The following is a 65792-nucleotide window of genomic DNA, read 5'->3' as shown; positions in this document are numbered from 1 at the left end:
CTTTGGGGAGGTGTTCTCCTTATGCATATCCCTGTGCACTCCATTCTGTCTTGCCTTTCTCCTCGACCAGGGCTCCCTCCCCTCCGCAGCACTTACAATTTGTTTCTTCTCCCACTTCTTTCCTGTGGCTGACCTCTTCTCTCTGTCTAGTTGTGCAGTTTGTTCTGTCAGTCCTCAGGTCAATCTTGGATATTCAGCATTATTTGATAGTTATCTAGCTGTGTTTGAGGATGAGCCAAGCCTAGGGTCCTCCTCCTATGCCGCCATCTAGCTCCCACCAGAAGTCAGCGGTTTTAGAAGAGGATAATGCATCTCAAAGGGGGTTTAGTCCAGAAATGTAGAGATAACTTAACATTTGAACATCAGTTAATGTAATTCATACTACATTGAGAAAAGGGATAAAAAGCACAATAATAATCTTGATTGATGTAGAAAAAGTACTCAATAAAACTTAACATGTAACTCAACAGTGGTAAAAATTATCCATAAATTAGCAATAGATGGTAATTTAGTAATAAACAGACACCATACTTAATACTGAAAAGATGAAAGCATTCCCTCAGAAATCAAGAAAGGATGCTTGCTGTCATCATTTTTATTCAGCATGATACTGGAGGTCATAGCTAATGCAACAAGGAAAGAAAAGGAAATAAGAGACATATATATATTAGAAATGAGGAAGTTGTCACTATTGACAGGTTACATAAATATAATTGCAGAAAACCTTAAAATTCTACAAACCATTAAAAAGGAATTGAACAAGGTTGCCAGATACAAGGAAAATATTATAAATTGATCTCTATACAGTAAGAACATAGAAAATGAGAAACATTTTAATACATTTTAAAAATCAGATACTAGGAATAAATCCAGTGAAAAATATGCAATACCTCTGCGCATAAAACTATAAAACATTCAACCATTAAACATGAATATATATTCATGGAATGGAGGAATTCATAAGATATGGTAGTGACCCCAGATTTTCTCATGGAAAGGTGGGAGTCTATGTCACCTTCCTTTTGAGAGGGCTTATAACTGCTTCAACCAATGAAGTACAGCAGAAGTGACACTGTAACTTCAAAGGTTAGATCATAAAAGGTCATGCAGCTTTCTCCTGTTCTCTTGGAACACTGCTCCCCAGATGCTCCCTCTTAGAGCTGAGCTGCCATATTGTGAGAAGCTCAAGTCACATAGAAAGTCTTTTAATAAGTGCTCTAGTAGACAATACTTGTCCAGATGCCAACATCTGAGTGAAGAAACCTCCTGATGGTTTAAGCCTCCAGTCCCTAGTTGCCCCCAGCTGAGGCCTAAGTATCATGGAATAGATAAGCCATCCCTACTGTGCCCCATCCCATATCCTTACCAACAGAATCCATGAGCATAATAAAAAAGGTTTTTCCTTTACACTACTTAATTTGGGGTTATTTGTCATTCAACAATAACCAGAACAAAAGCTGTCTTTACCAAAACCTCTCTATAGATTCAATACAATCCCAATTAAAATCTTAGCAGAAGTGGAAAAGCTGACCCTGAGATGCATTTGGAATCACAAGGGACATGAAGAGTCAAACTATCACAAAAGAACAAATTTGGAAGACCCATAATTCCTGATTTCAGAAGTTACTACAAAGCTACAGTAATTAATATAGTATGGTACTAACATAAAGCATGTAGATCTGTAGAATATAGAGTCCAGAAATAAACCTGTGTCTAGTTGATTTTCAACAAGAGTACCATGACCATTCAAAGGGAAAGAAAAGTCTTTTCAACAAACGGTGCAGGCCTGATCTTTAGAAGGGCTTGCTTACAAGATTGACCCTCAGCAGGCATCTAGAACTTGGTTTTGAAATTTTCTTTATGTGCAAAGGTTGTATAGGCTGTGCTAGCCTGATAAGACTGCTTAAAAAACAATATGATTTATGGTGAATACTTGCTTTTCTTTTGGGAGATTAGGATTTTGGAGGGCAAAATGTGCCTGTATGATTTAGTCTCCAATAAAAACCCTGGACTTTGAATTTTAAACAGGTTTCCCTGGGGAGAAACAGTGTGCCCAGATTAATGCATTGTTGGAGGGAGTGCACTCAATGTGGCCCCTTCAAGGACAGCATAGGAAGCCTGCACATGGATTCCTCTAGACTCTAGTCTTTTCCTCTTTCTGATCCAGCTGTGTATCTTCACTGTGTCACTATAATAAATTTTAGGTAGGAGTATGATCACATGCTTAGTCTTATGAATTACATTGACACGTTGAATGTGTGGGTGCTCACGGGACTGCTAAAATGAGTGGGTCAGAAGTGCTAACACAAGTGGTGTCACAACTGTTTCTCATAATATGTATATTAAGAATTTACAATACTGTATTTCATACACAGCTCATCGTGATCCTTTGCACTAAAGAGATCGTCACACAAATTATATGGGGAAAGCATAACTCAGAATAATAAAGGCAACTTCCTCCTGAGGTAAAAAAGGCACATCCCTTCCTCTACAAGTAGAACCTAATAGAGTGCTAAAGTAAGTTTTTAAAGAAATATATCTTATTGTATAAAAATGCCTCCAAATGCTAATAGCTTTAGGTGAATATTCCCTCCTCCTATTAGTTCATTTATAATTTAAAACTACATTCTTATATATAACAGGATAATGGCAGCAGAAATTTAAATGTAATATAATACAGCTAAGTGATTTAACACTTAGGTTGTCCTGAAGATACTTTTACACTAGATTATTTCTACAACCAAAAACATCAGCTGTCCACAAATTTTTAATTGTCACTACTACTGAAAAAACTTCTGGTGAAAGCACATCAATTGTGTAGGAAGTTTGCCAACATCACTCAACGCACACACACACACACACACGACTAGTTATCTATACATAGCAATTTTTACAAGTGAAATCAGATGAATCTTCTCTCATTTGTGCAACTATTAGAACTATTAGAGAAGCACTATTAAAAAAATGAGAACGGGGCACCTGGGTGGCTCAGTCGGTTGAGCAACTGATTTCTGCTCAGGTTATGACCTCACAGTTCGTGGGTTCGAGCACCGCGTCAGGCTGTGCTGACAGCTCAAAGCCTGGAGCCTGCTTTGGATTCTGTGTCTCCCTCTCCCTCTGTTCCTCCCCTGCTCGTTCTCTGTCTCTCAAAAATAGATAAACGTTAAAAAAAAAAAATGAGAACTTTAGGGGTGTTTGGTGGCTCAGTCGGTTAAGTGTCAGACTTCAGCTCAGGTCATGATCTCCCGGCTTCTGAGTTCGAGCCCGTGTAGGGTCTATTCTGAGGGCTCAGAGCCTGGAGCCTGCTTGGATTCTGTCTCCCTCTCTCTGCCCCTCCCCCACTCACACTCTGTCTCTCTCAAATTAAATAAACATAATAAAAAAAATTTTTTTAAATGAGCACTTTCACAAATGACCTGCATTATCCTTTAGGGCTAATGAATTGCATTTAAGCCTCTGTTTTAAGCATTTTTTGAAAATCCTACTTTGATAGAGTAGGATACTCTATCAAACCAACAATCTCTTTCATGACCAACAATCTCTTTTAATCTAAGAGGAAAATTAATATCCCCAATCTTTCCATCTTAAAAATACAGAACTGTGAGAGCAGGATCCTGCATAACATCAATGACTGAATCATATGCAAAGATAAACAGATCACTGTGATAAAGTAATAAAAGAAATGAAAAACTATGTGACATTTTTTTCAAGTTTTTTTAAAAGTTACTCTTTTGAATATTAACTTTCAGGGTTCCTCTTGTTTCTGTGTTTCTTTCTCACCTGATGCCTTATGATCCTTTGCAATTTATAAGTAGTTGATCTACAAAGTAAATTTTTCACTTTCCTTAAATAGTTTAAGGATGGGGGCAAGGGGATAACTTAAAGCAAAAATGAATAATCATATATGGTTTACATAGGTAGGTGTAAAGCCTGTACCGCAGGAACCACATGCTTTTTAGTTGGGGGATGCAAGTCAGATTACCCTTACAACTTGTATTACTGATTTACTATATGTGGCAGTTACAAGTGTCCAGAATCCAATTTGAATATGGTTTCCAACTGTCTTGGACCACCCAAGACTTCAAAAGGTTAAAATCCTAAATCTCCAAAGACTATTCATTTTCCTCACTCCAAAGCAGTCCCTAAATTAATGGTTAATCCATGGAGGAAGTTCCCTGCTTTGAACTTGCAGTTGTACAAGGTAATTGATGCACTCTTTGTCAGAATTAAGCAAAAACAACATAACCAAAATGGTGACCTGGCTAATCATTATGCCACTGTTGAACTCTTAAGGTTTTTATTTAATTATGGTAACTTGTGTTCACTCTTCCAGAATCTGGTCGTATAATTCAGATGTAAGCAAAGGCAAACAAGAGTTAAACGACTTTCAAAAACTTTAATAAAGAAAAAAAAAAAGCCACTTCCAAAAATAAATGCCACACAAATCAAAGTTTTAAAAAAGTGGAAGATATTCAAGAAACAAAATCCTTTACTATCAAAATACACTAAATACTGAAATCTAATGATGTTGAGTGTTCAAATTCTGGGTGAATGTAGCTTATAATCATATAGGTAGTAAAGCAGTGTTTTTCATGATATGTCTGTTTCAAGACATTACTTAATAGTACTTTTTAAGCCTCTATTTTCTTAAGCATCCACTTCACAATTCATTTAATTATTTTTACATTCATTTATAAAAACACATTTTCTAACAACAGGTTATTTTGTGCTTTAATAATAATGATCCATGATAAAATACTTAAGTGATTTAAATGCTTCGCTAATGACTACATCAATCACAGATTCTTGTACACTTACACAGCTACTGCAATAATCCAAAGAGCTACAACTCTTCTTAAAAATGACACCCACTCAAGTTTGGTAAGCATGCTAAATAATTAGAAATGTATTTTTTTCAAGTTAAAACATTAAACTTTCTAGCTTTCTTTAAAATCTGCAAAGATAACCTGTTTATTTAAATCACTTTTTAACTGGAAATTTATAAAAACAGAGGAAAGCATCATTTTAGAATTTTCTTTATAACATCTTTAGTAAAAAATGGATGTCCTCTTTCAAACTGTGATGACACCAAATGATAAAAATTCTAGCTTTTAAAATGTTAAGAAATACAATGTCCATTTCATCTAGAGGGGCATTTTAATGAATTAAACTAATGTATTTTTCAGGTCTATACTTTCGTCAATGTGGGTGACACTGCCTTATACTCATCACAGTACTTTAGTAAATAATCCATTTAAAATGTGATCCAAGACAAACCTCAGCGTATTCTAAATTCTCTTCTATAACAAGGGACCAATGTATATCATCCTCTAGACTTTTAATACAGTAAACAGATACAAACCTAAAGAAATAGAATTTTTAAAATCAATGGCAATTAATGCTAAACACAACAGACCTCATTCCCACAATTTGGAATTAATTTTCATGCAAAATTTTATAGTTTTTATCCTTACTTATAGATAATTTATTTCTTTAAGTAATCAAGACAAATAGTAGAAAAAGCATTTTATTTATATGGAAAAAGCTACATTAATATCTGTAAAAGATGTCAATATAATATTGCCTATACAGAAAAAAAAATTCAAATGTGAATAGCAACAAATAAAAGTTACACATCTTCCTACTTAGCAGTGCAATTAATTCACATTGCAATAAAGTTAAGTCAAGTATAACAAAATCAAAACAAGTGTTTCTCCATAATCAGGATACTGAGAATTACAGTGTAAAGATCATTTCAGGTTTAAGAAATCTGCACTCAATCTACAGAATACCCTAAAACAAGGGAGACAGACAGTTAATTCATTTAATTACCAGTTGTTGGGTTTTTTCAATACTGTTCACAGGAAAAAGGTAACGAGTTTAGGTACATGTACATAGAATATATTTAGTCTATACAGTAAAAAAATACAAATTATAAAGTGAGCTAACAAAGAATGAAATCTGAATACAGATTTATAAAACTGATAACATCTTAGACAACACATACAGTATTTCTCATGTAAAAACATCTAGTTTCAGCAAAAAATAATTTGGTTGCTTTTCAGATGCACTGCAGATCTTGTAAGCTGAAGATGCAGATGTCCAAGTATCTTAAAAACCATAATAAATGTCTTTCTCAATGCATACAAAATGACAAATACTCTCATCACAGTCTTAAGGGTATTTTTGGAAGTCTGTCTTGCTTCAGAAATACATGTAAAATGGATAAAAATCAAAGATTTCATGGTACAATGAAACAGTAAACAGTGCTCAATTTACTGCTAATGTTGAAAAAAACCTAGATTTTACAGTACTCTGGTATATATGAAAATTTTTTTTGTTTTTACATTGCATATTTCTGAGTCCATTCTCTTGCATGTCTGTTGTATCTGTGGGCATACAAAAGGGATATAGTAAAAACATACAAATTGAACCTTTTAGAAGACCTATTTTATATAAAACTGTATATTCTACCATCTTATACTTAATTGCAATAATCGTTCAAATGCCAATTATTGGGTCAATGTTAGACCATACATTAAATAAAACAGAAAACAAGTGATTTTTTAACTGATGGATTTCTCTACAACCAATATAAAAAAATACCTAAGTTATAAACAAAAAAATGAAGAAACCAATTTCTAACAAATCTATAAAAGCCAACCCTGAATGGGCATTAATCTGTAAACTGTAAATGAATCAATGGTACCAGCAAAATGAGGCAGCTTGAAAATTAGGTCAGGGTGGAGGCAGTTAGGGATATCTTCTCTTCTGGGGAGAAGATAAGGAATATAGTATTCAATGCTTTCCAATTATGAAATACTTTTATTTTAAATTTATTGGGGCGCCTGGGTGGCGCAGTCGGTTAAGCGTCCGACTTCAGCCAGGTCACGATCTCGCGGTCCGTGAGTTCGAGCCCCGCGTCAGGCTCTGGGCTGATGGCTCAGAGCCTGGAGCCTGTTTCCGATTCTGTGTCTCCCTCTCTCTCTGCCCCTCCCCCGTTCATGCTCTGTCTCTCTCTGTCCCAAAAATAAATAAACGTTGAAAAAAAAAATTTAAATTTATTACCTAGAACTATGTATAGTTCTATCAAAAAACATGACATATCATGCAAATATAAATATGTACTATTAAATAGTAAAGGATTAAACACTATGTAGGAAGGAACAATATTTTTTATAAAAATATTTTTTAAAGATTTAAAAAAGATTTTTTTTAAAAAATTTTAAAAGGAACAATATCTTCCATTGGAAAGATAATAAGCACAATTAAATGGACTTAAATATATTAATAACACTTATGTTTTGGCAGACTACCTAGAAATACCTCTAAGCAGAAACTAATATAAGTAAACACTTACTTTTCTTTGTCTGATTTATAGATTTGTGCAATATCTGGTACTAAGGGGTCATCGGGATTAGGATCACAAAGTAGAGAACATATGGACAATAAAACTAGATTGAAAAGAGAACATCACATTAGATAATGATCTATTTTATACAATCACATGTATGAAAATGACTTTACTGAATACAGACAATGAACTTACAAAGAAAACAAAATAAAATAAACATATTAAATTACATTTTAGATTATCTTTGGTTAGGAGCAAGTATTTTTAATATTTAAAATTATAAAATTACCATACAATGTATATAATAAAAAATTACTAAAACTTTTGAAGTTTTAAATTCTATTTGAATTTCTACTTATTTAAAAAATGTGCATCTCTAAAGTAACTATTAACAACATTTAAACTCAAGAGTTCTCTACAAAAATATTTTTAGGTAATACGTATACACCCCAAATATGGTACCTAATCAAAACATTGTTAGGGGGCGCCTGGGTGGCGCAGTCGGTTAAGCGTCTGACTTCAGCCAGGTCACGATCTCGCGGTCCGTGAGTTCGAGACCCGCGTCAGGCTCTGGGCTGATGGCTCAGAGTCTGGAGCCTGTTTCCGATTCTGTGTCTCCCTCTCTCTCTGCCCCTCCCCCGTTCATGCTCTGTCTCTCTCTGTCCCAAAAATAAATAAACGTTGAAAAAAAAAAATTGTTAGAACGTATCCTAACTTTAGATATTTCTTAGAGATATTTTTGTATTTTAATGAGAAAATTATCTAATGCAGAAGATCTATGTTCTAATCAAGTCAAATTAAAGCAATCAAATTACAGTTAACAGTCCAAAAACCATTTCGGACTCATGTTTATGCACTTTTTTACTTTGACTTGGTGCTATAGTTTGCCTACCGAGAAGAAACATTTGTCAGATTTTTTAATGAATCTTTTATTCCATACACATTTGTATCACTCATTTAAACATAATGTGAACAGTTATCAACACATAGCTTGTATAGTATATTAAAATATAAGTGAAAATTGAAAAAGTAGTTGTTTACTGCCATGTCAAAATACAAATTCAAACAGCTACATTAAAAAAAAAATCTAAGTATCTGAAAAAGTAAGGAACAAGGACTCTGGTTCCTCATTTGTCTGCTTCAATTGCATGCTACCACTTCTGAGGGGGTACAAGGAGTCTTTGGAACAATATTTCATCTTCACCCACCTCTATGTTCCTTTACCTTTTCCTACTCTTACAAATCCACAAGTGAATGTATAAAGCAGAGTTAATTCTTAAATGATACAGACAAGGGGTTGCTCAGGGCTAATGAGAAAACTAATATTTTATTCATCTTCCTTATCTGCCCAGTGAAATTTTATGCCTGGTATATTAAACCAATAGGGTAGATTATCTGGGCCCACATCCCTAGAAAGTTTCCATACTAAACTCATGATAAAAAGCAAAATAAACCATTTAAAATATTAAAAAGTGAAAAATGCACAAATGAGCAAAAGTATAAGCTACCCTATAAAATAACCAAGAGGGAAGTTCTTCATTCCCCACTCTTGCTGTCAAGAGCCAGGTGCCCTGATTTCACGATCATGCACACAAATCAAATGTTTTAAGATAAGGAAAAGGGTAGTAATAGTTGACATTCATTTGAGTGCTTACTATGTGCCAGATGCATAGTGACCTTATATGGTAATACTATTATAATCCCCATTTTACAGATGAGGAAACTGAGGCTATTAGAAATTCTTCTTAAAGGATAGTTTCCAGAAGCCAACCATACTAATTAATATTTATAAAAAGCTGCAAGAGTTAGGAGATAAATGCTTAACATCTGGCAGTCTGCCATTTCTTTTATATGTGTAAGTACCTAAGCACTTATGCCAAATGAATTTCATTTTGTGATACCATTCCAGGAAAAGAGTATATTAATTTGAATAACCCTTCGACAGAAAATTTTTCCTGCATCTACTGCATAACAGTTACACTATGTGAGATTTTTTAAAAAGACACTAGAATCGACATGAACATTTTAAACAAATATTTTAGGTCAGAAAAGCTGCCAGTCATAATAACTAGCTGACCTGAAGGGCTACTACTTATCTAATATTTGAAATAATTATGGCTGTGGATGCTGCTTCCTATAATCCTTATCACTTTTATAAAAAATAAGTTAAACATTCAGGTAGCATTTATTTAAAAGACATTTTAAATGACCATAGATTCCTCCCCTGAATCCTTCAAGAGAAGTAAGTTTTCCTAAATTTAAAAAAAAATTTTACAAAAAGGGAAAACTACCAAATTACTTCAGGGGCAGATGCTTCTAACTCAAAACAATATTTTGAACAGTCAGGTTCTCTTCTGCTAGAGAAACAAGACATGAATTAAGAGGACTGGCACAGCAAATAGTATTGGCTAATAACAAAAAGGCTTCAGATAGTCTAGGGTACATATCTGATAATTTAGCAAAGAACAAAACTATATATCTGTGAAAGATGAGAATCCGCAGGGATTATGTTATCAGTCATTACAATAATGTTATTGATTATTCAAAGTTTAGACTAACATGCTAAATGTAGTGCATTATTCTAAAGCGTGAAATGTGTCATTCATTTTAAATCAGTTATCAGCCTAATCAGGTATTTCCTAGATGAAGTAAAAGATACAAAGCTTTACTCATTACATCAACAATCCCACATAATAAATGAGGCAGCTGGTCCCAAAATCTTATTTTTACTCTATCTCTGTCTCTCTCTTTAAAGCCCAAACTAAAGGGGCAAAATGTCAACAGGCTTATCCAAATTTCTAGCTCTAACATTTAAGATTTCTCTCATTTTATCATTTATATTTGCCCATCAACCCCTCCCCATAAGTTAACTGCTAAAAGCAAAAGAGTAATAGAAGAACTAGGTAAGAAAAGCAAAATCAAAGCGGAAGAAAACACAGATTTTTTTTTTTTTAACTTTAGTCCCTGAATACTTCTGCTAATACTTCCCTAAATATTTAGTCCCTAAATATTTTTTCTGTCTCACTGTTATCAGCTGTTATAAATCTGATAAATGAAATTACCTTTTGATACAGTCAGAGCTGGTGACCATTGTGACCTCAGGATATCAAGACAAATACTTCCATTACTGTTTATGTTTGGATGGTAAATTTTTGTTGTGAAAGCAATCTAAAAACAAAACAAAAATGTGACAATCCATGATCTATGAACGAAGAGAACCAATTTGCTCTAGAATTTTATATGACCTTAGAGGAGAAATGTATTCAACACAAATTGAGCATCTACTTTGTGCATACGTAGCTACTGGGAGTACGAAAGCAAAAAGAGTCAGTATCCCCTTTCCCCGCCCTCCCCTCCCCCGGGGGAATAGAGAACTATTTTTGGAATATAATAAATAAGCCTATGATAGCTGGTATGACTGGCTGAGTAGTGCCTGAATAATTAACCATGGCTTCCATCATCCCTCAAAGTAATCCTTTTCTTAATTTGAAAATCACTGATACTTACAAGTGATGCCTGGATCTACAAATAGAGTGCTGACATTGTTCCAGAGGGAAGTTGAGGGGCCTCAGCCTGTTACTTATCCTAAGGAATCTGCTAACAATTCTAATCTTCCACAAGAGTTATTGTTATATTGTTTCATAAATATAATGTTAATCAGGTGTTCTTAAAAATATAAAATAATTATTTCAAGTGACAGAATTTGTTAATAAATCTGTCCCTCCTTGATGTCACCATCATTTATTTTCTCTTCAGGTCTAGTCTAAATTTAATTTAATAAGAACAAGTTTTTATTTTCCCTACCATACTTAATAAAGGGGCTGTGTCATATTTACTTTTGTAGTCCCCAATGTAACAGAACATTGGAGGTGCTCAATAAATTTTTGTTGAATACTTAGGAACTGAGAAATAAGGTCAACTTTGGAAAGATAATCCTCTGAACAGAAAAGTCTGATTTTTGGGGGCACCTGGGTGGCTCAGTCGGTTGAGTGTCCGACTTCGGCTCAGGTCATGATCTCACGGTCTGTGAGTTCGAGCCCTACGTCGGGCTCTATGCTGACAGCTCAGAGCCTGGAGCCTGCTTCGGATTCTGTGTCTCCCTCTCTCTCTGCCCCTCCCCCGCTCATGCTCTGTCTCTCTCTCTCTGTCAAAAATAAACATTAAAAATAAAAATTAAAAAAAAAAGTCTGATTTTAGACCATTAAAAAATTTCCCAAACTACATATATATCTAATGAGGAGGGGGGAAAAAAAGGTAAAGAAGCTAATTTATAGTATATCAGATACCACCTTTTGTTTTACAGATATAGTCCAATATTTGAGTAAGAAAGCATATTTTAGATTCAGTGATTTTACAGAATAGTTTGAACATGCTAATCTACCCAAGTCTCTGACATCATGAACATATCTTGGGGTAGAAAGTAAAATCCTTGATAAAGGAGTCACACCAATCATAAAACTAAAAATACCTTTGGTGGCTTAAAAGGATAGTCTGTCGGAAAATGTACAGTGAGAAAGAAGACTCCACCTTGATAGGCGCTATCAGGCTGAAATTACAAATATTTGCATCAGTATTTGGTTATTATATTTATTTAATAACCTAAGATGATTTCCCCCCAAATATATTTGAAAAAAAAAATGCCATCATTTTGTCATAAGTTCAAATCATTTACCTTGAAAACAGGTTTCCCTTTGCAGGTATGAAGGAAGACAACAATCATGATGGTTAAACATAAAAATCGCACACACACAGTGGTGTGACTTACTCAAACAGGTCTGTTTGTGAGTAAAGATTTTTAAAGATCAGTATACACGCAAGATTGCTTTGAGAAAAGAAGAATTTTCTGCAACAGTAATCAGTATGGGAAAAAAGGTTAGGGCTATGTTTACCTTTTTATTTATAAAACTTAAGTTCTGATAGTCCTATAAGAAAGGGGCAAGAATAGAGATAAACTAAAAAGACCAAGTTATAAAAAGGAAAGGCTAAGTAACACACAATGCAGACCTCCAATCTTCACTTAGTAACAGTTAAACCCTAAAATTCTATTTTGACTCCTTTATATTTAATTAAATTTATCATGTTAAACTACCACTTTGGTAATAACAGCAAGACTATCATTACTTCCTTAAGTTTCTGCATATACATTAGAGAACTGTACAGTGTAATTATTCTTCCTAGTTTAATTCTAGTTCATCAAAAATTATAAGGAATGTGGAAAATTTAAGTAATTACAATCAACAGATATGGTCTGCTCAGATATTCAAATCATATTATAGAGTGGCATGTATGCATTACTAAAATAAAGGGGGGATGAGTAACATCATTTGTAACCATTTGCTACATGTGATTCACCTAAGAAATATCTGTGAAGGGCTATAATTCAAGTGGTTAGGGTGGGCCTTTTAATAATAGTATTTTGAAGGTTCTTAGTAAGCAATGAAAAACAAATACCTAGATTCTTACTGTTGTTATTTAAATAAATATGTTGCATTTTACCCTTTGGTAAGCTAACTTAATATAACAATTTAGTAATTTGAGACATTTTCCCAGGACTCCAGCTCTGAAAATTCAGTAATTGCTATTGTTTTTAAAAGTGAAACACAAGGCAATATGATTAAAACCTCTATGGTTTACTAGATACAGCTCTTTCAGGGGAGGGAAGAGAGAATGATGTTCATGGAAACATGCTACTAGTATACTCTCACCCAGAAGGTTGTCAATGCCCATTCTTATGCAATCAGTTTTTTGTGCACGAAAGAAAAGCCTGTTTCAAGTCATAGCTGCCTCTTAGGTATAGAAAGAAATAATCTTAACAAAGGTGGTTGTTAAGAAAAGCCAATCATAAAATCACAGGTAATTCTGAGTTCAGTACAATACACCAAAACTAAAAACAACCAATCGTGAGGTGGCAAAGACAGATCCATTGCAATATCTCATCCGTTCTCTCACACATGCGAACAGTGAAGAAAGTTATTGTAAACTGGTGCTTGTTACTTGCAGGTATTCCATTACTGAGTTAATAAGACTCATTTCTAACCTACAAAACTTGGTGATGTGATAATAATGCTTAGTTCTGAACAACTGACTTTTGTGTTTAAAAACAGATGGGGTTGGGGCGCCTGGGTGGCGCAGTCGGTTAAGCGTCCGACTTCAGCCAGGTCACGATCTCGCGGTCCGTGAGCCCGAGCCCCGTGTCGGGCTCTGGACTGATGGCTCAGAGCCTGGAGCCTGTTTCCGATTCTGTGTCTCCCTCTCTCTCTGCCCCTCCCCCGTTCATGCTCTGTCTCTCTCTGTCCCAAAAATAAATAAACGTTGGAAAAAAAAATTAAAAAAAAAATTAAATAAAAAAATAAAAACAGAGGGGGTGCCTGGGTGGCTCAGTTGGTTAAGCGGCCGACTTTGGCTCAGGTCATGATCTCGCGGTCCGTGAGTTTGAGCCCCGTGTCGGGCTCTGTGCTGACAGCTCAGAGCCTGGAGCCTGTTTCAGATTCTGTGTCTCCCTCTCTCTGACCCTCCCCCGTTCATGCTTTGTCTCTCTTTGTCTCAAAAATAAACAAACGTTAAAAAAAATTTTTTTTTAAAACAGATAAAGCAAACACACGGACTGGTTGCACTATGCATGATCCATGACTGTGTAATGATCAAGGATGTGGCAAAGGAAAAATCACAGTGATCCTAGCAAGTATTTGCCACCATTGCTTTAGAAAATTATCATAAATCCTTTAACCGTATTCTTCTTCCTGAGTGATTCAGAGTACAAAAAAACTCCACCTTAGCTACAAACATCTGATCACAGGTGAAATGGCAAGAATGAAGTATGGCTGAGAGAATTAATTTCATATTTGTGAATCATACTTACAGGTCCCATAATAGTTGCTTGCCAGTGGAACACTGAAACAAACAAAGGAGTTTTGGAGTCATTAACAAGTGTTCAAACCTATATGATTAATGGTAGCAAAATCCTAGCAAGAAAGCAATGCTTACAGTCATCTCCCACAGGTCCAGCTGAACAATGAGCAGGTGGGTCACGCTGTAGATCACTTAACTCCTGTAGCAAAGCAAAAATACTTAAGGTTAATTGTTTTTCCAGTGACACAATCATAATAATTCATGAAGACACAAACTATTGTCTTTGTATAGAATAGACACAAACTATTTACTTCAAAATAATTTTAGGCAGTTCTATTCAAAATATGAAACAGTCAATGTACTGTTACTGACTGGTAGAAGAGGATGGGAGGTATGAAATTCCTTCGTGAGATAGCTCCAAACCTTGAAAAAATTAAATTGATTACAATAGTTTTTCTCTAATATTCCTAAGACAAAAATATTTATGAGTATCTACTGTATGCAAAGTAATTTATGTAAGTGCTAGATATATAAGAATGCTATAGAGGTGTCTTGGTAGCTCAGTCTGTTAAGCATTCAACTCTTGATACCAGCTCAGGTCATGATCTCATGGTCATGAAATTGAGCCCCATCCCTGCTTGGGATTCCCTCTCTGCCCCTCCCTTGCTCATGCAAATGCTCTCTCATGTAAAAAAAAAAAAAAAAAAGCGCCTATACTATAAGAATATATGAAGAACAACTTCAGTAGGTTTACAATCTCCTTTGGGAGTGATGGCTGACAGCCAAATGGATATTGAAAGAACAACCTGAAGATTAAATGGAAAGAAAGGAGAGAAGTCAGGCCATATTTGAAAGCCTGGCACATTGATTCATATGCTCTTTTCTGCTCTCAAGGAAGCAAATGAAGGATCATGGAAATGACAGTTGGCCAGTCCTGGGTTGACATTCTAGTTCTGCCATAACTAGCATCACAAGCCTTGGAGAAATCATTTAACTTCCTTACCTTCACCCCAAATTTGAAAGGTATAAATTCAATATAAAAGATTATACATTAGGACTGAAGTACCCACTTCAAGTTTGGAAGATCAGAATGTCTTTGAGGAAGTGGCATCTAAGTTGAAAAATAAGGATGAATGGGAATTTGTTTTGGGAGAAATGAGTGACACTGTGAGGTAGAGTGGCAAAAGATGAGGCTGAAAATGTAGGCCAGGCAGACAACTAAGAACAATACACATCATACCAAGGATTGGGGGTTTTAAGAAGCTGCATGATCTGATTTGAAAGATGGCTGACTGGTCTTTGTATAGAACAGATTAGAGATGCAAAAGAGGAGAAGCTATTAGTATAGGTCAGAAAAATGAGGGCTTGGGGTGGAGAAGTAGCAATGAGATAAAAGTGGATAGAAATGAGATGTTTTGAAGAGCTTACCTCTCACAGGGTTTCATGATGAAATTACATGTATAGAGTTAAGGAGAGAGGTCACAGATATTTATCATGAAGATTAGTGGCAGCTAACATGTACTCCATGTTTTATTGTCCTAACCACTTCAGGGGGTAGGTGTTATTATGGTACCCATTTTACAGGTGAAGAATAAAGGCAAACGTTTCACTGTGTCTCTTTATAACTAGTATAGGGTAGAAGTAGGATTCAAAACCTGGCAAACTCCTAGCTTTTTAGCTTCACAAATGTAGATTCCATTACTGAGATGGAATACTAAAAGACAAGTTTGTTTGGAAAGTACACATATTGAAACAGGGATCCCTGTGGTATCAAAGGGAGATTCAGTTAATCATGCATGCAGATCTGGACTTTAAAAGAGAACTAGGTTAGAAACTGGAAAATCGTTGTCTCTACCTGGTACTTAAAACTGCTGGATTGATATAAACCTTTCCATGGGAACACATTTAAATACTGTGTTTCATCAAATCTAAGATGCCATCGAACATAAATTACATCCTTATTTTCTGTACCAACAATTAAGGAGAAATGCTACCAATTAAGATACCATCAATTATAAGATGAATCTAGATTTTAGACATGCTACAATGAAAAATATGTGCACCTTAGAATCATTGTATAATTACAGCAATGAGTTTAGTGTTCTAACAGAGACAAATATGGAAGAGGATGTGGTAGGAAAGGCCTTCCTAAGAAAGTGACATATGAGCTTAAAACTGAGCCAAATGCAAACTCTGGTCTCCTTCTTCCAAATCTTCTCCAGTATATCTTGGTACTTTCATTTTGTTTTTGTTGCTGTTATCTTCACAGCTGGTGCTATATTCTTCTTCCTGATAAGAATTTAACACAGTTAGCAGCTTCTTTGCTCCAGGTATAGTTGAACAATAAAGAGGAAGATTTCAGTCTTTGACTTAGCAAAAATGGTCAAAAAGCAAGGCTTGGAACTTCAAGTCCAGGTGCCATTACTCACTTGCCATATGATCTTGGGCAAAACATTTTTTTTTTTCCTCTCTAAACCTTAGTTTTCTTCAATGTAAAGTGGCATTTGTACCTTTATCCATAGTTTCTATAACAAACAAGAGAAATGATACATGTGAAATGTACAGCAATCCCTGACATGTAGTAAGCATTCAAGTAAATGTTACGTTAATATGGAATGGATAACTGTACAATTCTCTAGTAGCAGAATGCAATTATTGAACAGTTTAAATGACTGGGGGAGGGGTGTTCCCAAGTCACAGATCCATTTTAGATGACTGTGCTTTATTTAATAGTTTTCTAATCTGGGCTTTTAGGAGATTACTTCTGAAAATATTAATCACGTTGGGTTTTCTAAACATTAGTGTAAATGGATAAATAGGACTAGTTTGCCCTTATCTTAACTACAAAACTAGTTGTTTAGAAAATGAGTTTCCATAGTTAAAAAACTGGAAGTTATAAATAACTTCCATACAGCTTTTACAGAACTATTTTATGTGTGAATATATCAAATATACATAAATACATAAATTTATTTTGTATACTAACAACTCCATATTAATTTTATTTGTAATAGCCTTGAATCATGTTCAAATTTTAAATGTTAAACTGTTCTTCAAATCTCCTTAACATATTATAGAAAAATAAAGGTTATCTTGTTTTTGTATTTTTGTGCCCTGATTCTACCTCCTGTTAGGAGCAGTTAGAGCTCAGGACAAGAGAGAAAATCTCACAACTGAACTGTAAAGGTTACGTTCTTAAGTTGTCTATTTAAAGCTCAATTATAGGAAAGAAGCAGCTGACAGTACATCAAACATTCTTAACAGTGAGACTGATCATTACTTACTAATAATGACACTAATGCTTAGGTGAGGAGACTAACACATCCTAGACTTTTTAGGCGTCTAAATATCTAAGGTTCTATACCTTTCTTAAACCACATCTCTAGAAATATGCCCTGATATATTTGGAAATATATAAATGAAACTATTTTGTCTAGGTACAGACAGAACCAACAGAAAACAAAAGGCTCAAAATATACTCTCCCTCACCCAGAAAACTACAGATTCCTAAAACTGAATAAAGAAAAATGAGGAATTCTGAGACTTGCTAAGGGGGTGAAATATATAACAAACAAAAACTAAAACCAAAGAAACCAAAACCCCACCCTTTTGTTCTTAGTCTATTCAGCAACCAGTGTACTTTTAAGATAGGACACACACACACACACACACACACACACACACACACAAAACAAGAACCACTTATCCTTGTTAAATTGTCTCTTCTGATTTAGTTTACTCCAAGTTTTTCAAAAACTGTCTTATTATTAATTTATAGTTTTTCTGATTTAATTGGCATTCGTACTTATCTACTTCTATCATCACAGCCACATAAATTTTCTATTAAAAATAATTTAGTGATTCTTATGTTATTTCCAAAGGAAATTCTAGGATTAGTAATCTCTTCCTTTGCTTCTCTCTCCACTGTCTCTGTAAGAATCATCACTGAATTATACAAATTGCTCAAGTCCATAAGATCCTCATGTAAGAGCCAAAACCTAACTTCACATTTCTTACTGCTCATGGAAGCCGCTCTAAAATACAGTTCACAACCCGACCCTGGCTCTGACTTCCTGAACACTTCTTCCTATTCCACCAAGTACCTCGAAATCTAGGATGTATACTATAGGTAGTCTCCAAATAACTGTTTCATTTTAATCCCTTGCCTAGGCCTCCTCGTGGCCATGCTTTTACCTCACACTGACTAAAGGCAAAAGGTCTCAAAGACAAAGCATTTAAAACCATTTATTTTTTAAAAATATTTTTATTATTTATTTTTGAGAGACAGAGACAGACTGAGAGCAGGGGAGGGGCAGAGAGAGAGGGAGGGGCACAGAATCCAAAGCAGGCTCCAGGCTCTGAGCTGTCAGCACAGAGCCCAACCCGGGGCTCGAACTCACAAACTGCAAGATCATGACCTGAGCCGAAGTCGGACGCTTAACTGGCTGAGCCACCCAGGCGCCCACTTTTGTAACTTTTTAAAGAAAAAATAGTGAAATTTTACTCAGGTTCTTAGGTATTTTTAAAAAGATGAAAAGATACTTTTTTTCCACTACACTTAAAATAAACATCTTCTCTTTTCACTAAATAATTTTTGTAAGAGGAAAACTGAGGAACTATCTTAGTACATATCTTAATACATATACAATATATGTACTAAGGAGACATAACAAATAAATTCAGTGTGGGGTCCCAGAATGGATCCTCAAATAGGAAAAGAACAGTAGAAAAACTGGTGAAATCTGAGTTAGGTCAGGAGTTTAGTTTATAGTATTGTACTTAATGTTACTTTTTTCATTTTGATAGATGTACTATGGTTATGTAAGTTGTAGATATTAGGGAAAAATAGGTGAAGGATACATATGAATTTTTTGTATCATTTTTTGTAACTTTTCTCTAAGACTAAATTTATTTCAATGTAATAATAACGTAAAACATTTTTTTGTAGATTTTGTACATTTTTCTAAAACTTAATCCACTACTTTCCTTCTCAAGCTTACTTCTTCTCCTGTGTTTCCTAGATCTACTAATAGAGTATTAGTCTCCCAGTCACAAGGCTCAAAAATCTCAGCATCGTTTTGACTCTTTCTCTTGTCCTTCATGTATAGTCAGATGAAGAGTACAATATATTCTCAATATCTGTTACACTGTTTATCACAGTTACCTCAACAACCAATTATAGTACAACTATAATTGCTTCCCAAATCTATGCATTATGTGTAGAATAATCTTCTAAAAGCACAGCTCTATTTCATCTTCCCTTAGAGAATTTCAGTGGCTCCCACATTGTTTATTAAAACCAAACCTAACCAATGAATTCAACCCTACATACTCAATTGGGTTCTCTTTCACAAGCTTGCCCAATAATACTCCAAAGAAGTCCCATGGGTTTTCTAAAACACCTTCAGGAGGTCTATGCAGACAGCATTAATTTCATGATAAAACTAACATGCTTTTTACCTTTTTTCACTCTCAATATCTCATGAGTATACAGTGGAGTTTTCCAGTTATATGGCATGTGATATTGTAACAGACTGAATTCCTAAGCAGATATGAGGATTCAACTATCATCTAATTCTTAGATTTTGATTTTTTTAATTCTTATTTATTTTGAGAGAGAGAGCACAAGCGGGGGTGGGGCAGAGAGAAAGACAGAGACCGAATCCTAAGCAGGCTCTGCACTGACAGTGCAGCTCCAATGTGGGGCTCAAACTCATGAACCGTTAGATCATGACCTGAGCCGAAGTCAAGAGTTGGATGCTTAACCAACTGAGCCACCCAGGTGCCCCTGGAAAAGTTATTTTTAATAAAAATGTTACTTGATGTTAATATGTAATGGTTCTGTTATTTCTAAATTACTATTTTTAAATTTGTTTTTGTTTCTCATATGGTAAATATTAATAGATATAACCCATGCAAACAAAAAAGCTCTTTGAAGCCCTCAATGCTTTTAATACAAGGAGGTCCTAAGAACCAAAAGTTTGAGAGCATCTAGTCAGGTTCCACCTGATTACTTGGTTGTAACAAGGCTAAATTTTCTGGCCTTCACAATTTTCTTTCTCCTAAAATAATCTTTCTGTTTCCCTATGCCCAAAATTTACCCATTCTCCTTAATAGTGGCCATCTTCTCAACAGTCACTGACCACAAGTTTTGGGGTCAGACTTGGATGAAATCTGGCCTTACACTAACCTTTACTAGCTGTGTGACTCTGGGCAACTTAACCTCTTTGAGTATCAAGTGCCTCATCTGGGGACATCACTGGTAACCCTGAAGAACTATATTGAAAATTGAATGAAAATGCAAAAGTACCTAAATATTTGGCATATATAATAAGAAGAACTTATTTCTTCCCTCCTTTTCCTCTTCTACCAGAATGTTGTTTTTTTTTTAAACTAGGGTTTTAATGCATTTTATTCACGGATTCCTCCATTACCCTTAGCACAATGCCTTTCATATAGGGTGTGTGATATGATTTCAGCTAACCAATAAAATTTAAGGAAAAACATGATCAGCAGGGAATAGACAACTCAAATTTCAATCTTTTAGAAATACAAATGATTAGGGTTAGGGTGCTTGGGTGGCTCAGTCAGTTAAGCGTCCAACTTTGGCTCCATTCATGATCTCATCTCCAGTTTGAGCCCTGCAGCATGCTCTGTGCTGACAGCTTGGAGCCTGGAGCTTGTTTCAGATTCTGAGTCTTGCTCACTCTCTGCCCCTCCCCCGCTCATGATCTGTCTCTCTGTGTCTCTCTTTCTCAAAAATAAATAAAAACATTAAAGAAATGCAAATAATTAGACTTGGCAACAGAATCAGAATCAGTTATTCCCTTAGGTAGCCATGTAGACTGCATATAATAAAAAGAGTATTGTAATAACAGGTGTTAAGAGAGAAGAGTGCAGTTCACTTAAAAACACTGAGGTGGTTGGGGCGCCTGGGTGGCGCAGTCGGTTAGGCGTCCGACTTCAGCCAGGTGATCTCGCGGTCCGGGAGTTCGAGCCCCGCGTCAGGCTCTGGGCTGATGGCTCAGAGCCTGGAGCCTGTTTCCGATTCTGTGTCTCCCTCTCTCTCTGCCCCTCCCCCGCTCATGCTCTGTCTCTCTCTGTCCCAAAAATAAATAAACGTTGAAAAAAAAAATTAAAACACTGAGGTGGCCTTTTAAGTGACATATAATCATACCTAAAAATGAATCTCAAAAGAATATTAATCATTAAAGTATTAAAAATCATGCTACTGCTGCAACTATTTTCAATTTACAGAATGTATGATATTCTAGTAAAATAGCCAAAGCCACATAAAATTCTCATTAGTAATTTTTGGGTTTTTTTTCTGGTTTAGAAGACCTCTAACTGTAAATATTCCATCCTTATTGTATTTAGGATGCTGCTGACCTGTCAGGATACAGCTTTTGGTTGCTTTTCTGACAGGAGTTAGGGGTTTGTGCTGAGTTGACCAGGCTCAAAGTAAGGTATCTTCCAACCACTGGCAATCCTTGGTGACAGAGCTGCCCAGGGATAGGGTCGCAGTTTGTGGCAATGACAGAGTTTTTTGTTTTTGTTATTTTTTGTCCCATGATTAATTTAACCAGTGGACTAATTATAGCAAACGTTTATTAAGCAGTTCCACATCCTATCTAATAGGGATTATGATTCTGTTTTTATACTATTATCCCACCTTTACCCTCCCAATGTTTTAAAGACTTAATGATATCAGGTTATGATGCTTATAAAAATCCTCCTAAGTCACCAGTCAGGCATATTTGTTGATGATTAAACTGAGGCATGAAATTCAAGGAGAACTGATTTGCGGAAAAAAATAACTTCATAAGACACAGTTTAAAAGCTATAGTAAAGAGGGCCTCTAGATTCTTAGAAACTTAAAAATGGTTCTGTCTCCAAGCAAATACATTTAAGAGTAGCCATACACCTCAAGAGTCATCTTCTGAATGTGTTTACTCAAGTTTAGAACATTCTAGGGATCTTAGAAAGTTTCTTCCTAGGACAGAAGTGTGATCTAGTAAGGAACTGGCATAGAATATCTGGACTGACACTAACTACCTTTTAAATAAAAAATAAGTACAAGTATGAAACATTAATAAATAAGGTTATATGATCTAGTAAATTCGGGAAAGCCACATATACTACCTCAAAGACTATCTCCGACTCTACCCCTTTAAACCTGTGGCACACTACAATACTATACTTAAATAAAAATAACCCTTATTTGCAAAAGGTGGATTGCTACAGCACAGAAAACTTAATGTATTTTGTTTTTGTATTAGCCAGTTATTACAAGTAGCAGTTAGGGCTGCCTCATTTTGCCACACAGGGCATAAGCCAAATCCAGGGGGTATCTTTCACACACTTTAATGGGGTGGTATCTCCCTAGGGCTCTATAAAGTTTAACTGCAGAGAGTTGCACATGAAAGAAATGGACAATATATCCTTTAAACCCAGCTTAGGATATTATCACTATTTCTGATAAACAAATAGCACTTTTGATGTAGAAGCAAAAGTGATCGTGTTTGACATATGAGTGGGACCATGAGTATTTACTTTATCAAGGTATTTCAAATGGAAAGAAAACAATGGCAAACCTAGCCTTCAAAAATTAAAAGTGAAGTCAGCAGCATTCTAGTGGAGGAAAAGAAAAATTTTTTCAATAGATGGTCATCTGGGTATCCATATGGGAAAAAAATAAACCTTGACCTCTCCCACTTCAAACCATATCCAAAAGTCAATTCTAAATAGATCATAGGTTTACCTTTAAAAGATAAAATAATGCTTTTAAAAGGAAACATAAAATGTCTTCATGACCTTGGAGGAGACAGAAACTTCTTAAGCAGGACACAAACAAAGAGCACTACCCATAAGGGAAAAAATAAAAAATTTGGACTGGACTAAAATCAAGAACATTTGTTCATCGAAAGACACATTAAAAGTATTAAAGGGCAAGCAAACCATCAAACAGAAGAAAATATTTGTAATATACATATCTGACAAAAGAACCACATCCAGAATATGTAAAATCTTTATCTACAGATCAATTTTTAAAAGACAGATTCGAATAGGCACTTTATAAAAGAGACTGTGAAAGAAAGAAAGAAAGAAAGAAAGAAAGAAAGAAAGAAAGAAAGAAAGAAAGAAAGAAAGAAGAAAGGAGGGAGGAAGGAAGGAAGAAAAAAGAGAAGAGAAAAGGAAAGGAAAAGACAAGACAAGACTATCCAAACAGCCAATACATATATGAGAAGGGGCTTGGCTTCATTAGGCATCAACGAAAAATGTAATTAAAACCAAAATGTGATGCCACCACAAACCCAGCAGAATAGTTAAAGTGAAAAAGCCAGAAAAAATTTAAGTGTTGGCAAAGATGGTAGGCAACTGGAACTCTCATGCTGCTGGTGAATGAGGCAAAGTTTGACATTAACTACCAAAGGTAAACACAGGAATACTTAATGACCCAGCAAGTTTACTGTCAGGTATATACCTAACAGAAATATGTAGAAATCTTCTAATGTTAACAGATGTCTATCAAACAATGAGACTAGTTATGAATCCATATATGAAAAGAAATTCATTATAGTCAACAGACTATGTGGGGGGTGTGTGTGTGTGTGTGTGTGTGTGTGTGTGTGTGTGTGTCTAATGTATGGGTGTATCTTCCAATTTCATTTCCAGTGACTTTTAAAATCTAAAATTGAAATACATAGTTGATCCAATTTCCTTCTTCTCCTTTGAGACAAAGTAAGCTTAAAACAAACTAACCTTATACCTAAACACAGGTCAGGCAATAAATACCATCAAACTGGTGAAAGATGCTCCAGACAAAAGTAATCTTTCAGTGAAGCAATTTTCTATTCCAATGTGATTAACATTCAAATAAAAAAACTAATTAGGGTATCTAAATTTAAAGATAAAAATATAAGATATTGTATATGAAAGGCAGATTTTGACTGGAACTATAGAAGCATTATACGTCCACAAAAATGTGTACTTAATGGATTTATATAGCCTTACATGGCTAAGCACCTCTATTCCAGTTCAGATTTCTATAACCAAGTAGACACAAAGGAAAGTACTAAGAGGTCTGAAACTGAATTTTAAATTGATACAGATGACATGTTTATAACACCCCCACAATATGCTGAGTGTTCTCCATAAAACCAACCTAGACACAGTCCCTGCCTCTAGGGAATTTAAAAATCTAAAAGTAGATGAGGCAGCCTAATTCAAAGAAAGTAAACAAATAAAAGGAAACAAAGAAGGGAATCTAAGAGAAGAGAGGCTTGCATTAATCTCTCAGATCCCAGAAGGCTAACAGTCCAACCTGAACAGTGGAGAATGAAAGCTAACAAGTCAGAGCTGCCTTATTTATTTACCATCAAACTTAATATGACACTATGCAGTAAATATTCTCTAAAAAATTATGCTGACCAGACTGAAAAAGCTTGGCTGTTCTCTAGCTTCAATGTTCAGAAGGTCTAAATCTCTGTAATAGATACAATATATACCCCACTGGATGTGTGTAAAGGACATTAATGCACAGCCTGTTCATAGGAACTGATTTACAGTCTAAAATCTAAATTACTGAACCCAAAGCATATGAAAACATTATTTCATAAACCCTGGCTCAACAGGCAATTAATTCATGTGACACAACTATCTTTACCTGAAAACTCCTAAAACAAGACAGTGATTCTTACCACACTGTATTTTTGATGTTGTCTCTAAAGGGATATATGAACTATATTTGATTTGTCTGTAAATAAACATTTCACAGGCTTACAGTTCAGACTCTGGTCTCCTTATCCAGCTGACTAGAGCTATTTCAATAGAGATATCAAACAATTGTCAGAAAGGTCTCCATATACAGAACCTCCTTAAACTCTTGAATTAAAGAACAGCTTTATTATTAACCATGCAGATTTTTCCTGGAAGACTTCAAAACGCTGATGGCATCCAATTGATTAAGTCATAGGAACTACTCATTTCAACACAATGGTCCTAGCTGCTTCACTGTCTCTGGATCAGATATCTCTGGTAAAGGCTATTTATTAAAAAATCAGTCAATCAATCAATAATAATAATGCAGCCAAATTCCGCACAAAAAAAAGATGAAGAAAGCAGTTATGCTACTGACTTTGTTATATCAAAATAGTATTTATTGAACCAGAGTTATAAAGAGCATAATTTGGAATAAATGTTTGAGGTCAAGATTAGGGACATCATCTACCCAATATCTCAGATCTGCAACCACTTTTTCCCGGTGATTTCTACAGCAGTCATAATGACTTTCAATTTCCCACAATATTATCTTGCCTGTAGTTTAAAACATAGCTTCCTCTTAAAGAGAAGACTCCCAGTCACCTCCTTTACATATATTTCCATCACAGGAATTACATAAATAAAAATGCATCTCAGATAAATCTAAGATATCCCAGTAAAAACTGTATTTCAGTCTTCTTTATGAAGTATTATGATAAAAATACACTTTTTTCCAGTAATCCAAACTCTAAACTTTAGAATCACCATCTGATTCCTTCATCATATCCCACCCCACTTTCCCATCCCTCATATCAATCAGTACAAGTTGTTCAGATTCTCCTTCAGTCCAAATCCCTCCCACTGAAAGGGTCCCAGAATATAAAAAACTGAGGTCCAATGGACAAAAAAAGTCTGAGAAGAGCAAGATGAGACATTTCAGCATAAGAAGCCAAAGGTTCAAATCAGGGAGACACTATTAAAGTATCTGAGAACAAATTGGGTAGTAGGGGTCTGAAGAGACTGCCTTGACCACCGAGCTTTAGAGATCTGATCTGAAAGGCCAAGTAGGCATGGGTGGGTCAGACCAACTCAAAAAGGCCAGGGTTTCTCATATAACCCTCTTTCCAAATGTCTTCTGTCACCATCCTAGCTCAGACCCTCTTTGGATCTCACTTAAACAAGTGTAGTGGATTAACTGACTTGTCCTATTTTTCTACCAAGACACTGTAGTTAAAATCTTCTTCTCAAAGTACCAAGTTGAACCCTTTCAATATTTTTCATTAGCTTTAACATAAAATTTATAAATCCTTAAAATGGCTTATTACCAGGCCTTCTAGCATCTGACTCCTCTCTGCAACCATTTTCCCCCAATGCTCTCCATACCAATCATAACTTTAAAGTCCCCCAAATGCTATTTTGTCCCTTGTTTCCTTTTAGATAGAAGACTCCTAAGCACCTCCCCACCACACACACACTCATTCACTTTACCTACTTTCCTTTTACCTTTAAAGTCTCATCTTAAACACATTTTCTTAAGGTTTTGCTTGAACACTTCAAAGGGTCCCTGCTATATTCCCAGAGAACTCTATACTACGACATTCATCAGATTTGTAATTATAAATGGTAAACAATCCTATGTTCTATGAGGGCAAGAATGGATACCTAAGAATATGATTAAGAATGTTACTTCCTTACTCAAAAAACTTCAATGGCTTCCCAAACTTTCCCAAATTTGAAGCATTAAGTACACATTTCTCATGATGAGTCTTCAAGGCCCTCCACTGTATGAACTTGTATGTCTACTATTCCCCAAATGCTTCCCAAAGGCAGGATTATCTGTTCCTTCCTAAACAAGACAAGTACTTTCTGGTGCTTTCATTTCTGTACCTTCCTTTATGAACCTCATCTTTAAAAATGCTACCCATCCTTCCAAACCTATATCTAATTCCATCTGCATAATATTTTTCCTGATCTTCCCTAAATAAATTTGGTCTCTCCCACCTTCAACTCTCTTTCTGTTCAAATACGTTACATTTTCCTTATTGTACTTTCATAAGTCTACCTAATAATTATGGTATCTTTTTCACTATTAATAGTTTTAAATTTCTTAGGTTCATGCTAGCTATACATCACTTTTCCATGTATCTCCTTATTTCATTTTGTATATGCCTTATATACAGAAGGTGCTCCATAAATGCATTAACTAGAATCCAAAAAAAATCTACTACCTGGAAGGTAGCTGTATAAGGCAGTTTTCTAAATATGTGGATAAAACGATCTCTATACTTTAAAGATACCTGTGAAACAGATGGAAGCTAAATGGAATTAGAAAAGCTTGTTATGATACTGGTACAAAAACAGAAACATATCTTATTTGCATCACAAATAACTGCTTTTTAATCAAAGAGTAAGACATCTTAAAAGACTCATTATAAATCAGAAAGGACCACGGAAATGATCTAGTTCAATGCATCATTTCTAGATAAAGAAAATAAAGACTATGAGTATCTTGGCCAAGGTCATAAAGCCAAAGCTAGAACAAAGGCTCAGACCATCTGATTTCCACTCCAGCACTCTCCCCACCCTGAAACAAGACTCACCTCAAGGCTACAGTAACTACAGCCCATTATTCTCAATCAATATTGGAGCCAACAATACTCTGGTACTTGAATTAAGGCCATTTGTACAGTTTCAGCCATACTCAAGAAACACAAAAGTGTGACAAGTGAGGAAATGAAAAGGGATTCTTTTTATCTTTTCCCAGGAACTCTAATTTTACAAAAGGTTAGAAATGAACACTACTCCATAAGCTTTGAGGAGTGTTTTTGTTTAAAGATACTCTGAGAGGCAAGAAAAACATGATAAAAAATTACAGACAACTTTTCAAAATGCATAATACAATTCTAACACATAATGTAACATGCAACATAGAGCATTTTCAATGCTACATTATTAAAAGTTACTATTTAGTTCATAGTAACCAAGAAAGGTGCTTCTGGAAAAAAAGAAAGAAAAAAAATGAAAGAATAAAAGCTAGCAGCCTATTTCTTAAAAACTACTTAAAAGACCAACATATCTTTCAATATTTGCCAAATATTTATTATGTATCACTTCTTACAGTTCTATCCCAAATAACTGTTATACAGCAGGCACTTAATAAGTATTTGCATAATAAATCAATTAATCAGTATCACTCAGCACTATTCTTGAATACTGTGGTTATATATCACAAATGCTACAACTTTTAGTAGAAAACAATGAACATTGGCGGTTTGTAGCAAATAGAATGGTTTCCAAGGCTACAGTACTTTATACTGTATATGTGAATATATATATACATATATATATGTATATGTGTTTCTATGTGTATGTATGTCCATTTGCTCTCTATATATATACACACATACGAATGTGTGGCATATATTTCTGATAATATTAATTTTATCTAAGGATCTTATGCTATTGAACAATCATTTTCATACTTTTCTTACAGAAATTCATAACAAGAAAAATATGATACATATAGTACAACCTAGCACACATACACACAGGCACAGGGCACAGGCACAAATATATAATTAAAAAAAAAAGTTTCATGAAACACTACCACTCTTACTATACCTAAAGCATTAATATTCCATTTTCTATTCCATTTTTTAAAATGATGTTTATGACCCACTAAATTGGTTTCATCACTCCTGTTCTGGAAGCTCATAAAAGTGCAAGAAGACATCGGGAAGGTTTGGCATTCATTCCTTAGAAATAGCTAGGCTCTACAGACACCAACCAGAAACTGGCAAAATGAAGTCTGGAATTCATTAAATATTTTCATTCAAAGCTATGTTGGGCATCTGAAGGGCATCACTATTATGGAAGGATAAAGTACAGACCATACACTGGGCCATAAAACAAATCCCAAATATTGAAAAGGAGTCAAATAACAATTTCTTTGTTCATGACGGAATTAACTCAGAATCAATAACAGAAAGCTATCTGGGGGCGCCTGGGTGGCTCAGTAGGTTAAGGGTCTGACTTCGGCTCAGGTCAGGTCCTGGCAGTTTGTCATTCTGAGCCCCACCTTGGGCTCTGCTGTCAGAGGGAAGCCCACTTCAGATCCTCTGTCCCCGTCTCTGTCTGCCCCTCCCATGCAGGCTCTGTTTCTCTCAATAATAAACATAAAAAAAAAAAAAAAAAAAAAGACCAAAAAGAGAAGAAAACTATCTGTAAAATCACAAGTATTGGGAGAATAAATAATATACTTCTAAATAACTCAAGGGTTGAAGAATCAAATGGGAAATTAGGAAATATTTTTAACTAAATGAAAATACAACACATCAAAATTTAGGGGAAGCAAAAACCCAGGCCAGAATTTTACTGGTTTAGAGAAGAACAATGAGCACAGGCCATCGGGTCTTTTTGGTTCCCTCTAAACAAAATCCAGACTCCGCTCACATAAGGAGGTAGTCATTTGCACTGAGAATCGTCAGATTGTTTTCAATACTAAGTAAGTTTAAAGTGAAGGAAGCAACACACCAACCTTATCCCTGTTGGAAAGGTTTTCATAAATCCGAAAGGATACTAGGCATCTAATAAGCAATGTGGTACACTGAAGGGAAAGAGCCACAAAACAAAACAAAACAAAACAAAAAACAGAATAATATGAATAGAGAGCAGTGGAGGAAACATCCAGAAACACGATGGGTAGCACTAAACTAAGCTTCAGGATGGTAGCTTCCTCCCCATACAAAGGACAACTCCAGAACATAGTAGCCTCTAATACTGTGTAATGTGTTTAACAGAACCTTCAAATTCATCCCAGAACCAATTAAATGCAGAAAAAGTTCAGCTTTTCAGAGGCCATCTTGACCAAGAGTGGCTAGAAATAGAACCTGTTTTGCCTTCAGACAGATGTTCTGAGGTAGCCTGAGGATCCCTCCAATTCCCTGAAAATCTGGATTGTATATTCTAGCATCTTTTATTCCAGCATCACAAGGTTAAGAGGAGACAGGACAAGTATCTCAATACCTGTTTTTAATTAATGTAATATCAGTTCACCCACTGTTAAAAAGGTGGGAAGACAGGAGAGCTAATACATTATAGACAACCATTAATTCAGTTTGATGGAAAGTATCAGGCTTATTATTTTGATTAGTAGCACTCATTAAATATGCTTTCTATGTGTATTTCAGGGAACTTAAGCATGTAAGGATGCTACTCTGCTTTAGTGGGGGCAATTCCACATCCTGCTAACTTGGTTTTTATAATATGTGTTTGGCTTCCTAAAATAGGCATAAACAGCTTCATTTAGATCTATGCTATTTATTTCCACAGAGAAGGACCTCAGAACTCTTTACCTATAATAGGTTATCTTGTTTTTTTACACTTTTGTTGTGATTAAGAAAGAAAAATACATGATACCCAGGGTAAAAGGAAGATTGAGCTTAATTTCAAAGATTTAGAAGCCAAAAAAACTGACACTGTGGCTTTTTAGAAAAAGAACACTTTCTTCCTTTCATCTCAAGGAAAACCACTTCATCTACCAAGAAGCATAAATACTGTGTTCTTCCTTTCTAAAATTTTTGTTAAAATTATATCCTTCTTTTTTTTAACGTTTATTTATTTTTGAGAGACAGAGACAGAACATGAGTGGGGGAGGGGCCGAGAGAGGGAGACAGAATCCAAAGCAGGCTCCAGGCTCTGAGCTTCTAGCTCAGACCCTGACGTGGAGTTCAAACCCACGAACTGTGAGATCATGACCTGAGCCAAAGTGGATGCTTAACAGATTGAGCCACCCTGGTGCCCCAAAGTTGTATCCTTCTTTACTGAAAGAATCTGGAGTCCTAGACCTAATCTTGTAATCTGCAAGTCTTCCTAACATATTTGTGTCATCTGAACAGTCGACTGCTACTCAAAGCCACTAGAGGGACTAAACAGCTGTATCAGTTCATAAATAGTTTTCTCAAATGAAAACTTCACAATGAAATGATACTTTGACAGAATATTTATAAATTCCAAACAATTATTCTAAATCCCTTTGGAGGAGAAAAATTTTAAGTGATAGAACAAGAATAAACAAAGTTATATTACTCATTTACCATGTTAAATGATTCAGCATATGTTACTTGAGACCAGAGATTTAAAATGCACAACAACACAGTGTGATGCATCAGTGAAAATGATTAAATATGCCAAGGTTTAAATACCACTTTACATATGTATAGAATAGTCCAGTTTGCAAATCATGACCATAAACTCACTTGACTCTATATGTCTATCAATTTAAATACAATAGATATAAGTCCATTTGGATAAGAAAAGCCATGTACTAAAATGGTTAATAGCATGGAATCTGAAGCCAACTGCCTGGTTTTGAACCCTAGCACTGCCACTTATTAGATATGTGATTCTCAATACATTACTCAACTTTCTGTGCCTCTGCTGCATCATCTGCAAAACAGGGATAATAATCATTTCAACTTCTTGGATTCACTAATGGTTAAATCAATTAATATATGTCAAACACTTAGAACAGCACCTATCACAGAGTAATCATTATATATTACATGCTGGTTGTACTTAGCTACAGTATCATTATATGGATAGGGAAACAGACTAGTAAGTCACAGAGCGAGAAATAAAAAAACAGATCTTCTTCTCTTTGATGCTCTATCCACAAAGGGCTTGGTTGTTTTTTAAGTATCCTAAGATCTCCCAGACTGATATAAAGAGTGTATTGTGGAATTGTACAAATAAAAAAATTCAGCAGCTCAAAACATTTATAAAGTTGTATTTTAATCTTCTTACATAAGAAGTTTAAGTCAAATTACTATTAAAAAGGCAAATATTCCATTTGAGGATAGAACTATACACTAAGGAGTAGTTATCTGTGTTGCTATATTTGCAAAACAAAACTTCTTTGTTTCACTTTTCAAAAGACCAAAAAAGCAATAATATCATATCATGATAGTATGATAATCATAACTTCAACTTATCAAATAAAAAAAATCTAGAAAAAAATATACTAAGATGATAATAATGACTATATTAGGATCTCCTGTTTTTCTTCTGGTTTTCAAAACATGCAGTATTATGACATAACATTCATAATTTTAAAAGTGATTTCCAACAAAAGCTTATCAAGGATTAAACATAGTATTGATAAGAGAAACACTCAGAAATAATTCTAGAAAATAATAGATGCCCAGCTAACAAACTATCCTCTTTTTTCAAATATATCTTAGGTATCTTTCCTCAGACTTTGTCCAAACTTTCTCCCTTTAGTGATTTAGGTGACTGTGATAACATCTTCTACTGTATCAAAAAATAGGGCATGGGTGTGTAAATTTATGAGCTGAAATGCAAAACTGGCACTGGATGTCTAAATAAGAGTATTAAGTCATTTAGCATACTTTACTATAAAAATATATTTTAAGCATTGATATCTACATGCTTTGTATACACATACAATTTTAATTCAACCATATTTAATCTTTTCACATGAGGTAAAGAAATGTGAAGTCATGACTTTTTCAACATTCTCAAGTCACTTCTTCAGAGATTAACTTAAACAAAGCATTCCTTCACTCCTGGCCTCAGGTTCCTTCTCTGAATAATAATTCTCAACCTTCTTTCCACCCCAGCCTATCTGAGGGATTCAACATCTTTCCATTTACAACAGTGGGGACAGTCTGAAAACGTCCCACAGTTATTTCTAATACGCTACCCTAGAAGCAGTTCCAAAGCTATTCTGAAGCTGCCCCTACCCTCCATTCAACTCCAAAATGCAGAGTTCTCAGTAGTTCTACACAACTTTAAGGTCTGCCACTTTAGGAAAGGAAAATCACAACCCAATGACCTGGAAGGTATTGGATAGTGTTATTTTCATACACTTACAGAGAAAGGCCAAAAGTTAATATTCATCTTCTTTAATATTCATCTTCTTTGGTTGGAACATGCCAAGATTCAAATATAAATTTATATACTGATGATATAAAAAAAAGGCTTTGTTACTGTTCATAAGGCAAACAGCACACCTTACCTGGAACTGGTTTCTAATCAAGGTGTGAAAAGTAAGAAAAGTGGGAAATCAAACAAAATAACACCCCTGGAACATGTGACTAGTGGAAAGGGAGATTTGTGCAAGTCAACTTTTCTGATAACAAAAAAGGAAAGCCAAAGACTGACACATAGAGATGCGACATTATGTGATCCCCAATTTATTCTCCAAAATATCAATTTGTTACAGGCCTAACATCAATTTTATGTGATTTTATTTTTTACCAGGCAACTCTGTTATAAATTAAAAATATGATTTGGGTGTATCCCATATTCTAAATATAAGCCAAATACATTGGTTCAGCATGGTGACTGACAACTGCCCAGTAAAGTATTCACAAATAGTGTCCATTTTCTTTGTCTACTTGCTGTGGACAAATTCTACATTATTTAAAAGCAATGGTATATGCAAAGTCTTATGAAGAATTGTCACAAGTAGGAAAGGAGGAAATGGAATTTTAAAACTTCCTTGGAACATGTGTGTTGTTTAATTCAAATGTAAGCCAGTATTACATCATCATTTGTAAGTATACAAGGCATGGCAAAGATGCTGATTAGGGCTTCAAAACTAGGATAATTTTGAATGTATAATTGCATTATCTTCAAATCAGAAAACATTAATCAATAGATGTGGAGTGTTAGCTTTTATAGTGAAAGTTAGTTAGTTTTAATGATGTTAGTTTTATAGCGAAAGACCCTCAAATGGCACGGGCACACACACAAACACACACAGTATTTTACAGATTCAGTGTTTGAACAACAAAAAAGTCTGGACCTGAAAGTTGCTGTCCTCTGTACTAGAAGATGACAGCACAATGTATATATATCTCTATCACTTCATGCCTGAAAAACCTAATAAAAATTTTCTGTAGCACTGATTTCTTCTAAAATTATTTACAAGGCATGCTGTCGGTTGTTGGCTTAACTTGCTGAAACACTCCCCATTTAAGATATAAATTCTCAGTGTTCTCCACATAAACTATAGCTATAAAACCTTTTTAAAACTTGTGTCAGTGAACAGACCAATAACCCAACAAAAAATAAAATTGAACAGAAAAAAAAAATGCCCCAACCCCAATTTTGTGGGATGTCCACATCTGAAACAGTAGCAATAAATACAGTATTATGCAAGAGAAGATAATTCCTTACACAGAGTTGGAATGGATAAATATTTGTCGAATGAACATACACATTTCTTCTTCATTCTATACTCATGTGTCAAAGCATCAAACAACTTAAACTGTGGCAGTTTCTTTGTGTTTCGAACTTTACATGTAAGTTTATCATAAGGGGTAAAAAACCTGTTTGGCTTGACTCACGATGAATCACAGCCAGGAGGTCATCTTGTTGTGTATCAGCAACTATGTTTTCACTACAGCTATGTGACCTGAAGTGGCAGCAGAAGAGGTACCAAAATAGAAGAGGCAAAGAGGCTTCTCCTGGCTTCTGGGCCCCAAATGGGCTTTTCCAGCCCGTTCGGGGATCTGAGCAGGAGCCAACCGCAGAGGAGAAAAAGAACAAACCCACAGTACCAAGGAGAAAAGGCTGCAGGCCCACCACACCTTCCTTGCCCTCTCCCGGAGCCCGGGGAAGCAAGAACATAAGAGAACGCGCTTAAGAAACAGCGTGGAGAAAACAGCATGACAGGGGCCAAAACTACACCGGTATAGGGCAAAATCCAGTCGTGACCGTGAAACACAGATTTCGGGAAGGTCTGAAGCTCGAGAAGGATCTCCACCCTAGGGCTCCCGGCTCAGCTCCTGCGCGAGCCCGCAGCGGGGCCCCCGCCTCCAAGCACCTCCGGCCACCGGGGACCTGCTCCTGCTCCCACCTCACCTATCCAGTGCCCTCTGGCCGGGCCGGCATCTCTGGCCGGATCCCCGCCCACCCTCCCATCTCGTGCCCTCTCAGCGCGTCTTTCGGGACCATCGCCCGGGTGAGTGTGGACAGGGAGCCGAAGCGCACCCCGCCGCTCCAGGCCTGGCCTCCGCACTCACTTTCTGAATCCTCTTCAGCGCCATGGGTCAGGGAGGGCGGCGGGGACACCGGCCGGTTGCGGGCGGCTGCAGGGTTCGGGGACGTAGGGTCGTCGTGGGCTCTGTTCGCTCTCCGCTCGGCTGGATCAACCCTGCAGGTCCCCGGCTCGCTGCTCGCCAACTCGCTCCGGCAGCCGGTGCCTGCTCCGATTGCGCCCGAGCGCGAGTGTGCGCGAGTGTGCGGGAGGGGACGCCGGCGAGACTCTTTTGTTTCCGCTTTTGCTTCTGGGAAGGAGCCTGCGCCCTCCCCGCTCGCGCCCCGCCCAGCCTGGCACACTGGGAAGTGTAGTTCCAGCCGTGTCCTGGGCCGCCGGCCCCTGGCGAGGTCGAGTTACTGCTGACTTCAACCTAGGTTAAGAACTTCGCGGTCATGAGTTGGTCTTTGCAATTTGATTTTGATCAAGTTACTGAACCTGAAGTACCGAGTCTGTAAAAGAGGGATAACAAATTAGGAATTTGTAAGCTTACAGGGATTTCCAATATGTGCTGCAGCTGATCCTTTATTTTTACTTTTGTAGATTTCACTTTCAACCGTATAAACTGCCCAAATTTCTCACACATGCACAGACCTACCAATTATGACTCCTTTCTTACCTCCTTAGTTCCTATTTCAAAAGGCGCCCACTCTATCCTGCTCTATCCACTGCTAATCCCTCATGCCTGCTCCTCCTTGGAACTCCAAATTCTGAGGTATGCCATCACTATTGGCTCCTAACCTTGTTGTCACAGCCCATACTCAATACGGTCTACTGACACTCCTCACTCCCTCAGTTCTTATGAACTTGTGTGCTCATTAAAACCTGGCTTATACTGGGGCGCCTGGTGGCTAAATCAGTTAAGCGTCTGACTTCCAGCTCAGGTCATGATCTCAGGTTTGTGAGGATTTGTGAGTTGGAGCCCCTGGTCCGGCTCTGTGCAGACAGCTTAGAGCCTGGAGCCTACTTCAGATTCTGTGTCTCCCCTTCTCTCTGCCCCTCCCATGCTCATGCTCAGCCTCTCTGTTTCTCAATAATAAATAAACATTAAAAAAAAATTTTAAACTTGGCTTCTACTTCCAGCACCAGCAGAATTGGTTTTCACCAAGGTCACACTTGAGCTTCTAATTACCAGATCCAATTCACTCCTCATCCTTCCTGATGTTTTTGAACCATTTGACGGCTGAACACCCTTTTGCTTTTCAAAGTACTCACCCACACCCATAGCACCACGGTGGGTCTTTCCCTTTTCTTTGGCTAGCTCCTCTTCTCAAGAGCTGGAGTGCCCCAGAATTCCAAGTCTTGATCTCATCATTAATATCTTCCTAGAAGATAGACCTCCTGAACTCCCATAAACTGGGAGGCACCCCAGGGTTGATGGAGGGGCATGGGCTTTGTAGACTGATCACTCTGACCCCTACCCATTGCATGACAGTGGCTAAGCCACTTTAAACTCTTTAAACCTCAGTTCCCTGCTCTGTCAATACATCCCTGGATGTATCAAAATTATTTGGTATTGATATATATAATGTGCCAGTACCTAATATGTTGGAAGTTTTCTATAAAAATTACTTCCCTTCGGGGAGCACCTGGGTGGCTCATTTGGTGAAGCGTGGGGCTCTTGATTTTGGCTCAGGTCATGATTTCATGGTTTGTGAGGTCGAGCCCCACATCTATGCTGTCAGCATAGAGCCTTCTTAGAATTTTCTTTCTCCCTCTCTCTGTCTCTCTCTCTCTCTCTTGCTTTCTCAAAATAAACTTAAAAACCTTACTTTGCAATACAAAGCAATCTGTACGTTTAATGCAATCCCTATCAAAATTCAAACAGCATTTTTTTTCAGAGAGCTAGAACAAACAATCCTAAAATTTATATGAAACCAACAAAAAAACTTGAATAGCCAAAGCAAACTTAAAAAAGAAAAGCAAAGCTGGAGGCAGCACAATTCTGGGCTTCAAGTTGTATTACTTGAAGCTATAGTAGTCAAAACAGTATGGTACTGGTACAAAAAAAGACACACAGATCAATACTACAGAATAGAAAATCCAGAAATAAACCACAGTTATATGGTCAATTAATCTTTGACAAAGAGGAAAGAATATCCAATGGGAAAATGACAGTCTCTTCACCAAATGGTATTGGGAAAACTGGATAGCAACATGCAAAAGAATGAAACTGGACCACTTTTTTACACTATACACAAAAATAAATTCAAAATGGATGAAAGACCTAAATGTGAGACATGAAGCCCTAAAAGTCCTAGAACACAGGCAGTAACCTCTTTGACATTGGCTGCAGTAACTTTTTTCTAGTTATGTCCCCTGAAGCAAGGGAAACAAAAGCAAAAATAAACCATTGAGACTATATCAAAATAAAAAGTTTCTGCACAGCAAAGGAAACAATCACCAAAATTAAAAGGCAACATACAGAATGGGAGAAGGCATTTGCAAATGACATATTCGATAAAGAGTTAGTATCCAAATATATAGAGAAGTTATAAAACTCAACACACACACAAATAATCCAATTAAAAGTGAGCAGAAGACATGAACAGACATTTCTCCAAAGAAGACATCCAGATGGCCAACAGTACATGAAAGATGCTCAACATCACTCATCATTAGGGAAACGCAAATCCAAACTATAACGAGGCATCAACTTATACCTGTCAGGATGGCTAAAATCAAAAATACAAGAAACAACAAAGAAACAAGAAACAATAGATGTTGGTAAGGATACAGAGAAAGGGGAACCCTTTTGCACTGCAAACTGGTGGAGCCACTGTGGAAAACAGTATGGAGGTTCCTCAAAAAGTTAAAAATAGAACAACCTTATGATCTATTAATTGCACTACTGGGTATTTTTGCCCAAAGAATACAAGAACACTAATTCAAAGGGATACATGCACCCCTATGTTTATAGCAGCATTATTTACAATAGCCAAGACATGGAAGCAGCCCACATATCCATTAATTGACGAATGGATAAAGAAGAGGTGATTACACACACACACACACACACACACACACACACACACACACAGGAATATTATTCAGCCATAAAAAAGAATGAAATGTTGCCATTTGCGATGACATGGATGGAGCGAGAGAGTATAATGCTAAGCAAAATAAGTCAGTCAGAGAAAATGAATACCATATAATTCCACTCATGTAGAATTTAAGAAACAAAACAAATAAGCAAAGGGAAAAATAAGACAGAGAGAGAGGGAAAAAAAATCAAGAAACAGACTCTTAATTATAGAGAACAAATTGATAGTTACCAGAGGGGAGGTGTGTAGGGGGATGGGTTAAATAGGTGATGGGCGCCAGTCAGAGTGGCCAAAATGAACAAATCAGGAGACTCTAGATGCTGGAGAGGATGTGGAGAAATGGGAACCCTCTTGCACTGTTGGTGGGAATGCAAATTGGTGCAGCCGCTCTGGAAAGCAGTGTGGAGGTTCCTCAGAAAATTAAAAATAGACCTACCCTATGACCCAGCAATAGCACTGCTAGGAATTTATCCAAGGGATACAGGAGTACTGATGCATAGGGCCACTTGTACCCCAATGTTCATAGCAGCACTCTCAACAATAGCCAAATTATGGAAAGAGCCTAAATGTCCATCAACTGATGAATGGATAAAGAAATTGTGGTTTATATACACAATGGAATATTACGTGGCAATGAGAAAAAATGAAATATGGCCTTTTGTAGCAACGTGGATGGAACTGGAGAGTGTGATGCTAAGTGAAATAAGCCATACAGAGAAAGACAGATACCATATGGTTTCACTCTTATGTGGACCCTGAGAAATTAACAGGAACCCATGGGGGAGGGGAAGGAAAAAAAAAAACAGGTTAGAGTGGGAGAGAGCCAAAGCATAAGAGACTCTTAAAAACTGAGAACAAACTGAGGGTTGATGGGGGGTGGGAGGGAGGAGAGGGTGGGTGATGGGTATTGAGGAGAGCACCTTTTGGGATGAGCACTGGGTGTTGTATGGAAACCAATTTGTCAATAAATTTCATATAAAAATAAATAAATAAATAGGTGATGGGGATTAAGGTGTGCACCTGTCATCATGAACATATGGTGATATATGGAAGTATTGATTCACTATATTGTACATCTGAAACTAAGATAACATTGTATGTTAACTAGAATTAAAATAAAAACTAATAGAAAAAAAATTACTTCCTTGTTTTTATCTATATGATGATGATCTCTTTCCAGCCCAAACTCTCACTCCAGTTTCAGTCTTATATTTCTAAAAGCCTATTTGACATGTCCACCTTTCTTCCCTGTGGCCAGGGATCAGACTCTTTTACTACAAGGTAAGAGTGGTGGAAAGCTTTTCAGGAAGCCCAAAACAATAGCTACCATAGCATTCTAAAGGCTTACAAAGAGTAAAGAACAGAATTCTACTCATGTAACTTAAAGGAAAATGTCCAAGGGAATAGGCTAGTGGAAAAATGATAGAAATAATTTATGGGACTTTAAAGTTAATTTGGAATTCCTCCATGTAACCTCGCCCCCCACCCCCCAAAAAAACCTAAGACAGGTATGGAGGCTGAGTACTCTTACTTTCCCTTTCCTGGGGTCTCCATTCTCTCTGCACATTGGCCCATTCTCCTTTTTTCAGCTCCTTCTTAGCTTCTATTATACTTGGCTTGGGTTTGAACTTTTTGACACTCATTTTTTGACACTCTCCCAAAAACTGCTCCTGCTGCTAAATGGTCAAGTACCTTTTAGTACTCCCTATTTCATTGCCCCAAAAGGAAGAATGTCAATGATACAAATCACCTTGTTACTCTAGGCTATGAATTGTCAGCTAGTGAACAACGTATGGGTTGACCTACCCCTGGTCCAATCAGGTGTGTAGAGTTTGAAATATTTTTGGACAAAGAGACTTCTGAAACACACCAGCAAGATCTCATCCTGAAGAGAGATATATTTGGGCTATTTTGATGTACCATTTTTGTGCTTTAGAAAGTGGGATCCTACCCCCATATTACTCTTCCTTTTTATAGGGAAAGTATGGTAGTGTCCTTGTAAATAAGGGAGAAACAGTCTGGAATTGGTCACCAGTTACTTTGGGAAGTTGCTCTCCCAAGCTGATAGCATTTGGGTACCATGTCAGAAGTGAGGCATGTTTAGATGCTACCACTATGGAGAAGCACTAGTTGCAGGTAGCTCATTGCAAGGAAACCCAGAGAAAACCTTTAGGGTCATTTAGTGTACAGTCCTGATCATCATTTGACAGATAACTAAAATACACACTCAAGCAGGGGATATGCTCAGAGCAATTTCATACAAAAGGCATTGAGAGTCCAGGACATTGGCATCAATTTCTTCCTATTCCAGGATATCCTACATACTACTAAAAAACACATTAATCATATCATTCCATTGCTTTAAAACCTCTATAGGTTTGTGTTATGGAAGCCCAATGCTTCAGCTTACTCCAAAACGCCCATTGCAATTTGTCCTTGAACCCCTCCTTTCCATCTTTAGCTTACACTCTATAGTCAATGTCATGTGCCTTTGCACAATGCATTCTGTCTGCATAGAATGACCTCCCACCATTCACCTGAAAAACTGCTACACAACCTTCAAGATCCATTTCAAATGATACATGCTTTATGAGATCCTCTTCTACCTCTATTCACTGAGGTGGTTTTATTAATATTTATATTATTCTTTTAATTCCAGAAGCAACATATTTGCAATTTAGGGATATCACTTATCTTATTCATGACTGATTATCTCAGTAGAACATGAATTCTAGGAATATATGGAAAAATATCTTTTCAAAAATGAGTTAAAATTTACACACAGTGAGACACATACATCTAAGTGTACAACTTTTTGAGTTTTGATAAGTGAATATACCTGTATAACAACATCACAATCAAGACATAAAACACTTCTATCACTTCAGAAAATTCCCTAGACACCCCTTCTGGTCCCATAGGGAACCACTTTTCTGATTTCTATCACCATAGATTAGTTTTGTCTGTTTTTCAATGTCATGTGCATAGAAAAATACAATACATACTCTACTGTTTTAATTTTTAAGCTTACATAATGTTTTTGAGGTTTTCCCATGTTATATGATCAGCAGTTCATTCTTTTTCATTGCTGAGTAATATTTATGGCATGAATATACTAATTTTTTTTCTCCGGTCTCAGGTTGATGAACATTTGGGTTGTTTCCAGTTTGGATTTATTATAAATAAAGCTGCTATGAATATTCATGTACATCTTGTTTTATAGACAAATTGTTGACATTTCTCTAGGACAAAATCTTAGGATTGGAATTGCTGGGCGATAGAACAGTGTATATGTTATGGAAAAAAAAGGATACAATAGTATATATGTATATAAGAAACCACCAAAAAGTTTTCCAAAGTGGTTGGATGATTTTTAGTTTTCACTTGTGCTCTTCTTCAACCTTTCTATGTGTTATTTGGAGTTATAATGTTTTGCTTTGTTGTTGTTGTTTTTAATTTAAATTCAAGTTAATCAACATACAGTGTAGTATGGTTTAATTTCTAAATATTTAGGTTTTTCTAGACATCATATTGTTACTAATTTCTAAGTTGTTGTGGTCAGAGAATATACTCTGTAATATTCAATCTTTTGAAGGTGATTCTTATTTCATGCCTCCACTGGGAGAACATTCCATATACACTTGCAAAAAATGTAATTTTTGCAAGTGTTGGGTACAGACTTGAAGAACTATCAATCAGGTCAAATCTTCTTTGTCCTTAGTAATTTTTGTCCAGTTCTTCCAATTACCAAGAAGAATGATAAAAATCTCCAACTGACTATAGATTTGTCTATTTCTCCCCTCAGTTCTTTCAAATTTTGCTTCATAGATTTTGAAGCTCCAGTATCAGATGCATATATATCTATGATTATTAAGTCTACTTAATGACTGACTATTTTATCTTTCCAATGAGGTCCTTCTTATTTGGGGTTGTACACTTTGTCTTGAAGTCTAATTGTGTGATATTAATATAGTCCATTTTTGTGATACTTGGTATATTTTTTTCTATCCATTTACTTTTAATTTATTTGTGTCTTTATATTTAAAGTTAGTTTCTTTTAGACACATACAGTTGGGCTCTCTTTCCAATCAGTCTGGCAATCTATGCTTTTTTAACTTGAATGTTTAACTCATTTACATTTGACATCACTGAGTTTAGGTCTACCATTTTGCTATTTGTTTACAATTTACATTGTCTTTTCTTTCCCTGTTCTTTCCTCCCTAATTTTTTAAATATTTAAATATTTGTTAATATCAATTATAATTCTTTGAATGGTTTTTTTTGAAGTCTTACTTGTATTATCTCATTTAATCCTGTAACAAACCTATCTCTTATAAATAATTAAAATGCAATACAACAATAGCCAAATTATGGGAAGAGCCTAAATGTTCATCAACTGACGAATGGATAAAGAAATTGTGGTTTATATACACAATGGAATACTACATGGCAATGAGAAAGAATGAAATATGGCCTTTTGTAGCAACATGGATGGAACTGGAGAGTGTTATGCTAAGTGAAATAAGTCATACAGAGAAAGACAGATACCATATGTTTTCACTCTTATGTGGATCCTGAGAACCTTAACAGAAGACCATGGGGGAGGGGAAAGAGTAAAAAAAAAAATTAGACAGGGAGGGAGCCAAACCATAAGAGACTCTTAAAAACTGAGAACAAACTGAGGGTTGATGGGGGGTGGGAGGGAGGGGAGGGCAGGCGATGGGTATTGAGGAGGGCACCTGTTGGGATGAGCACTGGGTGTTGTATGGAAACCAATTTGACAATTAATTTCATATAAAATAAAATAAAATAACATAAAATAAAATAAAATGCAATACATAGAATTTGGCTCATAAATGGTGGAGCTGGTATTAGGAAATGGGCAGACTAGCTAGACTACAGAGTTTCTAATTTAAAAAACAAAATCTTAGGCTTAAATAAAAGTTGAAAGTAGTATAAAATACTTATTCTTGAACAATATCAGAGTAAGTTGCCTACATGATACCCTATCACCCATGAGTACACTAGTTTGTAATTTCAATGAAGAAGGATATTTTCCTTCATAACCACAATACAAAGATCAGGGAACTAAAATTGACATAAACTACCATCTAATTCTCAGATCCCAATCAAATTTTTCCAGTTTGTTCCAAGAATCTTTTTTACAGAAAAAGAATCTATATCAGGATTTTGTGTTGCCTTTAAATTTTTTTAACATTTATTTTTGAAAGACAGAGAGAGAGAGAGAGAGCACCAGAAGGGGAGGAGCAGAGAGAGAGGGAGACACAGAATCTGAAGCAGGCTCCAGGCTCTGAGCTGTCAGCACAGACATGGGGCTCAAACTCATGAACTGCAAGATCATGACCTGAGCCGAAGTCGGATGCCTAACCAACTGAGCCACCCAGGCGCCATTGTGTTGCCTTTAGTTGTCATGTCTTTTAGCCTTCTTCAAGCTGGAATTGTTCTTCAGTCTTTCCTAACTTTATTGACCTTTACTCTTTTGAAGATTATAGGTCATTTACTTTGTAGGATGTTCCTTAATTTGAGATCTTGTCATGATTAGATCCAAGTTATGCAATTTGGGCAAGAATACTAGGGAAGCAATGCTGTAACACTTCTCAACTAATTTGAAATTCAATCTGACCCACTAATGATGGTGTTCTTTTTGATCATTTGATTTAAGGTGCTGTCTAGGGGATTCTACCAGAAAAGTTACCCTTTTTTGTTTTGTTTAATAAGTATTTTATGAGTGAGGATTTCCAAGATGGCGAAGCAGTATAGAAATTCTCAGCTTGTCTCTTTCCTGAAGCACAACTAGATCAATACCAAACCATTTTGCACACCTAGGAAATTGATCTTAGAATTAACACAATAATATGCATAAGTTGAGCCAAAGAACTCAGCAAGCATACAGTGCAGAGAGGTGAACTGGAGGAGAAAAAGCTGCAGAGGGCAGGGAGCTGTTTTTGGAGAGAGGACAGAGAAAGAGAGAGAGGGAGAGTGCAGCACACTGGGATCATGCAGGAAAAGCACTCCTCCTGAAAGTAGCAGGAGAGAAAGAGAAAGAGTGGAAACACTCACAAGGAACTGAACAAGAAATATATTCCTTAAAACCATTGATAGGGAAAAAGGAGATTTCAATTACCATTAGGATTCTATAAAGAGTGAAGCCCAGAGTCAGAAATTCTGAAGCTCAATACCTAGCAGGCTCTGGTGAAGACTGAATCCTCAGGAGAAGGCAGTGAGGTATGAGGAGTCTGTGCATCACACAGGGAGAAGCGGTTCCCCTGTTTGGAGTGCATTTGGTAGAGGCCATATGGCCTCCCCACAGGCAAAAGTCCCATTGGAAACTGGAGAGCTGCCATGTTTGCTGGTAGTGGGACAAAGGTGCCAGAGTGTGATGAAACCTGGAGCTGGCTATGTGTTATGATTTGTCATAATCTCTGAATCTCTGCCACTGGGTAACCACATGAACCTATCCTGGGGCAAACCAGGACCCAGCTGTTGTGGGTCCAAGCCACAAGGTTCTCTGAAGTAAGGAGTTTGGAAACATAGCCCCATCTGAGATAAAATTCAGGAGGGAGGTGCCACCAGGCAAACTGATGGCTTGGACACAGGGTACGGGTGCTTGACTGCAGATCAATGAGAGCACAAATTTCCTGTGCCAGACACTAGGAAGTTGGATGAAGCCATTACCACCCCTCCCATGCACACACATACATGCGAACAAACACGTGCCAGACAGATCCATCCCAGTAAGCAAGACAGTGCCACCAGGTGTAGAATGGAGCCATTACACCAAGCTCCACCCATCTGTGCCCTCCAAGTACATCGCACTAGAAGACCAGCACAAGTCACTCTTCCTGCTTAGTGTACAGACTATAGAGTGCTTCATAGTTTGAGTTCTAGGGGAAATTGGATGTAACTTCATTTGGGTTTCATTCTGTTTGCTGGTGCACCTATTTGGGTTAGTTTGTTGTTTTTTGTTTTTGCTTCTGTCTTTGTTTAAATTGTTTTTTTTTTCTCCTTTCTTTTCTTTTTCTTGGATACAGAAAGAGAAAATTTTATTTTTATTTTCTTTTTTAAGTTTTCAAATTCTTTTTACTATATTTTCTTTTTATAAATCTTTTTATTCTATTTCACTTTCTGCATTTCATCTTATTCTATTTTATTATATACACTTTTTATAATTTTTAAACTTTTTCTTACCTTTTTTGCCTTTTTTCTTAACTTTTTTGCCTTTTTTTTCTTTTCTTTCTGTTCTTTCCCTTTTTTCTCTATTCTATCAAGTTTTGTTCAACAACCAGACCAAAACACATCTACCATCCAGGTTTCTTTATTTGATTTTTGTGTTGTTCATAATTTTTTAATTCTTAATTTTTATTTTATTATATTATTATTATTTTCTTATTATTTTTCTTCCTCCAAAGTGATGAAATGAAGAAATTAACCCCAAAAGATAGAACAGGAAGAAATGAGAGCTAAGGGCTTATTCAACACAGATAGAAGCGAGATGTCTAAACTAGAGTTTAAAACCATGAATACTAGCTGAGGTTGAAAAACACATAGAATCCCTTTCTTCAGAGATAAAAGAAGGAAAATCTAGTCAGGACAAAGTTAAAAATGCTATAACCAAGATGCAATCTTGAATGGATGCCATGGTGCAGAGATGGACGAAGCAAAGCAGAGAAAAAATGATATAGAAGAGAAAATTATGGAGAATAATGAAGAAGAGAAAAAGAGGGAAACTAAGGCAAAAGAGCACAATACAATAATTAGAGAAATTAGTCACTTATTAAAAAGGAATAACATCTGAATCATAGGAGTCCCCAAAGATGAAGAGAGAGAAAAGGGGGTGGAAGGTTTAGGTGAGCAAATTATAGTGGAAAACTTTCCTAAACTGGGAAAAGACACAGACATCAAAATTCAAGCACAGAAAACTCCCATTAGATTCATCTAAAACTGACCATCAGCAAGGCATATCATAGTCAAATTCATAAAATACACAGACAAGGAAAGAATTATGAAAGCAACAAGGGAAAAATAGTCTTTAACCTATAAGGTAAGACAGATCAGGTTTGCAGCAGGCCTATCCACAGAAACTCACCAGGCCAGAAAGGAGTGGCAGGATATATTCAACCTGCTGAACTGGAAAAATATGCAGTCAAGAATTCTTTATCCAGCAAGGCTGTCATTCAAAATAGAAAGAGAGATAAAGAGCTTCACAAACAGAAACTAAAGGAGTTCATGACCACTAAACCAACCCTTCAACAAATTTTAAGGGAGACTCTGAGGGGAGAAAAGAAGAAACAAAACAAATAAGACCCAAACCAACAAAGTCTAGAAACACCATCAGAAACTCCAACTCTACAGGCAACTTAATGGCACTAAATTCATACCTTTCAGAACTCACTCTGTCAATGGACTAAACACTCTGATCAAAAGACATAGGGTATCAGAATAGATAAGAAAACAAGATCCATCTATATACTGTTTACGAGAGTCCCACTTTAGACCTAAAGACACTTTCAGATTGAAAGTAAGAGGATGGAGAACTATCATGCTAATGGTCATGAAAAGAAAGCTGGAGTAGCTATACTTAGACAAACTAGATTTTATTTTTTTAATATAATTTATTGTCAAATTGGCTAACATACAATGTATAAAGTATGCTCTTGGTTTTGGGGTAGATTCCCATGATTCATTGCTTACATACAACACACAGTGCTAATCCCAACAAGTGCCCTCCTCAATGCCCATCACCTATTTCCCTTCTCTCCCACTGCCCACACTAACCCTCAGTTTGTTCTCTGTATTTAAGAGTCTCTTATGGTTTGCCTCCCTCCCTCTCTGTTTGTAGCCATTTTTTCCCCTTCCCTTCCCCCATGGTCTTCCATTAAGTTTCTCAAGTTTCCCATAGAGTAAAAACATATGATATCTATCTTTCTCTGACTGACTTATTTCACCTAGCATAATACTCCCCAGTTCCATTCATGTTGCTGCAAAGGGCATGATTTCATTCTTTCTCATTGCCAAGTAGTATTCCGTTATATATATAAATCACTTCTTCTATGTCTATTCATCAGCTGCTGGACATTTAGGCTCATTCCATAATTTGGCTATTGTTGAAAGCACTGCTGTAAACCCTGGGGTACATGTACCACTATGAACCAGCACTCCTTATCCTTTGGATAAATTCCTAGCAGTGCTATTGCTGGGTGATAGGGTAGTTTTTTTTTTTTTTTTTTTTTTTTTTTTTGAGGAACCTCCACACTGTTTTCCAGAATGGCTGTGCCAGTTTGCATTCCCACCAGTAGTGCAAAAGGATTCCCGTTTCTCTACATCCTCTCCAGCATCTGTTGTTTCCTGATTTGTTCATTTTAGCCACTCTGACTGGTGTGAGTGTTATCTCAGTGTAGTTCTGATTTGTATTTCCCTGATGATGAGTGATGTTGAGCATATTTTTGTGTGTCTGTAGGCCATCTGGATGTCTTCCTTGGAAAAGTGTCTATTCATGTCTTCTGCCCATTTCTTCACTGGATTATTTGTTTTTTGGGTGTTGAATTTGGTAAGTTCTTTATAGATTTTGGATACTAACCCTTTATCTGATATGTTATTTACAAATATCTTTTCCCATTCTGTCAGTTGACCTTTAGTTTTGCTGATTGTTTCCTTTGCAGTGCAGAAGCTTTTTATCTTGATGTGGTTCCAATAGTTCATTTTTGCTTTTAATTCCCTTGCCTTTGGAGATGTGTCAAGCAAGAAATTGCTGCGGCTGAGGTCAAAGAGGCTTTTTCCTGTTTTCTCCTCTAGGATTTTGATGGTTTCCTGTCTCACATTTAGGTTTTTCATCCATTTTGAGTTTATTTTTGTGTATGGTGTAAGAAAGTGGTCTAGTTTCATTCTTCTGCATGTTGCTGCCCAGTTCTCCAGGCACCATTTGTTAAAGAGACTGTCTTTTTACCATTGGGTACTCTTTCTTGCTTTAAAGATTAGTTGGCCATACATTTGTGGGTCCAATTCTGGGTTCTCTATTCCATTCCATTGGTCTTTGTGTCTGTTTTAGACAAGCTAGATTTTAAAATAAAGACTGTAACAAGAGATGAAGAAGGGCATTATATCATAATTAAGCAGTCTATCCACCAAGATCTAACAATTGTAAACATTTATGCTCCCAACATATAGTACCAAAATATTTAAATCAATTAATCACAAACATAAAGAAACTCATTGATAATAATACCATAATAGTAGGGGTATTCAACACCTCACTTACAACAATGGACAGATCATCTAATCAGAAAATCAACAAGGAAACATTGGCTTTGAATGACGTACTGAACTGGAAATAACAGATATATTCAGAACATTTCATCCTAAAACAGCAGAATACATATTCTTCTGGATTTCACATGAAACATTCTCCAGAATAGATCACACATTGGGAGACAAATCAGCCCCAACAAGTACAAGATTGAGATCATATTTTCAGACCATGATGCTAGGAAACTTGAAATCAATCACAAGAAAAAATTTGGAAAGATCATGAATACTTGGAGATTAAAGAACATCCTAGTAAAGAATGAATGGATTAACAAGAAATTAAAGACAAAATTAAAAAGCACACGGAAGCCAGTGAAAATGAAAACATGACAGCCCCAAACCTCTGGGATGCAGCAAAGGGGGTCATAAGAGGGAAGTATAAAGCAATCTAGGCCTTCCTAAAGAAGGAAGAAAAGTCTCAGATATACAACTTAACCTAACACCTTAAAGAGCTGGAAAAAGAACAGCAAATAAAGACCAAAACCAGCAGAAGATGGGAAATAATAAAAATTAGAGCAGAAATCGGTGATATCAAAAAACAAAACAAAACAGTAGAACAGATCAATGAAACCAGAACTGGGTTCTTTGAAAGAATTAACAAAATGGATAAACTCCTAGCCAGTTTTATCAAAAAGAAAAAGGAATGGATGCAAATAAATAAAATCACGAATGAAAGAGGAGACAACACAACCAATATTGCAGAAATACAAACAATAATAAGAAAATATTATGAGTAATTGTATGCCAATAAATTGGGCAATCTGGAAGAAATGGGCAAATTCCTAGAAACATAAACGACCAAAACTGAAACAGGAAGAAAGAAAATTTGATCAGACCCATAACCAGTAAAGATATTGAACCAGTAATCAAAAATGTCCCAAAACACAAGAGTCCAGGGCCAGATGGCTTTCAAGGGCAATTCTACCAAACATTTAAAGAAGAATTAACACCTATTCTTTTTTAAAAATTTTTAAAATGTTTATTCACTTTTAAGAGAGAGAGAGAGATGTGGAGTGCAAGCAGGGGATGGGGCAGAGAGAGAGGGAGACACAGAATCCAAAGCAGGCTCCAGGCTCTGAGCTGTCAGCCCAGGGCCCAATGCAGGGCTCAAACTCATGAACAGCAAGATCATGACCTGAGCTGAAGTCGGAGGCTTAACCAACTGAGCCACCTAGGTGCCCCATAACACCTATTCTTTTGAAGCTGTTCCAAAAAATAGAAACTGAAGGAAAACTTCCAAGCTCGTTCTACAAGGCCAGCATTACCTTGATTCCAAAACCAAAGACCCCACTAAAAGAAGAACTGCAGGTCAATTTCTCTGATGAACATGGATGCATAATTTCTCAACAAGATACTAGCCAACCGGATCCAACAATACATTAAAAGAATTATTCACCACGATCAAGTGGGATTTATTCCTGGCATATAGGGCTAGTTCAATATCCACAAATCAATCAATGTGATACATCACATTAATAAAAGAAATAATAAGCACATGGTCCTCTCAAAAGATGCAGAGAAAGCATTTGACAAAATAAAGCATCCTTTCTTCATAAAAACCCTCAAGAGGGGTGCCTGGCTGGCTCTATCAGTTGAGTGTCCGACTTCGGTTCAGGTTGTAATCTCGCAGCAGCACAATGAACACAACTCAAGTGGAGTCCACCAGGTCCGTGGAGAAGAGACTGGGGGGATCACCATTCCCCCACCACCACCTGAGGTGGGGCCTCAGGGATCGGTCCTCGGGGCCCACAGTGGATGTGGGAATAGCATACACCAAATCATGCCTCTCCCTGCTGGGTAACTCTGTACCTACTCGAGCGGGATAGATGCTGTGGACCCAGACGGCTCCATCCTCCAGACCAGCACTGCTGCACAATGTGGATTAATTCCAGGACAATTCTAGTTATTTAGATATATTCTTCCTTCTTATTCCCCTTCTTATCTCTTCCCTCTAGGCTGGTTACTCTGGTTGTTGGTTTGTTTAAGCAGACATATTTAATCCATTTTCTTGATACATGTTCTACACCTCCTTCTTTACTTTCTGTATATCTGGAATAATCAAGCCACATAGTTTCTATGTCTGGGTAACCATATCTTCATTTCCTTTTCCCCACCTCCTTATTTATTTTCTTTCTCTCTCTCTAGATTAAACCATTAAGTCTCTCTGTCTGGTTAATGTTTTTTTTTTTCTCTTTGTCCCCACCCCTGTCATTTTTCTCTTTGTATGTGCTCTTCCATCAGCACCACCTCCACTCTGTTCTTTACTTATAGCTGGTGTTTCTGGTTTTTTTGCTTTTGGATTGTTTGGTTTTGTTTTGTTTGTGTGTGTTTTTTTTGGTCTGTTTTGTCTGTGTGTTTGTGTGTTTTGTTTCCTGTTTGTCTGTTTTCCTTTCCACAGCTATTTCAAGGCACAAATCAAAGCACACCTCGTGGAGGGTCCAAAACATCACTACAAGTAGAGAAATAAAATAACCAAAGTCACAACATAGAGGAAATAACACTCTCCAAAATACACCTCCTGAAGGGCCAGGACCCGGATGGTGTATGACCCCCACATTAATACAGTAGTGCTTGCAAGTGCAGAGCACATAACAAGATTTTTAAGGAGAGAAACCTAGCCAAAACTATGAAACAGAAGAATTCTCCTCAAAAGAAATTCCAGGAAGAAGTGACAGCTAAATAATTGATCAAAACAGATATAAGCAATGTAACTAAGCAAGAATTTAGAATAATAGTCATAAGATTAATCGCTGGGCTTGAAAAAGGCATAGAAGACAGCAAAGAATCTATTGCTGAAGAGACTAAGGAACTAAAAAATAGTTATGATGAATTAAGAAATGTTATAAATGAGGTGCAAAATAAAATGGAGGTGGCCACAGCATGGATTGAAGAGGCAGAGGAGAGAATAGGTGAATTAGAAGATCAAATTATGGAAAAAGAGGAAGCTGAAAAAAAGAGATAAAAAAAATCCAGGATCAAGAAGGAAGAAATAGAGAACTAAGTGATGCAATAAAACAGAACATTATTTGTACCATAGAAGTTCCAGAAGAGAAAGAAGAGAGAGAGAAAGGGGCAGAAGGCATACTTGAACAAGTCATAGCTGAGAACTTCCCCAATCTTGGGAAGGACACAGACATTGAAATCCAAAAGGCACAGAGAATTCCCTTCAGATGTAACTTGAATCGATCTTCTGCATGACATATCACAGTGAAACTGGAAAAATACAAGGATAAAGAGAGAATTCTAAGAGCAGCTGGGGATAAACAGGTCTTAACATACAAATGTAGACATATAAAGTTAGTAGCAGGCGTATCTACTGAAACATGTCAGGCCAGAAAGGAATGGCAGGAAATCTTCGATGTGATGAACAGGAAAAATATGCAGCCAAGAATCCTTTATTCAGCAAGTCTGTCATTCAGAATAGAATGAGAGATAAAGGTTTTCTCAAAAAAAACAAAAACTGAAGGAATTCATCACCACTAAAACAGCCCTACAAGAGATCCTAAGTGGGACTCTGTGAGTGAAATGTTGCAAGGACCACAAAGTAGCAGAGACATCACTACAAGCATGAAACCTACAGATAACACAATGACTCTAAACCCATATCTTTCAATAATAACACTGAATGTAAATGGACTAAATGCTCCAATAGAAAGACACAGGGTATCAGAATGGATAAAAAAACAAAACCCATCTATTTTCTGTCTACAAGAGACTCATTTTAGATCTGAGGACACCTTCAGATTGAAAGTGAGGGGATGGAAAACCATCTATCATGCTACTGGAAGTTATATCAGACAAACTAGACTTTAAATTAAAGGCTGTAAAAAGAGATGGAGAAGGGCATTATGTAATAATACAGAGTCTATCCATCAGGAAGAGCTAACAATTATAAATGTCTATGAACCAAATTAGATAGCACCCAAATATATAAAACAGTTAATCATAAACATAAGCAATCTTACTGATAAGAATGTGGGAATTGCAGAGGACTTTAATACTCCACTTACAACAATGGACAGGTCATCTAGACAGAGAATCAGTAAGGAAACAATGGCCCTGAATGATACATTGGACCAGATGGACTTGACAGATATATTTAGAATTCTACATCCCAAAGCAGCAGAATATACTTTCTTCTCGAGTGCACATGGAACATTCTCCAAGATAGATCAAATACTGGGTCACAAAACAGCCCTCAATAAATATAAAAGAATTGGGATCATACCATTCACACTTTCAGATCACAATGTTATGAAAGTTGAAATCAACCACAGGAAAAAGTCTGGAAACCCTCCAAAAGCATGGAGGTTAAAGAACATCTTACTAAAGAATGAATGCATCAACCAGGAAATTAGAGAAGAAATTAAAATATATATGGAAACAAATGAAAATTAAACACAACAATCCAAACTTTTCGGGATGCAGCAAAGGCAGTCCTAAGAGGAAAACACATTGCAATCCAGGCCTATCTCCAGAAACAAGAAAAATCCCAAATACAAAATCTAACAGCACACCTAATGGAACTAGAAGTAGAGCAGCAAAGACACCCCAAACCCAGCAGAAGAGAAATAATAAAGATCAGAGCAAAAATAAACAATATAGAATCCAAAAAACAGTAGAACAGATCAATGAAACCAAGAGTTGTTTTTTTTTAAAAAATAAACAAAATTGATAAGCCTCCAGCCAGGCTTCTCAAAAAGAAAAGAGAGAGGACCCAAATAGATAAAATCGTGAATGAAAATGGATTTATTACAACCAACCCTTCAGAGATACAAGCAATTATCAGGGAATACTATGAAAAATTATATGCCAACAAACTGGACAACCTGGAAGAAATGGACAAATTCTTAAACACCCACACACTACCAAAACTCAAACAGGAAGAAATAGAAATTTTGAACAGACCCATAATTAGTGAATAAATTGAATCAGTTATCAAAAAATTTCCAAATAAGAGTCCTGGACCATATGTCTTCCCTGGGGAATTCTACCAGACATTTAAAGCAGAGTTAATACTTATCCTTCTCAAGCTGTTCCAAAAAACAGAAAGGGAGGGAAAACTTCTGGACTCATTCTATGAAGCCAGCATTACTTTGATTCCCAAACCAGACAGACACCCAGAAAAAAGAGAGAACTACAGGCCAATATCCCTGATGAATATGGGTGCAAAAATTCTCAACAAGATACTAGCAAATCGAATTCAACAGCATATAAAAAGAATTATTATTCACCATGATCAAGTGGGATCATTCCTGGGCTACAGGGCTTGTTCAACATACACAATCAATGTGATACACCAATTAATAAAAGAAAAGAACCACACGATCCTGTCAATAGATGCAGAAAAAAGCATTTGACACCATATATATCATCGTTTCTTAATGAAAACTCTCAAGAAAGTTGGGATAGAAGGAACATACTTAAACATCATAAAAGCCATATATGAAAAGCCCACAGCTAATATCATCCTCAATGGGGAAAAACTGAGAGCTTTCCCCCTGAGATTAAGCACAGGACAGGGATATCCATTCTCACCACTGTTGTTTAACATAGTGTTGGAAGTCCTAGCATCAGCAATCAGACAACAAAAGGAAATCAGAGGCATCAAAATTGGCAAGGATGAAGGCAAGCTTTCACTTTTTGCAGACGACATGATACTCTACATGGAAAACCCGACAGACCCCACCAAAAGTCTGCTAGAACTGATACATGAATTCAGCAAAGTTGCAGGGTACAAAATCAATGTACAGAAATCGGTTGCATTTTTATACACCAATAATGAAGCAACGGAGAAATAAAGAAACTGATCCCATTCACAATTGCACCAAGAACCATAAAATGTCTAGGAATAAATCTAACCAAAGGTGTAAAAGATCTGTATGCTGAAAACTATAGAAAGCTTGTAAAGGAAATTGAAGAAGACACAAAGAAATGGAAAAACATTCGATGCTCATGGATTGGAAGAATAAATATTGTTAAAATGTCAATAGTACCCAAAGCAATCTACACATTCAATCCAATCCCAATCAAATTTTCACTAGCATTCCTCTCAAAACTAGAACAATCAATCCTCAAATTTGTATGGAAATGCAAAAATTCCTGAAAAGCCAAAGTAACATTGAAGAAGAAAAGCAAAGTGGGAGGCATCACGATCCCAGACTTTAGCCTCTACTACAAAGCTGTAGTCATCAAGACAGTATGATATTGACACGAAAACAGACACATAAGCCAATGGAATAGAATAGAGACCCTAGAATTGGACCCACAAATGTATGGCCAGCTAATCTTTGAAAAGGTAGGAAAGAGTATCCAATGGAAAAAAAGACAGTCTCTTTAACAAATGGTGCCTGGAGAACTGGACAGCAGCATGCGGAAAAATGAAACTAGACCACTTTTTTACACCATTCACAAAAATAAACTCAAAATGGATAAAGGACCTGAATGTGTGACAGGAAACCATCAAAACCCTAGAGGAGAAAGCAGGAAAAAACCTGCGACCTCAGCCGCAGCAATTTCGTACCTGACATATCTCCAAAGGCAAGGGAATTAAAAGCAAAAATGAACTATCGGGACCTCATCAAGATAAAAAGCTTCTGCACTGCAAAGGAAACAATCAACAAAACTAAAAGGCAACCAATGGAATGGGAAAAGATATTTGTAAATGACATATCGGATAAAGGGCTAGTATAGATACTAAAATCTATAAAGAACTCTCCAAACACCATACCCAAGTAACAAATAACCCAGTGAAGAAATGGGCAGAAGACATAAATAGACACCGTTCCAAAGAAGACATCCAGATGGCCTGCAGACACATGAAAAGATGCTCTACATCACTCCTCATCAGGGAAATACAAACCAAAACCACACTGAGATATCATCTCATGCTGGTCAGAGTGGCTAAAATGAACAAATCAGGAGACTAAAGATGCTGATGAGGATGTGGAGAAATATGAACCCTCTTGCACTGTTGGTGAGAATGCAAATTGGTGCAGCTTCTCTGGAAAACAGTGTGGAGGTTCCTCAAAAAATTAAAAATAGATCTACCCAGGACCCAGCAATAGCACTGCTAAGAATTTACCCAAGGGATACAGAAGTGCTGATGCATAGGGGCACATGTACCCCAATGTTTATAGCAGCATTTTCAACAATAGTCAAATCATGGAAAAAGCCCAAATGTCCATCAACTGACAAATGGATAAAGAAAATGTTGTTTATATATACAATGGAATACTACTTGGCAATGGGAAAGAATGAAATCTGACCATTTGCAGCAACGTGGATGGAACTGAAGGGTATCATGCTAAGTGAAATAAATCAGTCAGAGAAAGACAGATACCATATGTTTTCACTCATATGTGGATCTTGAGAAACTTAACAGAAGACCATGGAGGAAGAGAAGGGGAAAAAAAAGTTACAGAGAGGGAGGGAGGCAAACCATAAGAGACTCTTAAATACTGAGAACAAACTGAGGGTTGGTGGGCAGTTGGGGAGAGGGAAAAGTGGGTGATGGGCATGGAGGAGGTCATTTTTTGGGATGAGCACTGGGTGTTGTATGGAAACCAATTTGACAATAAATTATATTTAAAATAAAATAAAATAAAAAGCAGAGAGTTAATTCATGTTCATACACTGAAAGACACCATATAGTTTATGAGTAAATTACCCTCATATTGATCCATAAATTCAATATAATTTAATCAAAATCCCAGGAAAAAAATCTAGAGGAGAAAACAGGCAACAACCTCTTTGACCTTTGCTGCAGCAACTTCTTATCTGCCATGTCTCAGAGGCAAGGGAAACAACAGCAGAAATGAACTATTGGGACCTCATCAAGATAAAAAGCTTACGCGTCGTGAAGGAAAGAATCATCAAAACCAAAAGGCAACTATGAATGGGACAAGATATTTGCAAATGACATATCTGATAAAGGGTTAGTATCCTAAAATCTATAAGGAACTTATCAAACTCAACACCCAAAAAACAAATAATCCAGTGAAGAAATGGGCAGAAGACAAGAATGGACACTTTTCCAAAGAAGACATCTAAATGACTAGCAGACACATGTAAAAATCCTCAATATAGCTCACCATCAGGGAGATACAAATCGAAACCAGAGTGAGATACCACTTCACACCTGTCATAATGGCTAAAATTAACAACCCAGGAAACAACAGATGTTGGCAAGGATGTCGAGAAAGAAGAACTCTTTTGCACTGCTGGTGGAAATGCTAACTGCAAATGGAAATGCACCCTGCAAAAGAGTATGGAGGTTCCTCAAACAATTAAAAATAGAACTACGTTACGACCCAGAAATTGCTCTAGTGGGTATTTATCCAAAGGATACAGGAGTGCTGTTTCAAAAGGGCACATGCATCCAGTGTTTGTAGCAGCACTATCAACAAGAGCCAAAGTATGGAAAGAGCCCAAAATGTCCATCAACTGATGAATGGATAGAGAAGATGTGGTATATATGTACAATGGAACATTACTTGGCGATGAAAATGAATGAAATCTTGCCATTTGCACAATATGGATGCAACTACAGTGTATTATCCTAAGTGAAATACGTCAGTCAGAGAAAAACATATACCATGACTTCACTCATATGTGGAATTTAAGATACAAACAGATGAACATAATGGAAGGGAATAAAAAATAATATAAAAACAGGGAGGGGACAAACCATAAGAGACTCTTAAATACAGAGAAGAAACTATGGTTACTAGAGAGGTGTTTGTGGGGGGATGGGCTAAATGGGCAAGAGGCATTAGGAGGACACTTGTTGGGATGTGTACTGGATGTTATATGTAGGTTATGAATCCCTGGATTCTATTCCTGAAATCGTTATTGCACCATATGTTAACTAACTTGCATGTAAATTTTAAAATTAATAAATTTAAAAAAATAAACATTTTATGAGGAAATACTTTTAGACTAGGTAAGCTGTTCCTCTTCAAACTGCTAATTTATTCATTTATGTATGCATATCACTATGGACTCCTGGCTTCCTAGTTTTTATTCTGTGCACTATCATCCATTGCTATCATTAATTTTGATGCTCCAATTATCCCAGATTTGGAGAGTTGTAGCCCCTTCAAAATGACTTACTTGTCGTTTTGTTATGTCTTCTCATTCTTTGAGATGTTCCTTACTTTTTGACATAAAACAACTAGCTCCAGGCTCATCTTCTACTTTTTATCTCCCAGGTTTGGGGTCAGCCATTTCCCTCCGGAATCCTATTTCCTTTTAATGGTAATATTATTTAGAGACCAAAATCTGCACATTTGGTATGTCATTATTATTGGAAGTAGTTTTCAGATCCCCACAGTGGACAGAGTTGGTAAATATATGCAAGTGTGTGTATATATTTATAGACATTTACATTTATAGTTATTTCTACATCTATGTAGATAGTAAAAACCAGGAATTTACATCAACATCTACAATTCAATTTCAACATTATAAAGTTAATTCCAATTTTTCCTTTTCATATTTTATTTATTTATTTATTTATTTATTTATTTATTTATTTATTTATTTTGAGAAAGAGGATGAGAGCATACATGAGGGAGGGGCAGAGACAGAAAGAGAGAGAATCCCAAGCAGGCTCCTTGCTGTCATTGTGGAGCTTGATGTGGGGCTTGAACTCAAGACCTGTGACACCATGACCTGAGCTCAAAAGCTGAATGCTCAACTGACTGAGTCACCCAAGCACCCCTACTTTTCATTTAAACTTGCTTCTCTGGTAATAAGATTATGTCTCCCATTATACTCACAATATTTTCTTATTTAGTCAATTCCTCTGACATAATCTGTCACCACTGCTTCTCATCCCCTGAACAAATTTTCTGTTTATCCCACTTAGGTTTCAACACTCAGCACTGGAATCCTCAACCCTCATATGGATGCCCTTTTCATCCCATTCTTGTTCCAACCCCCTGTTCTGAGCTCTCACCACATGAAAGCCCTCTTCACCTACTTGGGCTCCAACATGTAGTATCAGGTTACTCTCTCTCTAACATGGACACTTTCCTTAATGGGATTAACTCTGGCACCCCATGTAAGTGTGCTTCTCCATGTGAATACTGTCTTCTATCCACTTGGCTCTGATACCCCAACCCAGGCAGTACCATCATCAAAGCATTTTCCTCACTCAGCCTGCTCTATGACCATCAAACTGGGCTTTTCTTTTCCATGGATGCCCTCACCCATCTTGAGCTCTCTCTCCTAGTACTGAGCCATCTCTTATGCAGATACATTCTTCACCTAGCTCAGGTTCTGACAACCAGAATTGGTCTGCCATCCCATGTGGACATCCTCCTCATTCAGCATAGATTGCAGTACTCTGTACTGGGCTACCTCCCTCTAATATTGATACCTCTCCATTCTGGCTAGGCTATGACAAGTCACCAGTGCTATGCTCCTACAATGATGCTCCCTGCATCCATCTTGGCTATGATACCCTGTGCTGAGCCTCCCTTTTGTGTAAACGCCCTCCTACCTCCACTTGAATTCCAACACCCCAAGTTGGGATATCTTCCTTGAGGATGCCTTCCTCTACATCCCACTAACATTTCTATACTTTGCATCAGGCAGCCTTCCTTTGCAGATACTCTCTTTATTAGTTTCCTATTATTAAGTAACAAATTACCACAATCTTTGTGGCTTAAAATAACACCTATCTATTAATTCATTATTTCTGTAGGTCATAAATCCAGGCATGGCATAGATAGATTCTCTGCTCAGTGTCTCACGAAGCTGTTAAATTACTAGGGGGTAGAAGCCTTGAGGGATGCTACAAGTTGAATATTATTACTCCCCAAAAAATCATGTCCACCTTGAACCTCAGGAGGTGGCCTTATTTGGAAATAGAGTCTTTGCAGGTATAATTCATTAAGGATATCAAGATGAAATCATCCTGGATTTCAGGTAGGCCCTAACTCCAATAACTTGTGTCTTTATAAAAGAAGGAAATAAGGAAATAAAGGAAATAACTTGTTTCCTTTATAAAAGGAAAAAGAGGGAGATTTGGACACAGGAGACAGAGACAGAGAAGATGATCATGTGAAAACAGAGTCAAAGATTGGAGTTATGCTGCCACAAGCCAAGGAAAGCCAAATACTGTTGGCAACCACCAGAAGCTGGGAGAGAAGTAAGGGAAAGTTGTTCCCTCAGAGCAGGCAGAAAAAAACAACTCTGACAACCTCGATTTTGGACTTCAGGCCTCCAGGAGTATAACATGTGTCATTTTAAGCCTCACAGTTTGTGATACTTTGCTAGAGTTTCCCTAGGAGACTAATACCAAGGCCTATTAGAATACTGGTTACCACACCCTGCTTACCTAAACCCCAAGTAGACACCCTCCTCAACCTAGCTGGGCCCTGATATCATCCTCTGGGCCACTGTTTTTCTCCCAATTCTGGCATAGACACCTACCTTGCTTGGCCCTACCTGTTGGCTTTAGTTCTGAATTATTTAGGAAGGGAAAGAAAAGTATGTGGAAGAGGAAAAGAAAGAAAATGAGAAAAATCCTCTTTTGGATTTTTAGCTGATCTTTTTTACAGTTCTCTCTCTGTGTGTCTCTGTTATTTACTTTAGGGGTTAAAATATGCACCTTAAATTTATCAGAGTCTATTCAGAGTTAACACTGTATCACCTCATGTAAAATGTGAGAAGTTACCTCCCTGCCCTTTGTGCTATTGTCATTTTACATTTTATATCTACAAACATTATAAATCCCACAATACATTTAATTTTGCATTCAATGCCAAACATGGACAGTTTTTTATATTTGCCCACATACTTACCATTTAGGTACTTTTTATTCCTTCATGCAAATCTGAATTTTTTTCTTCCTCCTGAAAAACTGAAGGCAAGGTGTCAACAGGTCTGCATTTCCACCTAGAGTTTGAGGTCCTCTCCTAGGCTCATTCAGTTTGTATGGAGAATTCAGTTCTTTGTGGTTATAGGACTGAGGTTCCCATTTTGTTGCTGTTTGTCAGCCACATGTTATTCTCAGTTCCTAGAAATCTCTCTCAAGTTCTAACCACGTGGTCTCTTACAACATGACAGCTTCTTCGAGGTCAACAAGAGACTATCTCCATTGTCTGTCTCTCTCTCTCTCTCCTGAGACAGAGTACTATATAACAAAGCAATCAAAAGGGTGACTATTTTGTCATATTCACAGGTCCCACCAGTGCTCAAGGTGAAAGGATTAAGCAAGACAGCAATAGAAAATTAATATAGAGATTAACTTCCACATTCTCCCAAGCTTCTACCTTCTACTCACTTTCTTGTCAGTCTACAGTGTTTTACTATAGGAACTTCATTATGTTAGCTTATGTTTTGATCCCCATTAAACTATAAAAATTTAGCCAAACAGTTCTAATTCATCACCTATATAACATTAGTAGGAATTCATTATGAGTTCTTTGATAAAGGTATTTTTTTTTTTTTTTTTTTGCAGAGAGAAGTATGATCGTGGTAGGGTTGGTAAAAAGGAGGCATTGCCAAAAACGGGAGATTAAATAAAACTACATTCTCATAAGCAATTAGCTGTAAATGTGTGACTTGAACTCTATCCACTGATGCACCAAGAAATATCTTTCTATTCTCAGCTCAGCTTCTGCCCCACAAAGAGCATCTAAAAGTCATACTTTGATTTAAAATCTACTCAACAACCATAGAATTTAGGCTTTCTTATTTATTTATTTACTCAAACTAACCCAAACCTTTGCATTTTTCTATTTGAAAAGATGTCCCATGTGCAAAAGTGATCTGAGCCCGTACGAAGGGAGGAGTATAGGGTAAACAGGGTCATGCAAGGCAAGATGCTTGAAAACTAGAGAACTTTAAAGAAAGTCCAAATTTTTATACCGTAACCTAGGCTGGGAATTGGAATCTTTAAAAATCTCCCTAGATGAAACAATTCCTTTCTTCTCTCCCTTCCCACTCCCTGTCTGTGTGTATGGGAGGTAAGGGGGCGCTTGGCTGTGGGGTGGAGGGAGTTGTGATGAGATTATTAGGCAGAATCCAAGCACATGTCAGTATTCTGAAGTGCTGGTGTTTAAGAACCACAGAAAGAGTGGAAAGAGGATGTCACCAGCATGCAAGAGTCTTAGGTCCTGCTAAGAATACAAGTATCACCTTAGGCCAACATTTTCAAACTACCATTTGCAATCATGAATGCATATTAGAATCAACTAGGGAACTTTAAAAATGTCCAGGCTTCAATCAGGGATAACTAAATCAGACTCTCTAGTAGGCTCTGGCAAGAGGTTTTCAATCAAAGTTCTTAAATCAGTAGTTCTCAAGTGTTAATGTGTTCTCAAATTTTCACGTGTATCAGAGTTTCTGATTCAGTAGGTCTGGAGTGGGGCCCTAAAGTTGTGTTTCTAACAAGTTCCAAGATGGTGGTGATGCTGCTCGTTCTGAGACCACATCTTGAGAACTGCTGCTTTGAATGTTTCATATTCAAAATATGGTCCATGGACAAGAAACATCAGCATCACTTGAAAACTTGTTACAAATGAAAAATATCCCATGCCTCATCTGAATTTGTAGTTTCGTAAGATCCTTAGATAATTCAGATGAACATTAGAGTGTGAGAAGCACTATGCCAAAAACCACAGATAATACAAGAAACCTCTAAAAATGCAGATTCCTTTGAAGATTCTAATTTACTAAGTCGTGGGTAGAGCTCTGGAGTCTATACTTTTGAACAAACTTTCTAGTGTATTACAGTGCGTGAGGCATCTGTAGACAACACTTTGAGAGAATCTCCACCTTAGGTAAATCCTTAAATCTGTCTAAGTCCCCAATTTCCTCATTTATAATGAAGTCAATAAATGATATATTTGTTTAAAGTGAATGGAGCTTAAACTTTTTGTACTCTTCCAACTCAAAGGTCTATGATTTGTACTCCCCAAAAAAGATAATTTTTCCTATCTTTATAAGAAATAAGAAACCTAAAAATAAAGCTTATGAGGTTATTTTTATCTTTTATAGGGCAAATTTGCTACCCACCAGAAAGAAATCACACTTAAAACAAAACTTTAGCATCTTAAAATAATAGTTTACACTTTGGAATTACTTTCAACTTTTCAAAACATTTCATATACATTTTCCCAACATGCAAATACATATGCAACATTTGTATTTCATATGTAGTTCAAAGTTTTAATTTAGTCTCTTGTTCTTTCTCCTACCCCATGGTTTCCAAATGTGGTTTGTAGTCAAATGCATAACCAATTCAAAAATATTACCTAGTAGCTACTATATCCCAGGCACTAAAGATACATGATGAAGAAAGTAGATAAGATCTCTATCCTCAAACAGTACATCAAAATCCTATGAGATGGAGAGAAGGATGAAAGACTTATTAGAAATACAGATTTCTGGCCATCAGCCCACACTATCAAGAAACAATCTTTGCCCCCAGGATTACATCTATTTGGGGCATTACACCATGCTAGGTGATAAGAATTATGCAAAAGAAAAATTAGATGAGCTCCTACCTTTCATAAAGTTAAAATCTACATGGAAGAAAGATGTCAAAAAACATGGATGAGTTGGCACAAAAACAGACACATAGACCAATGGAATAGAATAGAAACCCCAGAACTAGACCCACAAACGTATGGCCAACTCATCTTTGACAAAGCAGGAAAGAACATCCAATGGAAAAAAGACAGCCTCTTTAACAAATGGTGCTGGGAGAACTGGACAGCAACATGCAGAAGGTTGAAACTAGACCACTTTCTCACACCATTCACAAAAATAAACTCAAAATGGATAAAGGACCTAAATGTGAGACAGGAAACCATCAAAACCTTAGAGGAGAAAGCAGGAAAAGACCACTCTGACCTCAGCCGTAGCAATGTCTTACTCGACACATCCCCAAAGGCAAGGGAATTAAAAGCAAAAGTGAATTACTGGGACCTTATGAAGATAAAAAGCTTCTGCACAGCAAAGGAAACAACCAACAAAACTAAAAGGCAACCAACGGAATGGGAAAAGATATTCGCAAATGACATATCGGACAAAGGGCTAGTATCCAAAATCTATAAAGAGCTCACCAAACTCCACACCCGAAAAACAAATAACCCAGTGAAGAAATGGGCAGAAAACATGAATAGACACTTCTCTAAAGAAGACATCCAGATGGCCAACAGGCACATGAAAAGATGTTCAGCGTCGCTCCTTATCAGGGAAATACAAATCAAAACCACACTCAGGTATCTCCTCACGCCAGTCAGAGTGGCCAAAATGAACAAATCAGGAGACTATAGATGCTGGAGAGGATGTGGAGAAACGGGAACCCTCTTGCACTGTTGGTGGGAATGCAAATTGGTGCAGCTGCTCTGGAAAGCAGTGTGGAGGTTCCTCAGAAAATTAAAAATAGACCTACCCTATGACCCAGCAATAGCACTGCTAGGAATTTACCCAAGGGATACAGGAGTACTGATGCATAGGGCCACCTGTACCCCAATGTTCATAGCAGCACTCTCAACAATAGCCAAATTATGGAAAGAGCCTAAATGTCCATCAACTGATGAATGGATAAAGAAATTGTGGTTTATATACACAATGGAATTCTACGTGGCAATGAGAAAAAATGAAATAGGGCCTTTTGTAGCAACGTGGATGGAACTGGAGAGTGTGATGCTAAGTGAAATAAGCCATACAGAGAAAGACAGATACCATATGGTTTCACTCTTATGTGGATCCTGAGAAACTTAACAGGAACCCATGGGGGAGGGGAAGGAAAAAAAAAAAAGAGGTTAGAGTGGGAGAGAGCCAAAGCATAAGAGACTGTTAAAAACTGAGAACAAACTGAGGGTTGATGGGGGGTGGGAGGGAGGAGAGGGTGGGTGATGGGTATTGAGGAGGGCACCTTTTGGGATGAGCACTGGGTGTTGTATGGAAACCAATTTGTCAATAAATTTCATATATAAAAAAAAACATGGAATGAGTAAGTAGCAGCACAAGATAATGTCATTCATTCATTCAACAACAAAATTTCCTGAGAACCAAATAAATGGTGCAGAGGATAAGAATTGAAGGTATTCACAAATGGTATTACTACGGACTGAAGAGTAAGGAAAACCTTTGTAGAAATAACAGAACTTGAATGGAGTGAAGCATTTGGATTAGGAGAGCAATAGGTGAAGAGCTTTTTAACATAAGAAAATGCACATGGAAATGAGCATGAAATGTTCCACAGGGAGGCCAAGTTTCCTGTTGGGGACTAGCAAGGAGATACAACTAGCTATATCAATGATCGAGAGCAGATAGTGAAGGATATTGACTGCTAGGTCTAGAAACATAGAGTTGAGCCTAAGTGCAACAAGAGGAGGTTTTGATTATAGGAGTGATATATTAATTAGAAAATTCGTCTAGTAGAGGGACATAGGATGGACTAGATAAGGAGAAAATAGGGGAAGGAAAACAAGTTCAGTTGCTAGCACAGTATTTAGGGCCAAGATAATGAGAGCCTATACAAGGATGGCAGCACTAGAAATACAATGAAAAAGCTTTTGAAGAAAGAAGACATGGAACCTGACTACAACTAGATAAAGAAATTGAAAAAGAAGAGTAAATTTGAACTCCAAATTTATAAGAATGGGTTACTGAAATAAAGATGCTAACATTACAAACCTTTTAGAGAAGGGATGGTAAACTGAGGCTAGGACATATACAATTTGAAGCTATCAAATGAATGAGGTATCCAAGGTAAATTAACCTAATGGTAGATAGAGACATGGACTGAATATACAGATCTGAGAGAAATCGTGAGTGTATGGATTTGAAACTAGAAAATATAAATTGTTCCCCAAAGGAATAGAGAGAAAACAGAAAAGAAAGTATGATACTAGAAACTGAACTCTGGGGGATAGCTATAGTAAAGGAGTAAAGGGGAAAGGAAGGATTGGTGGTAGAAAACCAAGAAACTTCTGTGTAGTGGGAGCCAAGAGAAGCAAACAAAAGTCAGCTGACTCTTACAGAAAGGCTCAGATAATGAAACTCCAGTTCCTTGGAAGGAGAGGGTAAGGAGTTGAAAGGAAGGGATTGAAAGTCTGCATAAATAGCAGTTAGACCCTTACCTTATACCATGTACAAAAATGAACTCAAAATGGGTTTAAGACATAAATGTAATACCTGAAACTATAAAACTTCTGGAAGAAAAAATAGGAGAAAACCTTCATGATACTGGATTTAACAATGTCTTGAATATGACATCAAAAGTTTAGGCAACAAAGGCAAAAATAGACAAATGGATCTACATCAAACTTAAAAACTGTGCAGCTAAGAAAACCATCAACAGAGTGAAAAGGCAAACTGTAGAATGGCAAAAAAAAAAATATTTGCAACCCATATATATGAT

The 65792-nt window shown here is 36.7% G+C and overlaps 1 protein-coding gene across 2 annotated transcripts; it reads right to left on the bottom strand.

Annotated features, from left to right (window-relative positions):
- Positions 1–5511: 5511 nt before the first annotated feature.
- On the bottom strand, positions 5512–35272 carry UBE2D1 (ubiquitin conjugating enzyme E2 D1). 2 transcript variants are annotated; one of them, XM_045039973.1, is made up of 9 exons: positions 35017–35272; positions 16633–16728; positions 15632–16492; positions 14339–14402; positions 14214–14245; positions 11823–11900; positions 10417–10522; positions 7361–7454; positions 5512–6389 (listed from the first exon to the last, which is right to left on the bottom strand). In XM_045039973.1, exons 5-9 carry the CDS (start codon positions 14220–14222, stop codon positions 6344–6346), a joined length of 333 nt encoding a protein of 110 aa, XP_044895908.1. In that variant the 5' UTR covers positions 14223–14245; positions 14339–14402; positions 15632–16492; positions 16633–16728; positions 35017–35272; the 3' UTR covers positions 5512–6343. The 2 variants fall into 2 exon arrangements, with proteins under 2 accessions (XP_044895908.1, XP_023096221.1); XM_023240453.2 differs by lacking the exons at positions 15632–16492; positions 16633–16728.
- Between the last annotated feature and the right edge of the window lie 30520 nt (positions 35273–65792).

Source organism: Felis catus, chromosome D2 (assembly GCF_018350175.1).
Source record: "Felis catus isolate Fca126 chromosome D2, F.catus_Fca126_mat1.0, whole genome shotgun sequence".
NCBI classification, from domain to species: Eukaryota; Metazoa; Chordata; class Mammalia; order Carnivora; family Felidae; genus Felis; species Felis catus.
This window is presented reverse-complemented; position numbering and strand designations above follow the sequence as displayed.

Excerpts from the sequence above, each read along its gene's own strand:
- UBE2D1 (XM_023240453.2), bottom strand. The coding sequence starts at position 35,040 with ATGGCGCTGAAGAGGATTCAGAAA. Across the intron at positions 11,901-14,213 it reads AAGCAACTATTATGGGACCT|CCTGATAGCGCCTATCAAGG; the intron begins GTAAGTATGATT and ends TTGTAATTTCAG. Across the intron at positions 7,455-10,416 it reads AGCTCTGACTGTATCAAAAG|TTTTATTGTCCATATGTTCT; the intron begins GTAATTTCATTT and ends TTTTCAATCTAG.